At 37.1% G+C, this 72,089-nt stretch overlaps 1 long non-coding RNA gene across 1 annotated transcript; it reads left to right on the forward strand.

Moving 5' to 3' along the window:
* The first annotated feature begins 1,931 nt into the window (after positions 1–1,931).
* On the forward strand, positions 1,932–50,918 carry LOC138700211 (uncharacterized). Its single transcript, XR_011332300.1, has 2 exons — positions 1,932–2,184; positions 32,981–50,918. It is a non-coding gene; the product is annotated as an uncharacterized lncRNA (long non-coding RNA).
* The last annotated feature ends 21,171 nt before the right edge of the window (positions 50,919–72,089 follow it).

Genomic DNA, 72,089 nt, shown 5'->3' on the forward strand with positions numbered 1-72,089 from the left:
TGTCTATTTCTGATCTTCTTGATAACGTGTTATATTTTCTGCATCTTTGGAATGTTCTGTAAACAATTTGAACATTGATGTCTGGCATCCAATGAACACAGACGCTAAATAACCTAGATGTTGATACAGTGTCATAAAATAACCCAATAAAATAAAATGCAATGAACATACTAGATAATTTGTCCATATTTCACCAAAGAAATTGAAGGGTTGATAGACTGATAGTAAAAATCAAATTAGTCCAAAAGTCCATATTTCAGAAAACTGAAAAAACTGCCATTCTCGTTTATCGTACAGTAAAATAATCTTAAATATTTTAGATACTTAGATTTTATATCTGCCAACCTCTGATTGAGGTTCTGGCTCATACGTACATCTATTATCAGACAGTACATCTTACTTGACGATATGTGTCAGAGGAAGAACAATTGTTTATATGCATCTGAAGTCTGATTAGTGTAATATGTAGCTAGTTGGTGATGTATGCAGTGTATTGGGAAAGAAACTATTGACTCTACCCCGTTAGGCCCTTCTTCCACCAAACCCTTCAAATAATGGGGTTTCAATATTCAAGTGTTTTTTCGATAATTTGCTTTAAAGTATATTTCGTCAATTGTGGATTTTCAATTTATAAAGCCATTCCCATAATCTTAACTTGAAAATGGTTTATACAGTTCAATACAGTAAGGCTAGGTGCATACATGCGATTCTTACTATGACTCAAGAGTTTAGTCATGTCGTGCATGTTCCACGATTTCACCACATCTGTACAGCTTTGTCACGGAGGTGTACAAACACACGGCAGTTGAGAAGCAGTTGCACAGTGTTCAACACAGGGGCTCCCACATTTGTTTCCACTTTACCTTGAGGAAGAGAAAAAGAAAAGAGTAATTGTGTTCATCTATTCCTAACAAGAGGAAAATTTCACACGTTACATGAGCTGCAATAGTACCCAGAAGTTTTGTTAATGAGCACAAGGAGTTATGTTGATCTTGTCTCATTACTTGGTCCATCTTTACAACATCAATAATTGGAGAAGCACCATTATCCCAGAGGAGAGATTGAGTGTTACATTAAGGTAAGTAAAACCACACAATAATATTTAGTCACTTTATTAAAAAAAAGGATTCTCATAGGACCGAAATACACATTGCACAATATAAAGAAAGCGTAATATTTATTTAGTGAATTCTTCCAACTTTTTCTTTATCGTATTATTTAATAAAAACTTTTTTGGAGTAATAATGGACAAAAACAAAACTGATTTTCAAATATCGAGTACTAAATTCGAGAGATTACGACTAAGCTGAATCATTTGAGTGACTGCGGAGGCCAGACAGATTGAGTTTGTAGGTTCTGTGCATCCCATGATAATGATGGCCCTAAAGTAGCACGGTGAATAAATAATCTTTCAGTAATTGGAGTAGCATTCAGCATTGTGTTGGATGAAGTAACATACTTGTTAATGCAAAGTTCGACATTCTCACTCCTATCTGCCAAAATATTTGTAGATTTTTAATTTTTGCTCTGAACTGTTCGTTTTTGGAGAATGATTTTAATATAGGAACTAAATAAAGTGCGAAATTCTTGTCTTTATCCAGATCATCCTTAGTATCTTGGAGTAAAGATTCTTGAAAATCTCCATGATGGCTGTGGTTCTCACTGTTCAAAACTTTCCAGATTTTCACTTTCATCTGTAATATCGGAAGGATTGACGTTACTATCAGTGGCCATTGTTGCATTGAAGGCTTCAGAAAAAGCAGTTTTAAAAATAAATATTTCCTACATTTGGTAGCTGCTTGGCCAGCAGTTTTTTTTTTTTTTTTTTTTTTTTTCAGTTCTCTTGTGAAGCATATTCATAAATTTAAGTATGTTTCCTTCATATCTGCACCTGTAACAAAATAGTACCTTTTTTTTTTTTCAGATACCTGGTAACCAGCACAATTTATACATCCTCTTTGAATATCTGCTAGGAGCACATGAGACATTGTGAGAACATCATGTGATCAACTTTGGAATATATTGCAACTAATATATGCCAGAGAAGACAAGAAGACTGGATACAAAGTACTGACCTTTTTTTTTTACGAGCAGACAGATTTTCTGAATGCAGTAGGTGCCATTAGCAGTGAATGAATGAATTAGCTGTCTATGTCCCATTAAGGGCTAAGGCCTCCTTCAAAAGTGAGTAGCTCGTTCAGAATCTCTTGTAGTGAGCTATTTCACATGAGCTGGATAGCTCATAATCTTACTGGAGTGTTTTATTTAGTGTTCACATATTTAGCACTGTTATGACTTATCACGCACTTATTCTTGCTTGCAAGCTTCTGTAGGTATTTTGTCTCTTCGCTGCATTAGACCAATGTCCTCCAGCGATTTTTCTGAGAGTTTTACCATCTCGTTCTCAGTCTGCCTTTTTTTCTTTTGCCAATGAGGGGGTCCCACACTATAGAGGTCTGCGCCCATCTGTAGTTCGTTAGCCTTGCTACATGCTTCCCCCCCCCTCCCCCCAAAATTTCTATTATTCTACTGCTCGCATATGGAGCCACGTCAGTTAGTCCTGACATCTTCCTTAATCTATTTATTTTTTTTATTTATTTAACCCATTTATGCCCAGGTGGGTCGTTTTCGACCCATTGATTAAAATTATTTTCCACGCAAATTAATCTAGACAACACTACGTGTCTACTTTTCGTAGATGCACAAAGATACAATGCACTTGTGGAACACGCGGGAAACCAACAGACCACGTCATTATTGCGCGGGAACTTGCCGAATAAATATGACACAACTACCGTCTGCCTTGGAGAAGAAAAAGTGAGCAAAAACTCTGTTCAATCCGTGAATTTTATTAACAATCACTGTTTCCTGCCAAGAAGATTCAGGAGAATATGTATCTTGTATGTTTTTGTCAATTTACGTTATTTGCTGTACAATGGGGCTTAGAATTTAGTATGGGTCGATAACGACCCACTAAGCACTTATTCGAGGATTACCTTTCACATAGCTTTTCATTATGAAATCATTTTCTTTTCTTATTATTTTTCTTTGAGTGATGTTTTTACGAACAACTACCTCAATAGAAGTTTGTGTATGGATTAGGAGTGCTTTTGGAAATGATAATTCTGATTGCACTTCTCAGAATGTCTCAGGCTTATTCCCGCTTTTGTTTACAACGTTGTTTTATTTGTGTAATGTTATATCTCACCGCTTGGGATGCACTCTGATTAGTCTTTGACGAACTAAGTAGTTCATAATTCTGGGCACTAGCAGCATCTCTGAGAGCCGGGTGTGAATAACAATCAGAATGAGAGTTCTCTACTGACCCTATCTGAAAAGTGAGATTCTTCATAACAGTTTCCATAATCATAAGTATTCCCTCTTTTCAGACTCACTGTTCTGACAGTAATCTAAATTCTAGGATAGTTGGAGAGATCTGATTCTTCCGAAATCCCAAAATACGGGGCAGATATATTCATTTGTCTGCCTGAGGATAACGGATGCACATTCTGGAGATGAAGATTGCAAGGACTCCGACTGAGCTCAACTACAAATCATAGTAGAGTTAGTGACAGAGCTACCAGACATTGTTCAGCCTTATAATGAGGAAGGGGGCACCGATATTAGAAAATATTCAGATCTTATCAGCAATGAAATTGAGAATTCCCCACCACCTACACATAGAATAAAGCGAGAAAGAAATAAAGGTGAGCATCATGTCTAACGAACATGAAGTAGCTCCTTTACAAGAAGAGGAAATCAAAGTTCGTCTGCCTTATGTTTTCCGTAAATATAATTGCAATATGAGTGGAGAACATACTTCTGATATACGTGGAAAAATGGCACATACCATTACTTTCATGGTTATTAGATGTGTGCATGAACAATGCTTGGTTTCTCAGTCAGTCGATCATATGGAAAGTCTTTGGATGCACTCACCTTCGGCCACGAAATAACGCAAGCCTAAAATATGACACTTCTCCAAAGAGTGGAAGACGAGTTCGTTCCTTCCATACCATCAAAGAACACCGGAGAAAGGGTCACTGTGGGCACTATAGTCCAACAACAAAGATGGCGATACAAGATTTGTGGCAATATAAAAGCATGTCAGAGGTGCACCATATCATGAGTAGATCTAAGGACTTATGTCATGTATTTTTAGTAGGTTATTTTGCATCTCAGGTTATTTAGTGTCTGAATGAGATGAAGGTGATAATGCCGGTGAAAAGTGTCCGGGGTCCAGCACCGATAGTTACCCAGCATTTGCTCATATTGGATTGAGGGAAAAACCCGGAAAAAAACCTCAACCAGGTAACTTGCCCCGACTGGGATTCGAACCCGGGCAACCTGGTTTCGCGGCCAGACGCGCTAACCACAGGTGTGGACCTTATGTCATGTACCATAATTTATTGTGTGCTTCAAATTATTTATTTCTTCCAGTACAAGGTTTCCTTTCAGATGTGTGAATGTAAAATACATGTAAATGTGAATATAGCTCACAGCGAATTTATTCAATAAATATTTTAAAATATCGTATGTATTTCTAATATGGTAATGATTTGTTTATACATTACTTTTCAATTTAACAAGTTGCATACTATGCAAAAGCATAAATAAAACAAGAAATCATCAAAACATCATAATGAACAAATTCTCGAGGAAGTGCCTAGTGGGTCGTTATCAACCCACCCCATAAATTTTTACCGAAGTAACTAAATCAGTATTTTCATAGTTCCTCATGCTTATAACGTCCCTCTGACTCACTTAATATGATATGTGAAACAAAAATTAAAAAAAAATAATCTGGGCATAAATGGGTTAATGCAGGGCTGTAGAGTTTATCTTTAGCCCTGATAATGGCAACATGCAATATTCATAGTTTAGTGTGAAACAAGTAAACAAATATACAAATAAACAAAGAAAGTGAGAAGAGTACATAAATAGTTCATCTCAGCAAGAATGATGGAATATATATATAACATGAAAGGAAGAGTACCAAATTTTATATTTGGAGGGCCATCATCTTCTCTCTTGCTTCCCAATACTTCTGTACCAGTGTTGTGGAGGACAGATTGGGACAATCTATTAGATGGTCTGAGTCCATTACGATATTCTGGTTGCAGTGGGCAGTTAGGATTCTGGAGTAAACCAATGCGGCATAGATGTTTACCCAAGCAATCATGTCCAGTTGCTAATTGGAATTTGGCAACTGCTTCTCTCCTTGGTCGATCTGGTTCCGAAGTTACATAGTCTTTCCAGTCTGAGGTGCTTATGGTATCTTGCAGAGATTTTTTATAAGTGTCCTTTACCTTCTGTTGTATGATGGTTGATGCTCGACTGTAGGGTACTTCACAAACATAGGGCAGGATTTTAGTGCTTTTTTTTTTTTTTGCAAGAGAATCAGCTATTTCATTCCTGAAGATACCACAATGGGATGGTATCCACTGCAGGACCACTTTTTTGTTTTGCTCAGTAAGGTTCCTAATTATTTTCCTGTATTTGTTTGTATCAGGACAAGGTGGATGGTTAGAGTCATAGACAAATAAATAGAAAGACCCCCAACTCAATGTATTACCTTCGACACGCTATTGACGCGACATCGAGACACATGGTGGCAAAAAATCGGAACTACATCTCGTTACACATAGTGGCAAAATTCGGAACTACATCCCAAGTTACACAGCCCGATCGGTATTACAGGTATCCGTTATGCCAAAATTAGAGCCTGATCGGTATTGCAGATACCTATTATACCAACACATACTAGTATTTTTATATCCCCAAAGGAGTGTGTAATGGTTTACCAGTTTAAATAACATGTTTAACCACAATATTTATATCACATTTTTGTTTTGTTAACATGTGAATATAAATATAATGGTTGAACATGAAACTGAAAACCATTAACACACTCCCTTTTTTAACACCGTCATATAACCCTTTTATTAAATTATCAAATTTGACTAATAAAAGTTTTTGCATCTTCTAGATAAAATATGTAATTGAGATACAGGATGCGAATAGGATAGGATACTTCTCTCCAAAACACCTTAAGCACTATTTTTAAAGAATAATGTTATGTATCATGTATTGGAAGATAAAAACAAAGATTGACTTTGGAATATTGATTTCAAAGTTATTATTGGTCAATTATATAATTATAATTCGCTCTTAATTTTTTTATGTCAAACATTAGCTTGAAAATAGTCATAAGATGTTTTGCTGTGACATAGTACAACACACGTTCAAAAACATTTATAAAACACCACTTTATTTGTTTTACACCGTCAGAGCTGAACATCTATTTTTAAAAGTAACTGCCATTAGTTTAATATATGGATATTAAAAATCTAAATAATCAATAATCACCATTGATAAAGAATACAAAGTAAACTATTTATCTACAAAAGACATAAAATTAACTTAGACATTCAATAATAACACCATTAAGAAATACAAATAAAAAAATTATTTTTCATTCTCTGATGTATAGTTAATTCAAAACACTGAACGTATTAGAAAAAGTGCAATACAATTTATTAGAGATAAGTCTATACTTCGCAACATTTCCTAATTTTGAGCTTTGATACTGAGAGTGTTTGATTTGATTGTGGCCCCATTGCTCAAAATATTGTACCATATTTATTCTCTTCTTAGCTGATGTTATATGACCAGCATTCCATTATAACAAGTTTAGTTGCTTCTGTACCATTAAAGTAGTCCCCGCCCGGAGATACGATTGGGGGAATATTTTGCTGCATAGAATTGGAATATATCAATCCCCTAACTGTCCAGTGTGCTACTCACACCAAGAAATGGATTTGGAACAACTCAAAATCTGTGCTTCAGTGGCTGACCATGACAATAATATTGAAAAATATTGGAGTGCAAGAGGTCAAATGACTTTATTGTCAAACGCCTGGCATTAGAAAACAACAACATATTTACTCTAAAAATTCTAAATAATGCACCCAAATCTCACCAGATGTGGAAGCTGCAGATTCGTATCGCTGCCACTGGACTCTCTCCTATGCCCTATAGCTGACACAACTGAAATTCTCATTGTACTAGTAATTATTATTTGTATTTATATTATTATGTAATGTTAACTTAGGGTCTTAAAGATCGTTAGATTTATCATTGCCCTATATACGAGTATTACAAAAATTATATTGCTCATAATATGGAAGTCAAGTACCCTACTTTTTTTTTCAGATGAATGAATTCCCCTTATTTTCCTTCAATTAACTGAAGAAGTCGAGACATTAAACGAAATGAGATAAAAATAATAATAATAATAATAATAATGAATGATTCTATTACTATACACTTGTCAACAAAATTAAACACATTTTTTGTTAAAAGATAAAGACAACGAATGAATCACCCACTGAAAGAGAATACAAAGAAAACAATTTATCTACAACAGACATATCGTAATAATTAATCTTAGGTTTTCAACAAAAGTACCATTAAGAAATACGTACAAAGAAAAAAGTGGTACTTTTAAGCTTCTCATGCACAGCTAATTGAAAGCAACAACATATTTGAAAAAGTACAATGTAATTTATTAGAGATAAGTCGATATTACACATTTCCTTATTTTGAGCTTCGATACTGGCAGTGCTTGGTTATGCCCCCATTGCTGGAGTATTGTGCCACATTTATTCTCTAAAAATACGTAAATAGTGCACCCAAAACTCGCCAGTTGAGAAAGCTGCAGGTTCAAATTGATGCCACGGTGAAGTGCTATGTTAGGTGGTGAAAAAGGTTAAAATGAGTAGGCTGGTGATGAAGTGGATCGTAGTTCCTGGGTGGGATACCAAGCATCTTTTGATGGAATGGCCCCTCTTAGTAAGTTGTACCTGAAGTCATCGTTATACTGATTACTGTGAAAATGGCTTGCACATAATTATATAGGCCGTTCTGTAAGGATGAGGATTTTCTGCCACAGCTGCCCACATTTGGTACCTGTTACAATCAAGATTCTATTATCTTCGAAAAATACACAAACCAGGATTGTTATTAATTTAAATTAATGATTTAATCATGATGTAAATAAAATAATTTTCATTATTTACATCAGATAATTATTACTTAAATCACAGATTAAAATATGCAGCTAACATGGTTAAGATGAGAAATTAACTTCCTGAAGAAAAAAATATAAACTTTTTACATATAGCTGTTCTGCTGCTTCTTAAAACTATTAGCAATATATATAAGTAGCAAACTTGCAAAACTTGACATGTCCATTTTTATAAAATACACTTCAGATGCCAAAAACTTGCATCTCTGCAGTGAACAAAATATTTTCTATGGTGAAATATATTTTTCTTCCTATAAATTCATATAAAATTTCACCACAGAAAGAACTTTGTCTATTACAGACATATATTTCTAGCATTTTCTGAAAAAATTGACAGGTTTTGAAAGTTTGCTTCTCATATGTCTTTTCCTAACTCCTAATTAAGGAGCAACAGAACACATGGTACAGGTAGTCAAATAGGGCCTACTTTCGGGATCACCACCTAATTAAAGCATAGTATGATGCTGAGGATTGAAATGAATAGCTGTAGCTCATAACAATATTCAAAGTAACAGTTGCACAAATGCCAAATGGACTACATATTTATTTTGAAAACACACAATGCTAAACTCTTCTGATAAATTTATTTGTAAATATTAATCTCTCTAAATAGTTGAATTCTTTTCTAATGAATAACAAACTGAGTATAATATCTTGCCTAAGTCTAAGCTAATTATTAATGTCATTAAGTGCAGATTATTAGTGCTGCAACTCTTCATGTATTAATAATGAGTCCTATGTGTGAACATAGTAAATTATTTTTGAAGCGATGTTGTTAATTACTTAAAATAACACATTAAAAATACACAATTATGTAGGAACTAATGCACAAATTAAGTTTAAATGAATTACAAAAGAAGGCAAAAAATCATGTTAATAAACAAATCTGATTTCGACAAAAAAATTCTCACTGAAATTAAAAAATCATTACAGTTTACCAACCCTGACTATTTACTGAAGATATATAAGGATATCTTTGCATTGAGCTTATGCCAACGCCATTGCTTACCTTTTAAGCTGTGCTGCATTACTTGGCACAGGAAACAGGAATAACCAGGTCTTTTCATTAGTATCCGCCATTTGTCTTTCTATTAACTGAAACAAACCAGCCGTAGGCTAGTATCGTATAATGCATTAATAACACTACATTTCATAGAACAATTAAAGGATTTCAGTATAATCGACGTTTGTGAAATATTCCTGGAAGAATTCTATCCACGAGTCTATAAAAATAATAAGTATCTCCGGCAATTTAATTCTTTTTATTTTATCAAAATTATTCGAGTAAAGGTACTACTGTTAACTGTAAAGTCAAATTTTCTAAAATATGTCTTCTTTTCGGGAATGACACTTGTTTACTATTGTGTTACCAAGCTAGGGTACGCCGCCATCCTTTGGTAACGTAACTGTAAAGAATTAAGCCGGGAACAACATATTTAGTCATATCAGGTTCTGTCCCAAGAATTTTAAGATGTCTGACCAACTTAACTTAGCTATATACAAAAATAAGATATTCGTTCATACTCAAAGTGTATATTAACTCTGTTAGCCTATCTTTAAAGCTCTTGGTGTAATTGCAGTTAGGCCTACTACACTCTTGTAATTCAGCACAGAAGTCAGTTCATCATGTGGTAGTGGTAGAAGGAAGGTAACCGCGTTCTGAAGTTATCCCTTAAAACAATTAAAGGAGCTCAGTTTAATAAATGTTTAAGATATGATGGAAGAATTCAGTTTACATTTAAAAACATGATGGTATAGTTTAGCTGCATCTACACGGTTCAGTTTTTCATGCGTGTACTCATGTAATCTGGGAAGAATATTGAAAGAATCAAGTTTAAAGTGCACGTTGAATTAAGATGCATGAAAATTTTATATCTAGATGGTATGCCGTATTAATATTAAATACCAATCTTTCATGCATTACTTGAATGTGTAAAGTTCAAAGAAAAGTTGAACCGTGTAGATGACGTTAGGTCTGGTAATCTCAAACGTATTTCTTTCTTACCTTTAACATTGCGAATTATTTCTTGTTGCAGGAAAGCACCAATAATTTCTAAATTAACTCGATCTATTCAAATATCTTCCTTAAGTATTCTTTGTCCTTTCATAATTGCTTCAAGATTTAAATGTAACAGAATGCCAACATCGAACAATTGATTGTCTGAACAAATGAGTTTAATAGGCCATACACAGTAGAATAATATGGCTACTTTGTCTTCGAATGAAAATGCAAATCAGCTATACAATAATAGTAATAATAATCCGAATGTTATAAAACTGACACATCCTGTAAATAATGGAAATTAATAATAACTGTTTAAAAGAGTCATATTGGCAAAACTTATAACCAAAGAACTTTCGAAACCAAAGAGATTTGTATTACTAACTTTACTAGTTCTTTGATCAAAATACAGCTAGCGCTGTCGCGACCACTCAGCAAACTAAGGAACATCTATGAGCATCCAATATCTATCATTTAAGTTAAACCCCCCCTGGTTATCGTTGTTGGTGATGGTGGATATTGCAGCTTGGGAGTCACACAGAATTACAGCATTTGAAAATGTTGATAATTGAGGCAATAATTGTTTGAGAGCAGTTTTTATGGCTCTCACTTCTCCATCAAAGGCAGTGTGCACCCTGGAAAAGCAAAAAGAGCGGCTAAGTAGTTTACCACGCCTGCAGGAAATGGCAACCAACAACATGAAGCATTGAAACCGTCCTTCTAGGGATGACGTCCTGAAAATAGCACAATGGAATTGTGGAGGACTAACACAAAGTAAAAGAACAGAGTTTCTTAAAATACTCGATACCAACAAGGTTGACGTCTTTATCCTGATTGAAGCAAATAAAAGACAAGAAGATATAACTAAGTTCCCCTTCCCTGGCTACTCAACTTATCTCCTTGAAAAACATTCTTTTCCTTAATCTTGTTGTGGAGATTTTGTCACTGAGAGATAATCCCAGTGTTTAACATTTCATCTTTCGTTGGCAGATTTGGATGGTGTTCTGATAAGCTGCTGTCAGGCACCAAGTTTGGCAGCTGTACAGGAGCATTGGGAAGCTGCAGATGTTTAGCATTTCGAATCTTAGTCTGCTGTTCAGTGATTTGTCCAGCAGGATGAATCTCAGGGTCCAGAATATCTTCCATATCAGGGCCATCTCCAGTCATTTTAGGTAGGTTGCATACTGTCTCACAGTTGGAGTGAAAACAAATCTCTTTCAATTAACTTGGGAAAATTGATTTTCGTTTTGATATGCCATTTATAAAATAGTGTGCCCTTCTCTTTTGGCCACCAGGCAATCATTTCCTTTTCCATTGAACGAGAACAAAATCTCCTCCCACATTTTTCTTTTAACATTCATCTGTTTATTGTTCTTTGTGGAAAACATCAACAAGTAGAGAATTTTGTTGCGAATAACCAATTCATCATCATTACTAGAAACACATAAATCACTCTTTCCGAAAGATTAAAGGCTGAAACTTGTTGTCATCAGAAGTAGATGGTTCCTCCTTTTTCTACTTTTTATGTTTGTCCTTTTTAGGTGGGCAAACTTGTTTAGAAGTTGGGACTTCGTGTGCCTCAGCAAACTTTCACAAATACTTTTTCCAGGTGGCACTTGTAGTTTCTTCATTGCAGATCTATCTTCGTTTAGGAATCGACTTATAATATCCTTTCCATATATTGGAAACATTCCAGCTTTTCTGAACCCAGCCTTTAAATTGTCAAATAAGTTTGGTTCAACTCCTTTAACTCTCTTTTTAACAGCATTGGGTACTGGTATTTGATATTTTGGCAATGTAGAATTTATTTTCCCAGTATCTGATTGTTTCCATTTGGTGAGAATATTCCTCCACTTCTTTTTAAGTGGCCTGAAATAGGCAGCGTCAAGGAGGTGAGTTAAATGGGAAGAATTTAGTGGTAAACAGACAAAGTGAATGTTGTTTTCCTCACACAATTTGATAACATTAACATTTAGATTGGAAGCCAAATTATTAACAATAAGGATCTTTTTTCTTCTCCTGCTTTCTAAAGATTAGTAGGACATGGGAAGTGAGTCACTCTTAAAAAATTCCCAAATCAATTCAGCCATGTTTACTCCATTTTCAGTCCATGTTGTCCAAAGATTCTCGGTCTTGTAACTAATACAGAGTGAGTCAGAACTTTCTCCGCACTAGTGGAATAAGCGAGAGTGCGCTAGATACGGAGAATGGAGTGGTACCACTGGCAGCGCTAGTGGAATAACGAGAGCGCGCCAAGTATGCAGAATGAATGTTGTTGTTTAGTCAACTGTCCAAAGACAAGTTTGAACCTTACAGGTGATACCAATAAGGCACCACTTATCAGACAACAAGGCCAGGAGATAGTGGGGTGCGACAAATCCTAAATATGGCAATAATCAATAAATAATATTGAAATTCCAAAACACTTACCTACTCTATAGAAGATATTGAAAATGTCTTCCATTTTCTTGAAGACATAGATCTACCCGCTTCACCTTATTTTCAAAAACCTTGATCAAAGTTTCCTGACTCACTGAATTGAAAAAATCTGTTATTGCATATTTTAATTCATTGATCGTGGTAGGATTGATCTGGTACACTTTAGATTTAGCTGCTCCCTAAAAGAAATAATCAGGAGGCGTTAGATCGGGGGATCTCGGCGGCCACAATCCTTGTGAAATTATTCTTTCACCGAAAACCTCTTCTAACAATTGCATGGATCGGATAGATGTATGAGCTGTAGCACCATCTTGTTGAAAGAAACAACTATTTAATTCAATTTCATTTAATTGCCCAATAAAAGGAAACAATATATCTGAGCAATTAACTTCAGAGTTTACTTTGTCGTTAAAAAAAATTGGTCCTATAATGCGTGCTCGTGATATGGCACACCACACCCCAATTTTCTGGGAGTGCAATGGTGTTTCATGTAGTGCATAAGGGTTTTCACAGGACCAGATCCGTGTATTCTGGGAATTTACGTAACCTGAAAGATGAAACCAAGCTTCGTCTGTAAAGAATGTCCTGTCTAACACATCAACACCATGACGACGAATAAATCTTTGAAACCAAACACAATAATTTAGTCTTTTCTCATTATCTGTGGGTTTTAGTTCATGCACTACCGATACCTTGTACGGCCGTAATCCTAGTTAATTCTTTAATGCTCTACGCACAGTGGAATAGGAAATGTTAGTTTGCTATGCCAATTTTCTAACCGATTTGTTGGGGCTTTTTAGCATTCGATCAGAAATATCTAACAGTTTGTCTTCCGTTAAAACTGTGGGCCTCCCACACTGTGGAGCAACTTGCACGGAACCTGTCTGGCGAAATTTATTTACCAGATTGCGCACTGTATCCCGATGAGGTAAATTAGAGTTTGGGAAACGTTCTCTAAACTTCTGTTTCACTTTTTCACTGTATTTGTCACCTTCTCGAAACACATATTCCACTATAAAAGCTCGTTCTTCAACTGAAAACATTTCACGGAATGTATGCACTTGCTGGTTGCAATACACTGACTGAAGAGTGGTTGTGTTTATAACCTTGCTGAGGACGCGCCGGTATTGTTTGCATGGCTACCCCCTAAGACAAGGGAGAAATACCAACCTACACCAGGATATAAGTGTGTTTGCCACTGCGGAGAAAGTTCTGACTCTCTCTGTATAAACAGGAAGTGAAATTCCTGTTGCAGTACTGCAGAACATAACACTGTACTTGACTTTGTAAAGTTCATTATCTGTTCTGGATATTTATATCCTCTGCGACAAATGATTTTTAGTTTCACTGGATCGTCACCCATGTTGGTTTTATCGTAATTATATATATATATATATATTTGTGATGGGTATGGGGACATGTTTGACTGAACTACGTAGATTGTCAATGTATTCATCGATAGCTGCATGAACTCTCTTTATATTCGCGTTAATTGGGAATGCCTATTCAGAAATGATTCAGTTACAGCTTTATCTCGCACAGCTAAGTAGGACTTCACAATAAATCTGAAATCAAGTTTATCTATAGGAAATCCATAATCACAGATTTTATCAATTTGGCTAGTGAAGGCTTGTTCCATAAACACATTTGGATGACCCATTTATTACTGGATTTATTTTTCAACTTTCTTTTATAGTGGATCGACTTATCTTAAAAGAAGCTTCAATTTGTCTTTGCGACATTTGCCTGGAATGAATTGGTACTAAAGATTCTTGAAGTTGTACTGTATAATCTGTAAATTTTCGACTCCAAGGCAAATTTTTATATTATCCTCAAACCTGTAAAGAAACGACAGGAAATAAATGTTGTTGTAAGAAAATTTTGAAAAGCATGTTGGTCCGACAAGTTAACAAGTAAATGAAGATAAATACCATAGGTCCTTCAATAACTGTGTATTTTTAACCTAATGCATAGTACAAAAAATTACATTAGGTTATACACATAAAAACACATATACAACTAGCGCTTTCGCTATTAAGATAGCATCTTCAGGTCTGGTTAGCATATTATGAAGCTTTTTACATAAAGATATAGATGGAATGCAACATAATGAAATGTAGTAAAATACACGATGTGAAAAAAATTACAATGTTAAGATAACTGTGCAAACAAAAGGCAAAGTAAAATAATGACTTGAAAAACAGGCAAATGGTTGTAATAATTCAAACCTCTATAAAGTCTAGATATTAAATTGTAAAAACTATGCCTTGAGATAAAAGTCTGCAAAACATGTGCACAGCTTATAAAATATAACAGAGACGGTTAAAAGAGTAAAAAGTTGCAACAGTCATCACGACGTATACAATGGCAGCATGTAGTGAATCTGTAAGAATCGATAAGAGATGTTTTAATAAAGGAACCTATGCGGATCAAAAAGGATTATGTAGCGATAAAACATTTACGAGATTTTTGAAGCCGTGGGAAGAGCCGATGTTATCTGGCCGGTTACGTGGTGGTGACTGGTGCAATGACATATAAAAGAATCACATCGTGACGTAAGTGGAGGGGGGTACATGTTGCAGCGAGAAGAGTTCCCATTGGCCAATTTGAATAAAGAATTGTTAGAATTAGGTAATTGTTCATTGAGTAACGAAATGTTATTACTAAGCGACTTAGCTATGGAAAATTCTTCTGCAACTAAATTAATATTCCCGTTGTTGATAGGTTTAAGACCTAAGACCTATTAGGTCTTAACCCTATAGGTTTATTATTATGTTGCATTCCATCTATGTCTTTATGTAAAAAGCTTCATAATATGCTAACCAGACCTGAAGATGCTATCTTAATAGCAAAAGCGCTAGTCGTATATATGTTTTTATTTGTATAACCTAATGTAATTTTTTGTACTATGCATTAGGTTAAAAATAGACAGTTATTGAAGGACCTATGATATTTATCTTCATTCATTGCTGTAAGATGTAAAATATAGAAACAGACTGGCATCAAAAACATATTAAAAAATACGTGCTTGCAGGATACTTGGAGCTTTTCTCTGGCACATAACCAATTGTGGAATTACAACATTTTACAGTAAACTTACTTTGTATGAAAAATGTTATCTCTGTCTTGTTATTAACATACATATTGTTGATGTTTTCTAATACCGGACACTTGGCATGAAGCTGGACATCTGATGAGGTGCTTCCAATCTATCTCTCCATTCAGCCTGCACATTGGACATGTAGGTTACTGGAAGACTCCTGTTCTATGTAGGCGTTTTTGCATGTAGTCATGGCCTGTAATTAATCTGAAGGCTGCTACTGCTGATTTCCTGGGTGCGTCTGATATTGTGTTGGGGTTATGACATGTCTCTTCCCTTTCTTCTCTTTGGACGTTTCTATTCCTGTGTTTTGTGTGTTTATTTGGAGCAGAGGGTCACAGTAGGGGTACAGTAATTCTATTAATCTTTTGACGGAATGAAAGGGTAGTTTTTCTGTAGACCCATGGGTGGATTTGCTACCTTTTTCGGCTAGTACATCTGCTACCACATTTCATAGTATTCAACAATGAGCAGTTATCAATTGTAGGACTAGTCTTTTATTTAGACTTGCAAGCTGTGACAACATTTCAGTGGATTTTATCGATGTACCTGCTGCTACTGTAGGGATTACTGCTTGTGAATCACATAGTGTTACTGCATTCTGGAATTTATTGATTCTATGTAGTAAATTTTGAAGTGATGTATGAATAGCTTCTAGTTCTCCGTCAGAATTTGTTCTTATGTATCCCAGTCGCTTATAAAAGAAAAATAGTTTGCTTGTAGTCCCTGCTCCAGCACCATCAGGGTTCATCCGTAATAATGTATCCAGCCCTGTTTGGGGTGTCTTGTCTGAATTATTTGCAGTGCCACAGCTTTCACTTGATGCAAAGTTGAATAACTCTTTTTTAATTCCTTCTATCAGGGTCAAGTGAATGGGTTTTTTATGAAAGGGCCTAAGTCTTGAATACTAAATTGTTGGCAATTTAAGAAAAACTGTTTATAGGCCGAAATTTTGAAATGAAGACTGAAATAAAAATTTTGTCAGAAATTCTTATTTGAAACCAATTTGACCAGCCAGGTATTAATATTTTGCTGATTATATTTTTTAAGAAAAAAGAATTTGAAATCTGAAAACATAGCCCTTTCAAAAACACAAATTATACTATTTTTGTGCAATTGAACTTATTTTATTCTCTCAAGGTATTCATTTAAGTATTAATTCTGTGCATCGTACTGCGATGGAAATCAGCCAGATTTAAGACCATTTCCAGGCAATTATTTCTTCATACCATTCCTGCTCTGTCTTTTGTGATTAAGCTTGTGTGGGTCTTCAGTCTGGTTGCTGGCTTGCGTTGGTCCCAGTGCGAATCCTAGACATGAAGTCTTAGACCACAACACTATGGCAAGGACTTCTCTGTCCCAAAATTTCTGTTGCATGGCAAATATGAGTGCCCTCACTCAGGGAATCTATGGACAATCAATTGGAATCTACCAATGGCTGTCAAGGTCATGCACATTCTGATCACTGTAATGATTCTTGTTTTGGCGAGGACAGTCATCAGAGAACAAGTTACTATTTGTGACTTTTTAATTCAAAACAATAATGTTACTTTTATTCACAACAATAATGGCTTTCTATTTCTGAATTTAAACACTCCTATCAACAATGGATATTTCACTCCACACAGCAACACAGTATTCGTTATTGCACTACACAGACGACAATAACAATTCACTTGGATTATTGAGAACAACAATGTACTCCTGATTTCAACTAATGTTCACAAAGCACTATTTACAAAACAAAACTGTCAGTTCACAGTTCGTTTGCCTTGGCTAGTTCTTCTAGCTCATTCACCCAAGTTCACAGTATATTGAACCCAAGACTTCCAGAGACAGTCCACTGCACTCGAACTCAAGACTTCCGGATACACCACACTCGTCTGGTCCTTGCGGTCCTTCTCAAATCGAACCCAGATCTCGAAGACTGGCTTCCTTGACGTTCACTGTTGCTTCACAAGACTGACTGACTAAACTGAACTGAACTGAACTGTGCTGCTCTGCTCTTCTATTTATTGCTAAATCACACTTTCTCATTCCTTCGATGCTCGAAATTTCTACAGTTGCTGAGAGGATGGCGCTTCTCGAGACTTCTCCGGATTTCTCCGCTCAGTCGCAGTTGCTCTTCTTCCCCCTCTCTGCCACGGTCCAGCATGTCGTCGTCTCCCCTCTCCTCTCTACTTTGCACTCAGTGCCCACCGAAGCTGGCTTTCTCCTCTCCGCTGCCTGTCTTCCTGCGTGCGCCCTCCCTTCTGCCAGATGCGTGTTCGACTCCCAAGGCAGCGAGAACTTTCCAGCATGGTTGCCACACTATGTTTAACACTTTTTGAGACATAATTTTCAAAGTAATTATTAAAAAATGAATAGACCTCATTTGAACCCTTCCTTCCTTCCTTCCTTTTCCTTCATAGTAAAGGTAAATTACAGATTTGCCTGTTTTAAGATCATGCACATTGAAAACATTTACCTATATTTGCCGCAAATAAAAAAGGTCCTCTACCGGAATGTTTGATAGGGGAGCATTCTGCATGAACTCGACTGCTAAAGTACATATCTCTTCATTCTTGTCACATGTCTTCACGTTTTTCATATTATTGTGAATTTTGCGACTTCATCGAAGGTGGACTTCGAACTCGGCTTTTGCAGCTAATTTCCCACTGTCACTGAGTGGAGATTCCTTATTTTAGTATTAAGCTCTTCACACATACAACAAGTGGCTATTTGCGGTCATCCAAAATGATAATTAAAATTATCACTGAAGTACTGCCTGTAGAAATCATATTTCACATTTGTTCCATCATGTTTAGTACAGTATAGTTCATACATGGTCCTTATATTTATTTTAATCCAGCATCTAAGTAATGCATATCTTTTCCTGCATAATGTGAAGATTTAACCGAGAATGGCCTGATGTGCTGATCAGTGCTTTCAGTCACATCTTCAGGCATCTTATTCCGAGCAGGCTTTCTGTCTCTCTTGTCTGTCAGCAGTTCACCTCGAAGTAGACTTCAGGTAACATTAAACAATCTTTTAATCTTTTTAGCATGCAAACTACTTTTTGTGACAGACCAACTTTCTGCAAGACCCATCCATACAAAGTAATGAAAACTTGAAGTGTTTTTGTTCTGTGTCATTTTTCATTCGAGATTGAACCCTCTAAATATACAGCTTGTGAGAGATCCACATAATGGACAACGCCAATATTCTTCAGGAGGCCCCCTCTCAAGTTTAGAAGAACAAAGCCTCATGAGGAAGTCATCACAACAGTATGATCTCGTACACAATGTCGCATATTTGGCCACTTGTTCTGGAAGATTGCGAAATTTATTGAAGATGTGCATCTTCTTATCATCACTTATACAGGGTGTCCATAAAGACTGGAATAATAGGACATAATACACATACATACATACATACATATTAACATTAAAGAATGTGTTCCACATGTCTCCCACCATTTTCAACACACGTCCTCATACGTTTTGCACAATTTCTTTGAATTGTCTTCAACATACGTGGGTTAAGAGCAGCACATGCAGCAATAATTATTCTTTGATGGAGACGTTCCACATCTCGAATTTTTTCTGCATAAACCTCAGTTTTCACAATCCCCTAAATGGCAAAATCCATAAGGTTTAGGTCTGGTGACCTTGGTGTCCATTCCACAGGGCCCCTTCTCCCAATCCAATGTCCGGGAAACATTTCATCCAGCCAGTGCCGAACGAAACCTGCATAATGAGGTGGGGCCTGTAACGTTGCCTCACTACACCAGTGTTTAAGTAAGGAAACTTTGAAAACCAAATAAATTCAGAAAAAGAAAAAATCCAAAATTACAATACTTCTGATGCATCTCCAGAACCCTGTTCAGCCTGCCCAGAATTCTCTCCAGAATCCTCGTCTTGATTTATATAATCAGGCTTCTTTTGGAGAAGAGATCCACATAATGGATAACGCCAATATTCTTCTTGAGACCCCCTCTCAAGTTTAGAAGAACAAAGCCTCATGAAGAAGTCATCACAGCGGTATGATCTCATACACAATGTCGCATATTTGACCACTTGTTCAACTTAAACAGCTGCGTCCTTAAACCACTGTCGTCTGAAACATTATATCTTTCTCTTAAATAGAATAAACAGCAAACTTTCAGAAAAACAAATAACCAAATTATTTCATTCAGCGGCAGCCCCTTTTTACATATATGTTAAAATCTGCTAACCCACACATAACCCATCTCACAATCACAATCTCCAAGTTTCCGGTGTATACCTATCACATAGCAAAGGTCAAGTTTCAGTTGGTTGATCTCTCCAACTGAGTTGATTCTGCCCTCTTAATGACCCGTATCAGGACAAGTCCCCAACTGACATCACGTTCCAACCAACATCTCCACGACCATCCCCCTCCCCTCGAGCATTCAAGTAGGAGGTAGAAGTGGATCGACGCATGCGCACCGAAATAGTTAAAGTTTGATACACAGGAAACTGTTTTATAAAGATACATATAGAGGAAAGATAGCCGAATTTTCATTCTGTCGGATTACAATATTGAAGAGCCAAACATACCGTGACATCCCCCCCTCCCCACAAACAAGAATGGGGGGGGGGGAAGAAAAATGAAAAAAAAGAGAAGAGAGAGAAAAAAATTTTAATGAAACAATAAAAAGAAAGAATAGGAAAAATTAAGGAAAAGATACACTTCAAAACAACATAGCCAGCTCAAACATAAAAAAATGTATCGATGCAAATATAATGGATGTTGGTGAGTGAAAGAAATGATAATATTAATCGTAACAAATCGAATATGTATATTAATTCAAGTCCAGTGACACTCAGAAGGCGACAATTGTCCATAATAAAGCAACAGCTTTTTTTTTTTTTATACGCTTCCAACTTTTAGAAACGATAGAAATTTAATTACAACGTGCCAGGCATATGACAAATTGAATAATAAAAATAATAATACCTCAAGGTAAAAGGGTAACGGGTAATTAAAGGAAAACAAAAAGGAAAGAAAAATAAGAAAAAGAAAAGAAAAACCCCAAAAGGTAAGTGTAGAGAGAGATACAATGCAGACTCAATACTCCGACAGAATGAATAATCCATTCCAATATAATATATAAAAAGAAATGAATTAAATTTTAATACAATAAATCATACCTCATAGGTTTTAACATTAATGAATTATATTACAAATGGTCTGTATTATAATATTAATAAAATTTAATACAATTTGCTTGGTTTATAAAATTTTATATATATAATTATAAACTATAAATCACCCTCAATATACAATACATCAAAAGTATTTAACTATAATAATAAGATTTATTAAACACAATGTGTACATTGTTATATTTTAGTCAAAAGTTGTCTTCTTCTGCATAGAATGTTAGTGTGTTTGTCTTTGCTTGGCAGGTGAGTATATGGTACTAACTGCAGCTGTGCCCACATAGGGTGCAGATGCACTGCTCTGAGGCCAAGTGTTATCCTCGTTTCGCACAGATCCTATGGTGGAACCCGTGGGCCGCTGTCCTCGTGAAGACGTGACGTAGCTCGAAGTTAGGCTTCTTCCATTCTTCCATGTTCATGGCTGGCATCTGAAGGAATTCCGGGTCCACATCTGCTGCTTTTTCTTCTCTGCCCCAAACGTGGGCCTCATATGCTGGTGTAGGTTGAAGGCCGTTGCTCGTCATCAGCTCTCTTACGAAGAAGTCTGTGTCCATTAATAGGTACACCAGCCTTGTTTGCGTTGTTCTTTGCCACTTGAAGAGCTCTTTTTAGGTATGATGTTTTCACGGCTTCTAGCTTCTTCAGGTTCGCTGAGGTTAAATGGACCCATATCTTTTTGAGCATGTAGCTAACAATTGGAGCGATCTTGATGTAGAAGAATTGCAGGGCTGTGGTCGTGGAGAGCTTCTCGAGCTTCTTTATGTCGTACGTAGCCTTGATCGCTGCCAAGCATCTTTCTTCTATGTGCTTAGTAAATGACTTGCCTGTCACTTGTAGTGTTAAACCCAGATATTTGTACGAGTTAACAATTTCCAGTCTCTCTTTACCATATGTGAAGATGTCCGATCTGAAGACATTTCCGCCTTTTCTGAATTTCATGACCTTTGTTTTCCCTGTATTTATATCTAGGCCATTCCTTCTTGACCATACATGGAGTCTGTTAAGCCTTTCCTGTAATGCCTCTCTGTATTAACTATGACAATGCCTAAAAAGAAATATTAACAATTTAATTAAATAAGATTTTAAAGAGATCTTTTTAGGCACCACTACTAGAATCATCACAAGAGATTATAGGGATACCACTTTGTAAATGCAGTTGTAATGCGCATGCGCTAATCTCCCCTCCCACAGTTCTTGTTCATGGCGAATGCTGAGTTTGTAGGGAGTACAGTTGCGCCAAAGTGAAATGAAGTGTAGTATAAAATAAATAAATGAATCCCTACTAGTAATAGTGCTGTGTGTTTAAGTTATAACCAGAGTATTGGCGTGTCTTTACGTGAGAAATATTGTTTGATAATAAACTCATGGGTGAATATTCCCCCGAAAAATGGATGAAATTATGTGAGCATGTGCGGAAAATAGAGGAAAAATATTTTGACCAGAAGTGTATGGTTGAAGCGAAAGTAAACTACGTAATCCAATGAGAGTCACGATAATAGCGGCCTAGTACCGCCAACTTTGGTTAAGACACAGATTCTGATTGGTGATCGACGTCGGGGAATGCACAGAGGGGAACACGCAGTGAGTGTGGGAGAAGGAAATGAGTTAAGGTTTCCGCAATAGCTGCATTTTCTAAGTGGTCTGATCGTTTATTTCCTGAGAAATTTCCCTTTTCAAACGATTTATCCATGGTCTTAGGTGAGGGTCCCGCTTTCTTTACCAGGCGCGCCGACAGTCGTTTCTTTCCCTGATTAATATTAAGGTGTCATTTGGAAGCTCTAATTTTCCCGGAATAATAATTTTTGTTGGAATTACCGACATAGATTCCTGTATATCATTTTAGCAGCATCTTCAATCTCATCAGATGACGTAGGAACCAAGTCATCTATGAGAGCATCCAACTTATCTCTAAAGAGTTCCCAGTCAGCTGCTTGGTATAGTAGCACAGTTTTTGAAGGAGATAATTGTAGTTGCGCTTGGAATGTTTTTGAAGGAGATAATTGTAGTTGCGCTTGGAATGTAATGATACAGGTTTATGATCTAAATTTGCTAACGAATCATGTACCGAAATTTTGGAATGGAAATTTATGTTTTTGAATAAAGAAATATCTAAAATATCTGGTTGATGGTTATCATTGTTTGGGATATGCGTAGGTGTACGCGGGGCAGAAACCACATAGTCACTCCTAAGGGAGTGGCGATAGAGCTTATTGCCATCTGAGTTGCCCATACGACAGCCCAGCCCCAGACAATGAGTTTTGAATTTAAGTCTCCGCCGACTACCATCTTTCGACTAGTATCCATTAGGATATCTAAATCCCTAACCTTAAGAGATTGGGATGGGCTATATACAGCAATAAACGTTACAGGTTCATTTAAGATCTGTAATGTTACCGCGGTGGCTTCCATTTTCTGTAGGTGAGGGAGCAGTTGCTCGTAATGAGGGATTCCTCTTTGAATTAATATGGCAGTGCCCCCTGCCCTGACTGGTGCGTCCTGTCCCGGATCGACTGAACGATCCGTACGGTAAACTTTGTAATTTGTAATTCTAAACTTATTGGAAGGGCGGAGATGGGTTTCCGATATGAGCGCAATTGTTATATTTTTTGCTTCTAAATAATGCCTAAGCTCGTTTTTATTAGCGCGTAGTCCTCGACCGTTCCATATTAGGACGCGAAATTCACCATGTCGGCCTCGCTTTCCTTCTACCACCGGTTGACTTTCGTGGAATGATCGGAGTGTCCAGCGCTGCTTTATACAGGTAGGGATTGTCTCCCAGATACGCACCCATTTGGAACATGAGTGACAACGTGAACTGGAGTGTCCATGTGGAAGCCTGCTGTCTGAAGGCATTGGCCCACTCTCGGTTAGTTGTCAGGAGGTTGGGAAAGGGTTGTGGAGGGTTCGAAGCAACCTGGCTGAAGTTCCGCTTGCTCTCCTTGGGTCGCCTATAATCAGTAGACGTACCCGGTTGAGAGGTGAGTGCGAACACCTCGTCGTTAGCAGCCTCATTGGCTATTGGTTCCGTAGCGGTAAGAGGGACTTCACTTGTAGCAATATTTGCTGCAGTTCGTTTTCCCTTCTTACCTTTGTGCCCAGCAACTTGCCATAGGCCCTCTGAGGGCGCTACGGTGTTCTCCTGGGGAGCGGGTGCTTCAGTTCCGGTTCTGCGGCCTGTGAGTGTCTCAGGTGCGGGAAACTTTCCAGATTTGTAGGAGGAGCAGGAGGGGAAGGACGGGGACGAGCAGCGTTGGCAGTGTGACCTATGCCATGCCTCTTTTGATAGAGGTTCTTATTCGCAATATCTATACGTTGCTGGGTGTTGCCCCTGGCAGTTCATGCACAGACGCGTGTAGTACTCCGGCATCTGGCACGCAGATGTTACATGCTGGCCGGCACATTTTCTGCATCTAGGCGGTGCTTTACACTGCCTTGCTGTATGTCCGAACCTCCAGCAGCAAGTACACTGAGGAGGAGTGGGTCTTAGAAAATACTTTTCTACCCTCACGGATGTAAACAACAGGTTAGTGAGGTCGAGTATTGATCTCGCCTTCTCGTTGTCAGTGAGATTAATCAAAAACATTCCATTTGGGGTCTTGCGATAATTATCGTACATGACGACCGTGTTCCTTACAGGAAACCCGAGTCTAGTGAGTTCCTGAGTCACGTATTGGGATTCGTCCTAGGATGAAGCCCCTTCACTACTGCCTTTATTATCTTTTCATTTTGTGCCTCTACCAAATGAAAAGGTACATTGTACCACTGGAGATGGGTAATAAGAGTGGTGTAGTCCCTATTGCAATAAGTCAATGCCAAAGCCTGACATTAGTCGCTTACAGTTAATTTCCAATGGGTTCGTCTCGTCTTGGCACGTGGTCAGTACAGTGACAGGGTCGCCGTTGTAGTCGTTTTCTATAATAACTGGAGGAATGTCATCCCTCCTAGTTGTCATATAGTCTCCCGGTGCGACTACGGGATTCAAAGTTGGTGGCTGAGTGGGTGAGCATGTTGCAGCTGCACCCCTCTTGTTTACTGGCGGTGTGGGAGGCCGTGATGCTAGTCTCCTATCATCTGCAGGTAATTCTCTAGGATCATTTTCAGCTAGCTCCCCTATACTGGAGGCTGGAGACATGGAGGACACACTAGATGCCCTCCTCATACTTGGGGACACTTCGCCAACCGAGGGCGAGGATGATGTCCCTACTGACACATCTGAAGCTGCCGGTGAGAGCACACTTCCAGAATGTGCAGTACTTTCTGATGCCGGGGACGACATCGGAGAGCTCAATTTCTTCCTCGGCTTCACTGAGACTGGCAGTTTTGTCCTGCTTTCTAGGCCAGTCCTAGACTTTTTGGTCCTAGTCGCTACTGGTGATATCGTTTGTCCGTTAGTCTCAGCCCTATGATCGGTAACAAGTACCTTCACCTTACGGGCAGGACCCATCTCTAAAGATTTTCAGCAAGATAACAGTGATGCACGGTTTATCTACTGGCAGAGCACATGTCTCTCACTAGTGATTACCACTTACGTAGTGGCCCTAACAAGGGCCGCCTACAATAAGACCTCTTTTGCAATTGGCCCTAAGAAGGGCCAGTCGCCAATGCTGCTCTTTCAGACTGCTTCTATTTACTGGTCAAGCCGCAAGGTGAAGTAGAAAGAAAATCTAAATGCACAACGGCCTGGTGCGGTTCAGCTGCTACCACGCAATCAACCCAGTCGGGCAGTGAGTGGCAGCTGCAATCCTGACAAGTCTCCCAGTTAACACCGCTAGGTGGACAGACTTGTCAGAACACCGGTGGGTAGGCACACCGTCTCTCCGTTAACTTCTCGCCGGGCCCCTTGGCCTCAGCTGGCAGCTGAATCCAACGAAGGTCACGTCGTTGTCGCCGCGGTCCGCACCAACTTCCAACGCAGTAACAAGAGCGGCGGCGATCAAAACGCCCAGCCGGGTAGTATGGGATTCTGAATAAAATTTCCCATATAAGTTCTTCTTTTCGTAATGCATGTAAGGTTGCAAGAGGCATATTGCAAAATATAAAAATCACCAAGTAATAACAAATTAACATTTCAACAAAATAAAAAAATACATTACAAATAATACAAAATAAACTCTGTACGCTCTGCTACCAATGTAACATTGCCTCACTACACTAGTGTTTAAGTAAGGAAACTTTGAAAACCAAATAAATTCAGAGAAAGAAAAAATCCAAAATTACAATACCTCTGATTCATCTCCAGAACCCTGTCCAGAATTCTCTCCATAATCCTCGTCTTGATTTATATAATCAGGCTTCTTTCGGAGAAGAGATCCACATAATGGACAACGCCAATATTCTTCGGGAGGCCCCCTCTCAAGTTTAATTCAATTCAATTCAATTCAATTTATTTGGCCATTAGACATAGAGTTTTAGGCTTCGTCAGAATACATTGAAAAAAAGACATATAAATACATTTACAAAAACACTAATAACAGAAACAGTAAAATTTAAGTAATACAATGAAAACATGAAATAATTTTAAATTTTTAAATTGAAGAAAACTAACTAAATTGCAATTAAAACTTATTTATTAAAATACAATGTCATACAAATTTGTGTTGAAAAACTAAGCAACAGAATAAAAGGGATTATTTAATAACCAATTGTAAAATCTAGTTTTGAAACTGTTGATTGGTAATTTATAATATTGACTTGGGAGCTTATTATATAATTTCATCCCCATAATTAAAAAGTTTGTATTGCTCTTGTGTAATCTACAATATGGAATATTAATTTGTTGAGTATTTCTAATTTCATGATCATGTATATTGGCCACTAATGAGTAATTGTCGATATTTTGTCTAGTGTAAAGTACTAGATCATATATATACAGATTTATGATTGTTAAAATCCGTGATTGTCTGAAAAGTGGCCGACAATGTTCCAGATAATTTGATTTACATAAAATTCTAATGGCCTTCTTTTGTAAAATCAAGACGCTTCCAATTTTGGTTCCATTTCCCCAGAAAATTAGGGCATATCGACTGAAAGAAAGAAAAGTAGGCACATCTTAAATAATTTTGAGAAATGCAAGTAGATAATTTCTTTAGCAAATATAAAACTCTTGATAGCTTTGTGCATATGTACTCGATGTGCTTATCCCATGTTAAACTGGAGTCTATAAAAAGTCCCAGAAATTTTGTGTAGTTGAGTTTGTTGTCCTTATTTATTAGATAGTTTAGGCTGAAAGTTAAGTTGATGGTTTTTTCTTGATTAAGCAAGAAGCCATTAGATTCAAACCATAAAGCCATATGTGATAGAGTGTCGTTGTTGAGAGCATGTAATTGATATAGAGCAGAGGAAGAACATAGGAAAGTAGTGTCATCTGCATACATAATTGTTATTGCTTTAATGAATTCTGGAAGATCATTTATTGCTATTAAAAATAATAGGGGACCAATTATTGACCCTTGAGGAACCCCATAATGTGTAGTGGTGAGACTTGACCAATTTTCACCTATAGCAACTAATTGACTTCTCCCATGAAGATAGGTTCTAAAAATATTTAGTGTGTTTCCTCGAATACCATAAAATTCTAATTTTCATAAAATTAAATTATGATCAACACAATCGAAAGCTTTAGTGAGATCGCAGAATGTAGCATTAACTGGAGACCTATTTTCAAAATTTCTTAAAATTTCCGTTATTAAAAGCTCAATTGCATCATTTGTTGATTTACTTTTCCTAAAGCCAAATTGGTTAGTACTAAAGAGATTTGAATTTTCAAAATAATCATAAATTTGATTGAAAATTACATATTCAAATACCTTAGATAACGCAGGAATGATAGAGATTGGCCTGTAACTACTTGAACTTGTTCTATTGCCTTTTTTATATATTGGGATTACTTTCGAAATTTTTAGTTGATCGGGAAATATGCCTTGCTGTAGACAAATATTGATCATATGTGTTAGAGGAATATATATGGAATTTTTAACTTTTTTTAAAAAATCATTTGACATATCATAAACGTCTTTTGAATTTGATTTTTTCAAGGTATTTATTGTATCCCATACCTGCTCGGTGGTGACATCTTTCCATTTAAAAGTACAGGAGATTTTGTTATTTCTGTTTAGTATATCCATTGGAGATAGTTCAGAGCATTGAATTCTGAATTTGATTATGTCCACTGAGTCAATGAAAAATTCATTGAACTCTTCCAGCGATATATTATGATTCTTTGTATGATTTTGAGTGTTACTGGATCTTTCTCTATTTATGAGATTCCAGGCAGTTTTACACTTGTTATCGGAGTTTACGATTAATTTGGTATTATAATCCAGTTTTGCTTGAGTTAATTGGCTTCTGTACTGTTTCTTAATTTCATTTAATTTATTTTTAGCCATGGGCAGATCTGTCACCTTATTGATGTGATGTAGTATTAGTAGTTGGGTTTTCATCTGTTTTAATTCTTCTGAATACCATTTGTTTGGTTGTTTTTTACTTTTATTCAGTTTTACTTTCTTGATTGGGAAAGTTAAATTAAAATATTCTAATAATAAATTTAAAAATGTATTAAAAATTTGAGCAGCTATTGGGTCTTTAACATTAAAGAGGGATTCCCAATCAATATTGTTTATATTATAACAGAATTCCATTACTCTTTCCGTGGTAAAAAAAGTTTTTTAACCATTTGAGGTTGTTTATATTCGTTTCTCAATTGAATATGTAATTTCAATGTAAGAGCAGAATGGTCTGAATATGGGAAGTTATTTACCAGAATGTTGTCTGTTTCCTGCTGACTATTTATAAAAATGTTATCAAGGCAAGCTTTTCCTCTCGTAGGAGTATAATTTCCTGGATAGAAATTATATTGCCTTAATAGATTTAATACGTCAAGTACGGTTGTTTATCTGTTAAGACATCAAAGTCAGAGTTTAGGTCTCCTCCGATTACTACTGTGTAATTGTGCCATTTTGTGAGTATTTGAAGAAGCTTTTCGAGTTGTATTAAAAAAATATTTGAAGAACCGCTAGGAGATCTATAAATGCAAATAATTATCAATTTAAATGAATCAATCATTACTCCTGAACATTCGAAGTGAAATTCTATTTTTAATTCATTTAATTCCATTGGTTTGAATTCTAAGTTGATTTTAACAAAAATAGCCGATCCTCTATGAATATGCTTGGATCTTTTAAAATAATCACCTAATGTAAAGCCATCGAAATTTATATAGTCAATATTATAATCACGCAACCAATGCTCCGTAAAACATAAAAATGAATAGATGTCTAAGTTGAAAAAAGTTTCCAGGAGATTAATTTTGTTATTCAAGCCCTGTATATTAAGATATAAAACATTTATTGTTGTTTTTTCACTTTCGTCATTGTTTAACGATCTGGAATTGGTTTTTATGTAGTTTGTGTTTGGGGGCGTCTCTTTTGAAAAAACCTAGTGACCAGAACCCCTTGAGGCCAGATATTAGTGTCCAAAGCTCGAACAATATTATCGGAGTTAATTGTAATTTTGAAAGATGCATATGAATTAGGAAATTTTGATTTCAGGGGCTCGCATTGTTCCTCCGGGAAACTTTCTTTCACACATGATTCCAAGCTATCCACTGTAGTAGTAGGATCTAGTCTAGATACAAATAGATATCCTTTTTTGGGAACCGTTTTTAGTTCCTTATCATTGGGAATTGATTTGTTCCCGACTACAATTTTTTTATTCTTTCTCGTTGATCCATTCTTTCCCGCCGTGATCCATTCTGTTTCATCAGAAGTCTGACTGTTTACTTTAGGAGCAGGGACCTTGTTTTGGTTTGCAGCTGTGCCCTCGTTTTTTTGCTTGTCTTTGCTAGATGTGGCAAGATTACAGGCAATGTCGGAGGCCGAAGAATTTGCAGCGTTAGCTGAAATTCCAGCGCTCACCAGTGTAGTATTGCGCTGACTTTGTTTACAAGTTGAGGCTTTTGCAACAACAGCACTGAAAGATGTCTGGGAGATAGTTGGAATTCTTGGTGATTCCGTGACCTTGCCGATCTTGTCACCTGCTAGCAAAGACAATTGACTCTTAAGTTGATAATTTTCATTTTTTAAATCTTTTATGTCTGCTTCCAGGTTTTTTACATATCCCAGAACTAGATTTAAAGTTTCAACAATATTTTGCGTGTTGAGTCGCACTGTCTCTATTTGCAGTGCTAGAGATTCAGCATTGCTGATCTCTGGCAGACATATTGACCTCTCTGGAGACAAAATTTTTTTGGTTGGCGTCTTCTCGATGGAAGTTAGATCACTCACCGGGGATTGATGAGAAGATCCTGGTTGAGGGCTGGCTCGAATTGGTGTGGTGTCACCCCTCGTTGACCTTGCTGTTGTTAAGCAGTCTTCACACCGAAAGACTGAGGATCCACCCGACATAAAAGCCTCATATTCTGCATCTCCAAATTTGAGGCAGTCAAGGTGGAATCGTAAGCCACACGGCCCAATACACTTCAGATTCCTGCCTTGGACAGCTGACGAACATTTCTTGCACGTATCTTTGGTTGGCCGCATGTTGCCTTAGCAGTTACATGCGAACCACACAGTGACACACTTATTTAACTGACTCGATTAAGTAAACCTAGTCGTCGCAGAGCTATGTAAAAACACGTCCGTTCGTTGCAACGATCTGGCGTTAGAAGAACAAAGCCTCATGAGGAAGTCATCACAGCAGTATGATCTCGTACACAATGTCGCATATTTGACCATTTGTTCAACATTAAACAGCTGCGTCTTTAAACCACTGCCGTCTGAAACATTATATCTTTCTCTTAAATAGAATAAACAGCAAACTTTCAGAAAAATAAATAACCAAATTATTTCATTCAGCGGCAGCCCCTTTTTACATATCTGTTAAAATCTCAATTTCATTTTTGTTTTGTTACCGATAAGCTGCTATAATTTAATGTGTAACACTTTTATTAAGCCGCCAATGCTTATCTACTACAATAATCATTTACATGAGTAAGATTTTTACATGAACGTTTTCGATACTATTTTTTGTATCATCTTCAGATGCATTATAATCATAAATTAGCTATTAAGTTTGTAAATGATTGAAAACCTAGCCATTGGTGTGTGTGTTCTGTGAACTTCCTTTTCGTGATTGAGTGTGTGAAACATTTATGGATGTCGCTTGTACTTGTGTGTCTACTGGTAATTAGTGCTAATAGTAATACTAAGCTTACTTAATATCAATCAATTTCTAAAATGCAATATAAAACTTAATATAACAACAATATAAAATATAAAAACTTTTATAAAAGAACACTTGTTTGGTCGCTTTTGTTGTTCTGTCATTTGAGTTCTATAGTGTCTTGCCGTTGAATAGAGCGGTTATAACTGTTCTTTCTTTGTTTTTATATAAAACATGAATACTGACGTTAAGAACTTCATAATACTAAAAACACTGAATCGTTGTGTAAGAAGCAATTTGTAGAGCACTTGTTTAAATCACTTAGTTTGTTACGAAGTAGACTGGGGTAACTTACTAATTATTAGTTTCACTTTTGTACTGTGTGTTGTTGTTGTATAAAAACTTTATCTGCTTTTCACTTGTCAAGTAACCACATGTTGACATTTCCATTTTGAAGTTCACTGTTGTCCACTATTTCCTATGCAAATTCGATCGTCTAACAAGTTGAGTTACAATTTGGTTTGATGTCGAGCTCCGTATTCAAGCAAAGCCATTGCTTCTAATTCAGCTGTTTTGCATGGTGTGTACTTGTCGGCTGCGTGGCTGAGCTGGAATGTTAAAATCTGCTAACCCACACATAACTCATCTCACAATCACAATCTCCAAGTTTCCAGTGTATACTTATCACATAGCAAAGGTCAAGTTTCAGTTGGTTGATCTCTCCAACTGAGTTGATTTTGCCCTCTTAATGACCTGTATCAGGCCAAGTCCCCAACTGACATCACGTTCCAACCATCATTTCCACGACCATCCCCCTCTCCTCGAGCATACAAGTAGGAGGTGAAAGTGGATTGATGCATGCGCACCAAAATAGTTAAAGTTTGATACACTGGAAACCGTTTTATAAAGATACATATAGAGGAAAGATAGCTGAATTTTCATTCCGTCGGATTACAATATTAAAGAGCCAAACATAACGTGACAGGCCCCATTTTGCATAAACCACTCTGGATAGCCGATACCATGAAGTTCTGGTATCATTTCATCACCCAACATCCTGAGATAATGTACTCCAGTGACTGTTGAGTCAGAGAAGAATGGAGCAACAAACTTATCATCCCATAAACCACACCATACCATCAGTTTTTGAGAGCCTTGCCTTTTACTGTCGATGTAACAGTTTGGGTTCACTTGTGATCAATACCTCAAATTTTGTTTGTTCAACTCCCCACATAAAGTAATTCCCGGAGAGATGCCCCACCTTCCTTTTCTCCTTATTTCAACACTGCCAACGACAGGACCTTAGGACCTTAGTTTAGTTTGTTTCTGACCCTCGAAGGACAAGCAGTGCATTCTTTGTGACTGTCGCTTTGTGTCTGAAAAGTGAACAGAAAAGGTAAGTGCTGCTCTTCGCATCCTTTGTTATAATATTTAACACATTTCAATGTTCATAATTTCGATAATAGGTATTTATATGTCACTTAAGCTAATATATTTAGGAAGTACATGCATTGTACTACACCCTAAAAAAAACCAAAGTAATTCTCCATTGCAGTTACCCTTAAATACGTAAAGCGTAATGGTCCTGCTAAAGGGAGATATGCCCCAGCTGTTTGTGGGACAGACGCCCCATGTATTTAATAGTGATATTACCGGACACAAGTAATTATTATTATTATTATTATTATTGTACTTCAATTATAATTTTGTAATTTTATTGTGCTATTATAAAACCTTATATTTTTATGTTGCCCTTTATGTTAGAGGGCCATCAAAATTTAATGCTACAGTTCACACATTTTCAAAAGGTGTGCAAAGTTGAATTCCATGAACATTTTTAACAAATGTTCAAAGTTTGTTGCGGGATAAACACTTTCATGGGGTGTCCAAAGTTGAAGGCTTTTAAAATTTTAAGGGGTATCTAAAATTGTGCTTGAGGGCCACAATCCACGAAAAAACGTTAGTCAATACATTCTCAGGGATTGCTTGAATTCCACTGACACATTTTTAAATTTATTTTTCAGAAAATGCCAAGAAAGTATATTAGGAAACAGGGAAGTAAACGAGGTCAATGGACAGAGGAGAGTCTGAAGGAAGCTATTGCTAAAATTAATCAAGGGGAAATGGGAATTAACAAAGCATCCCGAAATTATGGAATTCCTTCAAGAACAATTCGCCGACGAAAATCTAATGGAATCATTAAGAAACTACCAATGGTACCACAAGGAACTTTGAAAATCGAAAATGAAAAGAGGTTAGTGAAACATATTCAGGCGCTTAGAGTCCGCAGGATTTGCTCCAGACCATCGAACAGTAAGATGTTTGGCATTTCAGTTCGCGGAGAAGTTAGGACTACAACATACGTTTAACAAAGAAGAACAAATGGCTGGATATGACTGGTTGCAATCTTTCCTGGAGCGAAACCCAGAGTTATCTGTCAGGCAGTCAGAAGGGTTATCTCTCTGCAGAGGTCAAGGTATGTCAAGAGAAGAAGTCAAGCAATATTTTGACTTACTGGATGCAACTCTGCGTGAAAACAATTTGTCTGATAAACCACAGAACATCTACAATATGGACGAGAGTGGCATCCAGCTAAATAATGTGGCAGGAAAAGTGCTTGCTACAAAGGGAACCAAAGATGTTCACGTACTAACTTCCAGTGAGAAAGGTGAAAGTGTCACGGTGATAGCATGTTGTAATGCAGAGGGAACATTTCCACCAGCGATAATAATGAAAGGTGTGAGGGGAAAACCGGAGTTTTCCGATGGCTTTCCAGCAGGAACAAAGGTTTATATGAATCCGAAGTCTTCTTATATTTCATCCGAATTATTTATGAAGTGGTTGAAGGAACATTTTGTTCCAAGAAAGAATCCTGGCAAAACTCTGTTAATTTTGGATGGACATGCAGCATACTTGAATAACATAGAAATGCTAGAATATGCTGAGGAGAACGAAATCATAATCCTCTGTCTCCCAAGTCATACTACTCAGGCGCTTCAACCTCTTGATCGGTCATTTTTTTAAGCCTCTCAAAGATTATTTCAAGAGAGAAGCACAGCAATGGATGGTTCACAACAAAGAGCGGAAATTAACCTGCCTGCAAGCCGGACTACTAATTGGAAAAGCGTGGGCAAACGCTGCGTCGGTAGCAATAGGTATGGCTGGATTTAGGGCTACTGGCGTGTATCCTTTCAACCCAGAAGCAGTTCCTCAGCATTTCTTCAATATTTATGATGCTTCCGTCAACAATAAAGACGTAAGAATTCCTCTGTGTGCCTCTCCACAAAATCTCGGAGAAAAGGAAGCTTTACCATCAACAAGCTCTAACAACAAAGGAACAATAACTTGCAATTCCGCCTCAAATGCCACAAGTTCAGTGACTCCTTCGAAACATCTCCACGAGATTAGTCCTGTGCCAGTAATTCCCATTGCAGTGAACAAAAGAAAGAAATCGGCAGAACTAGTTACAGGTAGAAACACCGTCTCTGAAAACCGTCCAGTTCCAGGAAACTCTGTGTCAAATTCTTCTACATCTGGTAGGTGCAGAAGACTTTGTTTCGAAGAAAACGTCAGTGAAGTGTCAGCATGTGAAATAAATGTAGACAGTAACCATTGTGTCGAGTGTCTCGAAAATTATTATCAAACAAAGGAAATGGTGGATTGGATTCTGTGTGTTTCCTGCAAGAAGTGGCTCCATGAAAGTTGCACGATGTATGGGCCTAAGTGCAATATGTGTGGCCGTACTCAGAAAAGAGCCCAGAAACTGAACTTGTTACGAAAAGTAAATAAGCAACATTATTAACAGTGTTATTTTTAAAAAATTCTTTTAATTTAGCAATTACAACACCGGGGCATCTCTCCCCTATATGCATGTATGTTACAGCAATTTTGTATCCCATTCATTTTTATTTTGTCAATTACTCTGTAATAATAATTGGTTCTTTCACGTTTTCCTTAAAACATTAATGTGTTTCACGTGTTATAAGATGTGAATAAATTATCTGCTTTTGTTTGTTTAATTTCTGAACGATGAAATCCTTAAGTGGGGCAACTCTCCCAGAATGACCTTACGTAAAAATTTGCCTCGTCTGAGAACATCACTGTTTCCAGAAAAGATGAATTCACTGTTATTTGGCACAGGAACCATTCACACATCTCAATCCTTCAGTCAGGATCGTCCTCCATTAGATGATTTATGATCTGCAACTTTTAAGGATGGAATTTGGAAGCTTTTAAAATTTTATGCACCATGCTCCAGGGAATACCGATTTCCAAGCTCATGCATTGCATTGATTTCTTTGGACTCGCGTGAAACTTTGCAAGTACCGCAGTCCTGATATCTTCATCTGCCGATGGTCTTCTGGAATGCCGTTTATCATTTATCGATCCTGTTTCACGAAATTTCTTCAGTAATTTTGCAACTGCACTTTGCGTTACAGACTTCTCTGGATGCTTCCTGTTAAACTTGGTCTGCACATCTCTCTGTGATCACCTCTCTCGTCCACAAAGAAGAATGATCTCCTCTCGGTGCTCTTTCTACAGTGACATTATGAACCTATGAGCAAACAGAAAAAAAAAAAATCATTCTCCTATGATTCCAGACTTTATGGATGCCCTGTACTTTGGAAAAACTACCTCCAACATCTGTAAATAAAATTAGTAAAATAATTAATTCTGTTAAGATTATGGTGTTCTGTTCATTACCAGTAAGATAAATCTAAAGTATCATTTCATTCTTACTAACCATACATAAGATATTTTGTCATACTGACCTGCAGTCATTTCTTATTTTCTTTTCGGCTCTAATCTTCCCAGCATGATTTGTATATGATAATCCTTTCACAATAACATTTCTGATAATGTTCGTTTTATGAGTATGATCTTTTCTCTTGGGATTTGGCAACATTGTAAAGAAGACAATATTATTATTAAACACACTGCATTCAACACTCTTCTTTCATGTGACGAAGCAAGGCATATGATTACAGCAAAGAGGAAAAGTCTGACTTAGTTCTTTCTTTCACCATTTGATGCGCATGACATTTGTTATTAGATTGGTTGCATAACCCAAGAAATGCATATCTTGTCTTAGTTCCTTTTAGCTCCAACTGATTCGTATGTTACTTTACTGTCTTTCTATTATTTTCAATAATCACAAACGAAATCCAGCTTTGTGTCGGAACTAGCACTATGGACCAAGATTCACATAATATGCACTGAATCCATTCTTTCCCTTGGCATCGTCAGAGAATTTTTCCAGCACAGAAAATGCAGATGGCATCATCTTCAGGTTCATTGATATCTACGTATCTTGAGTCATAAACATTGACTTGCTCAAATCAGGCCAAGTTTCCATCTTTTGATATTGTAAACAACTGTCTCTTTCTTGAAAATATGCTTGGAATGTTGTTAGTGCGTTTTGAACTTGACTTCCCTTTGTTTCTCAGGCTTCAACTTGATCCTTGTAAGGTGATGAGGTTGCAACACAAGCTATGCCTCTCCTTCTTCCTCTCTGGCTGGTCGACAGTCTGTTTATCACGGGAACTGGAGAAATATTTGTAGGGGAAATCACAGCATTTTCAGTAGAAGTTCCAGGTTTTCGTGTCTGGTTCTGTCTGAAACTTGGAGTAGCTGACTCCGGGATCTCCTCAACATTGTTGACTGGAATTTCTGTTATTTCAAATTCTCAATCTCTAAAGACGTTCAGATTCAAGGGGTAAATCCCAGTGACTCTGAAGCCACTCATGGCGTTTTCCCCAGAGAAACTTTGAGATAAGTCCTAACAAGGAGTTCGGCAACATCAAATTGACTTACAGGTCTCCCTTGACTTATTAGAAATATGCGAACTTCTTCACTGTAATGTCTTTTCAGTGGACCGATAAACGATCTATCCAATGGTTGCAGATTGTGAGTGGAGTGTGGAAGAAGACAGATTAGAGTCGTATTGTTTCCCCGAGCATAGTTGATGAATTGAAGATTTCATGTGTATGAATAATGCCCATTGAATATGAGCAGACGAGATCTTTTCATATTGGTTTGATTAAGAAATAATACTTTAGTTTTGTTTCCGTCTTGACATATTTTAATGTTAACCCAGAAGTATGTTTGTTAACACATTTTAATATTTTACTTGTGAACGTTTTCGCCCATTTTGGGCATCTTCAGACCATAAAGATATCTGTACATAATTGCATAATACATATTGAAATTCTAAAAAAAAAAAATTAATGGAAGTTTATAAATACACTAGAAACATTTTCTAAAAAGGTACACTAAAAATACAGCAACAAAAGGTAGTTGTATGATAAATATGCATATTTAATGTCATATTATAATCATTCATGACAGCTAGAGATCGCGAACGAGTTATTATATTGTATCAATAAACTGTATAATGACTCAAAGGTGAATAATTGTTTAACAATAAGTCATATGAAAATATTACATATCAAAATTCAAAATCATCAAAAAAGGTCAGAAAGGTGTAAGGGGTCCTAGTTGACTGTTATATTGAAGTTGGTGTAAATAGAAGGATGTGGATTGAAGACAAAAGGTTTGGAATTACAAAATGAATGTTAAATGTAGTTTATATAAACTTAAGTGACACTGTGATAATCTATTAAACAAATATGTTGTAAATATGCACTATTGTGAAGGTTGCAATATTAAATAAAGTCAAATTGTTACAAGTATGTATCATTATGATGGATAATATCAAGTTGTTATTGTCAATCTCATATTGCCGTAGAAGTTCGTTGTGTATCGAAGATTAATAGATTAATAGTATATGACAAAATATCATTATGTTGTGGTCGTAAATAACTTCATAAAAGTTGAGAAGTATATTAAACTCACATGTTAAAATCAATTAAAAGTCGAGGATTAATTATGATTAACATAGTATCAATGTAAGTTGTTGAACATTTACTAATGATGAAGTTGACGTGAAAAAAGTGCATCATATATTGAATCGATGTATGGTGAAGTCAAGATTGTGAATGTTGTCATGTAGAATCTTCAATAATGTTGATTATAGACTAACGAACAGCGTAATATGTAGAAGTAGTAGGGAAATGTTCTGTGAAGGAGAAAAACTATTATGAAATTTTAGAAAAGATTGAAGTTTGAAAAATTTCGAATGTAATGCATACTTACGACAGCGGTTGAAGGTGTATGGAACAGATGTGTTGTGGCGTAAAGACAACGGCAGACTAAATGAGCGGGAAGGGTCAGTTGTATGATGTTGTGTTACTACGCATTGGAACTACTTTGCATGTATTGATATGAAATAATGGATTGGTAGAATGTATTAAATTTTCGTTGAGGATCTGTTTGTCTTTCTGTAGAAATTTGTTTATATAAAATTCTTCAGCAGTATTAACGGAGAGATTATTGACATTTGGTTTTATAATTAACAAAGTATCATTGATATTGCCTAGTTCATGACCCGTTTCTATTAAGTGTTTGGCATAACTGGATTTTTTATGATTATACTTGAAATCAGTGATATGTTCCTATATCTAATTTTGAAGTTCCGTTTTGTTTGTCCAATGTATGTTAAATTACAGAATTTACATTTTAAGCCATATATGCCATTATTGAATAATTTATCTTTACTATCAAATTTATTGCAATTAACTTCATTACAGAACCCATTTCCTGAATAATTAACGTGATCTGTTCTGCTGTGACTGAGTCAATGTCCTTCAGTCCATCTTCCAATCTCTGTATATACACGTCCTTATGTTTTCCTATATATTGGTACCGATCTCCCCTGCTCCTCTTTATTCATTCCATCCACAGTTAGCCTAGTCTCGTCCTTTATTTCTAGTTGCACACAAACAAGGAAATGGTGCAACACCGACCTTTCTCCTATCCAGAAGTCCTTAATTAAAGGTATTATGTCTGTGCTGCATATAATAAAATCTACAGCACTCCCCCCATTGGCATGAACAAATGTTAATTCTCCCTTTGATCTCTCCCATATTTTCCATTTAAAATCTCAAAGCTAAATGTGTCACAAAATGCAAGTAGCTCCCTGCCTTCTGCATTAACCACCTTATCTTTACTGCATCTGTTCGCTTTTCTCACTTCCTTTTCACTGTCCACCCAATCTTCGAAAGAAATATTTTCTATTCCAATCCTCGAATTGTAATCCCCAATTAACAATAATGACGCGTCGGGATAGCTTACACGCAGATCTACCACTCTCTCCGTCAGGTCTTCGTAGAAGGACGGGTTGCAATACTTAGATGATGATGGCTGTTTGTATAAGCCAATAATTATCATTAGCATAGCGCCACTTCTTATACTAGCACATATCACACATTCTAAATTAATATCAATTTCTCTAACCTCCATCCAGTCATGCGTTTTATAGAATATACTAACACCTCCCAGCCAACACCCTCTCTTCCCCCTGTATCTACTGCATGTATTGAAACTACAATGGTTCGTGAACTATATCTTATCATTAGCACTCATCCATGTTTCAGTCGTACACAAAATGTCAAATTCGTCCATAAAGTCATAAAAGTTCTTGTTGTCTACTTTACTTTTCAACCCTTCAATATTCCGCACTCGACCATGAGGAGAGTTTGACATGGCTATTGACCACCATTCACTGACACTCATTTCACTTTTCTCGTCTCCACCACCTGTTGAGATCTCCTTCTATTCGGTACTTCCATCCCCACTGTCTTCTGTCCTCTGTCCCTCGCAGTGTTACGTGACGAACCCACATTCTCCACGCTGCTGGCCCTAGGACCTCCTGGGGCTACTCTACTGGCGTCTTCAGGCCCATCCTTCCCCGGTGTCTTGATCCTTTATCAGAAGACACCATGGCACATACCTCGCTCTCAGGAATCTTTGCCTCGACACCAGACACTTCCTCCTTTTCCTGTGAATGGTTGTCCATGTCCTCCAGCTCTCCCCTGTGCCACACTTGGCCGTTGATGATTAATTTGTCGTACTGCAGCACAGCATGACATCCCTGTCGTCTCGCCTCAAACATATGTTGTTTAAGGTACTCTCTCTCATGATGAACTCTCTCACTGAAATCCTCGGAGATAACGATTCCAGTTCCTTTCAAGTATTTACTGTCCCGAAGGATGCAGCACTTCAAGCACATAGTATCAAACTTAAAATTCTTCTTCTTCTATGCAGTTTTGAAATATATGCTTATATTATAAATTGTATGAATATAAAACCGGTAAGTGTCATATCTGTCCCAGTATGCGGTAAGGAGTTATATGTTCTATAACAGCCTCGTCATCTTGGATTTAAACACGCAAGTCAACTACATTCATAATATAGCATATGGCATTAAACTGGACCGAAACATAGCTACATGTTTCTATTTATGGATCAAATATATTTCATATTTGTATTAATTCAGACAGGAATGTTAAAAATAGCTTCTGCTTACCTGAAAGAATTTTTAAATGGGTTCATTATTAAACAGTGTTATGCGACCTTCTTTCATACTGCACTAACAGTATTGACAGTGCAGTATGTGGTTGCTGTGCGTTAATATTTCATGCTTATTGCTATAAGATGGCACCATGCACTTGGTTATAACTAAGATATTCCATACTACCCAACAGTTTTATATTTGCTGCTTTTCTAAATGATATCGTCCCTCCTCTGGCAAACTAGCTAAAGTAACAAATTAGCGACCCTGTACTTAAGGTCTATATTGTACTATTTAATAGCATGGTCGCTTATTTGTCACTTTCGCTACTTTGCCAGAGGAGGGACGATATGTGAAATGTAACATTATTATTGTTTTATTTACATTTAATTCACATCTGTTTTCAGTATAGGAGTAAGATAATTAAATATATTAAACGTTTTAAACCACAGTATTTTCTTTGCTTTAATACATTTCGTGTTGTTTATATCTTACCTATTACAGTTTCTAAACAAACTGGAAAATATGTCTTCATTCAGTGACAGTGTCCCCACCCCAACAGGTGGGGTAAGTTATGTAGGACCCTACTTTCATTTCGTGATATGTGTGATTGATTTTCTTCATGTTAATATCACTAGCCATTTTGTGCTTCCTTAAACCTTGCACCCCTTTTGGTTTCCCTCTTTATCAGTCCCTCACAACGGCCCTGCCCTAAGTATTTTCATATAATATTGATGTTGCACATTCTCAGCAACTTGTCAACAGAAACAACAATATAGTATTGTTTGCATTATCTTCTTCGATTCTTTGTACTTCTATATCCATTTACGAGTTTTCATTCTTCCTCATGTTTCAGAATCTCTCTTTTGCTTTTTGATAGTCTGGCCAAAAATTCTTTCTTATGCCTGCTCTTTTTCTCAGCTTCTTTGATGTTTAATTTGTGCTCATTATATATTCCGCTTTTTTTTTATTTCTCACAATGTTTTCGCATCTTTTCAGCTGGTGTAAATTTGTAGAACTGTTATAATGGCAAATTCTGCATGTAATCAAATGACAACCAGAGTATGATTTCTTGTTTGATTCTCAATGTGTATTTCGTCTTCTCAGATCGGAAAGCAACAGTTTTTTTAAGGTGCAGTTTCTTTTCCAATTCAAACTTATCTCTCTCCCTGTGTGTTTCTGTTGATCTTAGCTTTTTTTTCCATAGAATCAAGGAAAAAAAATATCTGTTCTTGGCTAACCAAAACTAATATTAAACGTCTTAAATACTGTTCATTGTGGTTTATAAGGCATGTTTATGTGATATTATTGTTTTGTAAAAATCTCATGCATGATAGAAATGTTTAAATCTTCTAAGGGATATTTTCTATTTGGATTGTCCTGTAAAGAATAATACGACTTTCTCGTTTGAAATAAGTTGATAATGTGTACTTTTTTGGTTATTTCGTCTGGTCATTACCAGTCTTAATTGGAGCCTATTGAGTCTTATGTTTTGTAAGCCCATGAATGTTTATGTATGAGAGTCTTTTGACTAATTCTAACCGCTAAGTTTGTGTAAATAAATAAATAATATTGATGCATCAAAATCCACACCAAGATACATATTTTACCAAAGCCTCGCACTTTGTCTTTCCACAAGTGACTTCATTTTTAATTGAAGAATCTGGAAACAATTGCAGCAAGATTTTTTCGGTGCATTCTATGCTGGCATAACTTGGATGTGTTTCACAGTATGATAGGCCATTGTAAGCTCTGCTGCACTGATCTGAAATGCATGTAAATTAGACACATTAGCATCCACTCATTTATGTTCTGTAAACCTATCTGAATTGAAAGATTATGAACCATGAGTATTACAACTTACTCTTTCTGACTCTTGAGACTTTTTCTTGAATAAATTCTTCATTAATGTGGCTTCTAGTGATGATTTCTGCCTTTCCTCATGCAATATACTATTGAAGTGCTGTCTGACATCTGTAATTCCACCATGAGGAATGGTGGAGGCATCCTCTGCTTTTCCTACACAAATTACACATTTTGCTTTGTATTGGTTATTGGTTACTGGGCGCAATTCGGGAAAATTCTTTTTTCCAGATGGCCTGATATTGCTGTAACCTCCTCTTTTTCTTTACATGTTCGCTATTTTCACTTTCTTTATTGTTATTTGTTTCCTTGTTCAAGAAATTATCCATAATACACACACAGTGTTCATAAACTTCGCTCTTAGTAAACAGACGCTCAGTACCTATACTTAGTACAAAGCACTTGCACGTTACTTCATGCTACTCAATCCACAAGCTAAATGGACTACAGTCATACTTCCACGGCTCCATGAATACCTATCTCAGCGTCACCACTATGGATATGACATAGGTATCAATGCAGCACTGCTTGCCTTCAACAAATGACAGCATAGGATATAAAAACAGAATATTTATAAGAGATAAATGCGCACAAGTTGTGCATAAGATCTGGCGTGCTCACTCTGTAAGCACTTTCACATATCACTCGTAGCAAAATCACAAATCACTCGTAGCAAAATCACAAAAACACAAAAATATATATATACAAAATATTCCTAGGCACAGATTTCCACAAGGGATTTTGCCCGTTTTTTACACGTGATGTGGTAACGGTCACAGGGTTGATCGCAGAGTTCACATGCACAGTTTCCATCGGGATCATGACATACACAGTTTCCGTCGGGATCATGGAAGCACTTTAGTTTACATATTTTGATAACCATGCACTGCTAGCAAGTTCACCAGGTGTCTGAGTTCTTGGTTTGTTTCTGTCCAGGATCTGTTCACATTGCCTCCGTCGTGTAGAAATTCGGCCAGATTTCCTTTCTCTTCCTCTCTCTTTCCTGTAGCAGTTTCTTCCAGTTGTCTGTGGATGGCAGCATTAGCTTCAGGTGCAGGTCTTCGATGAAGAAGGTCTCTTTGGCGAGTTCATAGACGAGTCTCGATCTTAGGTGTTTTGATACCCCCAGGACTTCTTTCAGAAAGCGCGATTTAACTGCTTCCAGTGTCCTTAGGTCCTTTACACTTAGCTTGTCCCATATAATCTCTATTCCATATGTGGCGATGGGGATTATTTTGGCGTCAAACAACGACAAGGCGGTTTCTAACAATAGTCTTGTTAGTGCCTTGATATCAAACATGGCTTTTGTAGCAGCTGTTGCGCTAGATTTCACATGTATTCTGAATGACCTGGCTGTGGTCTGCAATGTCATTCCCAGGTATTTGAAATCGTTGACTCTCTTGAGGGGTTCCGTTCCTAGGTATATTCTGTCTGCTGCTTCTCTGCCTCCATTGTGGAATGTCATCATTACAGTTTTCTCTGCGTTTATTTCCAGTTTGTTTTCTCTTGCCCATTTGGTTGGTAGCTTTTTGCAGTTCGTGCTTGGAGTGAGACCCAATAACCATATCATCAGCATACAGTATATGTATACCTTCACGTTCTCAGTTACTTGTCTTATCTTATTAACAACGTCGTATGTAGCAATGTTGAACAAAGGGGACTTAAGGGATCACCCTGCAGTACACCGTTGGTTTGTGTTATTGTCTTGGAGGTAGTGACACTGTCTGCGATTTGAAACAGAATATTTGACATATGGTTTATGACGTCCACCATTCACTGAACAAAAACAGAAAGAAAAAAAAACATATTTTTCTGGTTAAAACCGTACATCTGGCAACCCTAATCTGTGACCATCTGTGTTGTATCATATGCATCATAATCAAGCCACGCAAGTGTAAATTCTGGTCAACCTTGTTTCGTATCAAGTTAAAATCATCAAGTATTTTCCCTCTATCATGCTCTTTTACTTTCTCTGTCTATGTGCTGCTCTCTTTGTCTTTATTAGTTTGATTATGTCTGGCGGTAGTTGCCTGCGTGTGTCCGTGGTGCGTTTTCTTGTCGGAATGGATATATTCATTGCAGCTTCAAGCACCTATATGAACGTTTTGTCGGCGTGGTCTGTGTCTTCTGGTTTTGATATGTCGATGTCAGGTAGTGTCAGTGTAATGTGTGTCTTGAATTGATTCCAGTCTGCGTGGCGAAAATCTCTCGTAAGTATGGTATCCTTGTCTGGAATTGGGCGGTAGGTGGTGGAAGCCAGTTTGAAGATGATTGGTGAATGGTCTGTGTTGAGTGGGGCAAGAACTTTGATATCTGTTATACGGTGTTGTAGGCAGTGGGAAGTGAATATTTTGTCAGGTGTGGTGAAGTTTTGATTGAGATAGGGTATTCTTGTGGGGGCTGGTACCTAGTGGTATTTGGATGTAGGATAGGGTTGGAAGTAGGGTGGCTAATTGTGTGCCCTTGGGGTTTCTGCAGTTGTCATGGAGGAGTTCATGATGAGCATTGATTCTGTCGCTATAACTATATTTGGGAGAGTGTTCAGATATTGCAGTAGGGGTATGGGGAGGCGGCTTGTTGGGGGGGAGTACAGTGAAGCCACATGCACATGGGTATTTCCGTCATCTATTTGGATTATGACGCATTCATTGTCGTCGAGGTACTGTGGTAGTGTGATTTGTCTCACGTGTAAGTCTTGTTTGGTCATTAACATGGCTCCTCCTCGTGGTATGCAGGTGGGTGGTCGAGCGTATCTGTAGATTGTATAACCTTTTATGTTGAATTTGTCCGTTGGTTTCAGGCAAGTTTCGTTTAAACTTATAACGTCTGGTTGCGTTTCTTGTATTAAGTCATAGAATTCTGTGCGGTTGTTATACAGGTGCCTGATATTGCAGTGTATAATAGTCATGTCGTGTCTTAGTCGGATAGACCCCATTTTGAATATTTAGGTTAGGGAGGGAGGAGGGTGTTGTGAGGGATCGTCAGGGTGGGATGGGGGACATTGGATAGTATTGAAGCCCTCCGCTAAGGCTGTGTTTATAGTGGTCCCAATTACAGTTTGCATTTTTTGTAGTATGGGTGTTATAATTATGTCAATGTTGTTGCCATAGGGCGTAACATTGACTTTTCTGTTGATCGTTTTCTTGGCTGTGGCGTTTATTGTTGCTGTCGTGGCGTCCAATCGTGATGGGGGTGTTGTGTTGATTGTGGTGGCGGTGATGAAAGAGGTGATACTGTTGATGGCCTGGCTTATCTTCTCTTCCACATATTTTTCCAATCTGTCAATATGGGCCGCTATTCTTTTGTCAATGTAGTCCTGGATTTGTTGGAGTGAAGGAGTAGTTTGGTTTGAATGGTGGAGGGAGCTATTTTCGCGTATGATGTAGTGTTACTGGTTGTGGGAGAAGTTTGATGCGGTGTGGGTTGTTGGTTAGTGTGAGCTGGGAAGTTGTCATTTGTTAGTTCTGGTGGTGGAGGAGGAGGCATTTTGCTGAGTTTAGTTGGGGAGAGTGGGGCTTGTCTTTTAATGAGTGGGTGGTATGTTGGTTCATCGGGGAGGTCAACATCTTGGGGGTACAGAGGGCAGTGCATCTGTCCTTGTAGTGTCCATCAGTCTTGCATGTTGCGCAGCGATGAGGCCATTGTGTGTGGGAGCAGTTGTTGCCAACTGGTGACAGTTTTGGCAGGGAAGATGTCTGGCCGAAAGTTTGGGAGGTTTGCAATGGTATGTCCGGCCCCAGAGCTGCAGTCCTGTGTCCAACAGAGAGGCGATGGTTGTCTCATCAGTAGAAAAGATACGGACTAGGGGTGTGGGGCCATTGTTATTTACGATGCGAGTGATGCGGGTATGGCTGATGCCTTTCTCTCTCATGGCCTGTGATATTGCCATTGTTTCAATTTCTGGAGCCAGGCCACCAGCTACAACGTTTGTTTCTCTGGATATTTGAAAGTTCTGGGACACCGAGGTTGTTGTAGGGTTATAAGTACGGATATTAAAATCTGCATTAGAGCTGAAGGTGCTGGGGGGAACATTTGAGAAGAAAGTCTCCATGTGGGAGTGGGAGATGAAAGTGAGAGTGGTACTGTTGTATTTGGCTGACCATGTTTGTCTGGGTGGAGTGATGTTGAGATTGTATAGATTTGTTGTAAATGTAAGTGGGGTTGTTGTTGTGGACGGCTTGATTCTGTATGCGGATGACGTTTGGGTGAGATGGCTGGAGTTCCGGGGGGCTGCTGAAGGTTGCTAGTGAGTGCTGCTTGGTTGGAGGCTGTAGGTTTAGAATTTGGTTCAACTTGCTTGAGTTTCAGTGGGAAGCTAGCAGAAAGGTCGTTAATATGGAACCACAGGTTGCAGCCGTTGGGTTGTGGTGTGTGTTGTGGAGCTGGGAGGACAATTTCTTTGGTAACTGATTGGGGAGTGTATGGTCTATTTGGAGGGAGTGAGGTCCAGGGAGCTGGATTCTTGGCTTGGGTCAGGAGTAAGTATTTGTCTGGTTAGGTGGTCCTAGGGCGGTTGGAGGGATGTGCAGCGTGAATTTCTGGAGGTGGGTGGGGGTGTGAAAGTTGATTATATACAGGTGATTCAGTTGCTTGTGCCATCAGACTGGGATGCTTATTTCTGCCAGTACTCTTTTTAATTGTGTGGTGCTAGGGATGTGTATAATTAGAATTGAGTCGGTTTCACTTTCAGTATATGCATCAGGTGGGGCTAGTTTGGAGGCCAAACCATGTGTGAGGGGTTTTCGTCGTGGATCTCTTTGTGAGGCTTGTCTATCCAGGGATTGTGGATGTTTGCGGGAGGAGCGAGGTGGATCTGTGGTTGGTTTGTCTGGAGATATGTCCTGATTCATGTTGCATGGCGGTGGGGATGTCGGGGTGGAGAAGATTGCAGAAAAGTTTATAATACTGTTACCACTATGTTCACTGCCACTGTCACTGCACTCACTCACCTGGCCGGCGTTCTTCTAATATGGCTAATATGTATAGTGTCCAAGTGATTACTCTTATCTTATCTAGTATTGTTAATTAGCATTGTCTAATATATAACATTAAATAACACGCCTAATAATAATAATAATAATAATAATAATAATAATAATAATAATAGTAATAATAATTATAATAATAATAATAATAATAATAATAATAATAATAATAATAATAAAATATGATTATACTGATGCTGTAATGTTGTCTATTACTTAGAGCACTATATTCACAGTCCACTCGAGATGGTTAGGGAGGTATGTAAAAGTAGTTCTTATTGATTAGTCACTGCTCGCTTCGTCACACAACATTGCTCTTTCTACTATACCCTGCTCTGATGTTCGTCTGTGTTAATCACAACACGATACTTTATCATTCGCTCGTAACTAGGTAGAATGTCTAATGGAGTACAAACGTACGGTTTTTCACCCGCAGCACCGATGAGGTGTCTTTGTGCTGCGTATATATGTTAGGCTTCTTCTCAGGTTTTCACCAGCAAGCACAAAAAAAAAACCATGAGAAATAATCACATGACAGATCAAATACTATGGTATTACAAATACATTATTTGAGCAAAAATTATCAATGCGCTATAGCACTGTAGCACATAAGGATGGGCCGTCCCTGGTAGAAATTAACAAACTGCAATGTTGCTTTCTTATGTAATTTTATATTTCGGTTATTCTGCAGCATTGTGTAAGTTTGAAAGGATAATGACAATAAAAATCACAAATATTTTTGCTTAAAACATATCTGCAGACATATGACTTGAGGCTTTCCCGGCATTTGATATAGAATAACTCTTCTCGGGTTCTCAGCCAGGTGAGTTGGAGATTAGCTTCCAAGCTTCATCCCTGAAGAAGATGGCAGAGCTAGCCATCGAAAGCTTGGAAGCTAATCTCCAACTCACCTGGCTGAGAACCCGAGAAGAGTTATTCTATATCTGCAGACATCACAAATAATACTACTTGGAATCTGTTTCCTAACACGATTTTTTGGCATATCGTCGCTGCACCTCCAAAACGTGCTATGTGTTTTAAAACAGACTTTGTAGGAGAAAGGAAAAGCATTGTCACTTTTAATTCTCTTTATTTTCAAAGCTACTCATTTGTATTGTAATGATTGAAATTATACTGAAAGTAGCTTTGAAAATCAACGGAATTAAAAGTGACAATGCTTTTTTCTTTCTCCTACAAAATCTTTTTACAAAAACATAGCGCATTTTGAAGATGCAGCGACGATATGCTCTTCACCATTCACTTCAGCATTTATTCTTGTGTCTTCCTTCTTTTCTTTCCTTTTCTTCGACCATTGCATATTGAGGTCAGTTCATTTTCGTGTGTATCCTCTTTTAAAACGTTAAAAATATTAAATCAATAACTACACAGTATGCTCATATTGTCCATGAAACAAATGAAGACAATGATATCTTCATGATGGTTTTCTAACAAGAACTGGACTACTGTTCTCCAACCAGGAGATCAACTGTGAAAGGAATGTTCTTACTATTGCCTCATCTATTGGAACGAAGTAGATAAATAATATTACCATTATAACATCCGTTTAAAAGCCATGCGCTCTCCTGCATATGTTATTTCCTGTATGAAGAGATTAAAAGACCAGGAGATTAACTGTGGTCTAATTTTGTAACTAGGGTAGTATCAATATGTCTGTATCACTGTTATGGTTTGTGCTGTGAGAGCTAGCCAATAGAGATAAGAGTACCCGCGTGTGTGACCTTATGACATCAACATTCATTCACAACATTACCCCCCTTCGTCTCATCCGGCGGAGACTTTCTCGTGGTTGGAGCACAGTAGTTTGTGACTTGTTCGGCTTTTGCTAAAAAGACGTTGCATTAATGTGCTTTTTACAGAAGTACTAGATCTTTAAACACTCATTTCAATGGGACAGCATATTGTAGAAACTTGTTATGCCAACATATGTCCCTTGAAGTGGACAAGAAACATTGTATTCTTTTCTGAATGTGAATTTTTGGACTTGTCTGGTGTTTGCTATCAACCCTTCAGTTGCTTTGCAGTTTCTTCTGGACCTAAAATTGTGTATGTGACAACATTCAGTTAAACTGACTGAAAAGCAGACGCGGCTCCTTAAGGTTGTAGCAAGTTTGCGCTACACCTAAACAAATTTACAGATATTTTGGTTTAAAATACAAGTTAAATTATTTTGGTCTAACAAGTAAGTACACGATTAGTATGATCAGCTGTAGTAAGTTTCTCATCCAACTATAATCGTTTGTAGGAGCCTCATCATTGACTTTCCAAAGTAAACGACCGTACTTCTTATGGAGACTGGCTTGATCTTGGGTATCTCTTCGGTGCGAGGGGTTGAGAGGGGTGTTGTCCAGCGTGGATTTTAAGTTGTTGATAAACGAACAGGGAGGTAAACGAGCTTTAAAAATGGAAACAGATGGCAGAGCTATTGATGAGTGACAATGAATGAGTTGGAGACAGAACATGCCCACCCTGTGACTGCAATTAGGCGCGAAAACAAGTTTTGTTTTTAGGGTAGAGGGTGAGCTTGTATTTTATTGGTGATTTTGCTTTCTGTTTCATTGCTGTTAATTGAGTCTGGTTGAGAGCACGTGGTGGCGCGAAAGAAGCTGTTTTAATAAATTGTGTTGTTTGTGTTATTCTGCTATATTAAATAGACCCTAGTTAAGATTAATACAATTCAATCTTTAATAGAACATTCATTTTCATCGCGCAGCTTAGAAGAGAAGTGTGAGATTAAACGTCTTGGTAGGTCGACTCCGAACCTTGAAATTTCGCAGTGCGTGAAAACCAAAACCAGGTCGTTTAACAGAAAATTCCATTCTGATGCGTACGAGAAGTTTCAGTGGTTATGTGACTGTGAAATAAGAAAATCTTTGTCCTGTTTTCCTTGTGTTTTGTTCTGAGAAGAGTAGGAAAACACCTTTCAGCCTCTGAAGTCATCATAGGAATTGTTAGTAAAATTTCTAGTAATTTTGTACACTCGCCGAAAGTTGAACATAAATTGTTGTCTCTGAAAAATTCCATTAGAGACACAAAGCCTAAAATCTTTCTGAACTCGTCAGTGCCATAAATAACTGAAAGTCCAGTGTGAATATTCCTTTCATTTATGAATGGATACGCTCTAATGACACTACGAAGAGATTCTTCTGGGAAAACATTGTGGAAATAAATAGGTGAGTTTTTGCAAATTTTTACGTCTGTAGCATGATAGGCCTACTATTTTGTAGTAAGAAAGTAAACGAACAAAATTTTGAAGCACCAGCCGCCACTGCTGAAAAGCCTAAACAATTGCAATGGTGAAGGGTAAGACCAAAATCTTAAGCAAGTCATAAACTTTTTAGTTTCGGGGATAATATTTACAGCAGAGAATAAGAGTCTTGTATGCATGCTGAAAGGAGAGAAGAGACATAAAACACTCTTTAATAAGGGAAATTTTTCAATATGCAGAAGATAATACATTGGGGACATTGAAAAAAATGTTTAAATGAGATGTTATATTGGTTATATTGATTTGTATCACATAGTGTGGAAGAGGTGGACTGATGTGAGACTGTAACAGACCACCTGGTCCAACACATGTTTTGTGTGATGATGGTGATTGTAAGTTAATATAATATTTGATAAATGTGCATTTTATGTATGAATATTTTCATCAGGCATAATACATTAATTGTTTTATATTGACTTCTTTTGTTAAATATTTATTTTTCTAATTAGAATTACACAGATTTAGAATACTGTTGCTTGAGTAGAATGTGTAATTAACCTATTAGTGCTCAGTTTGTTTCGAAGAATTGTAATACACATAATATTAGATTGATACTATTTTTTGTGATGGAAGCTCTTCTAGACTTATGTTCCTGTCATCTCAGGCACAGTCCTTCATTTCAAAGTCAATTGTTGTGGAGTGCAGACGCGAAATTCTGTACATACATGAAACTAAAATGTATTACAGTTGTTAGATCTTACTTTATTATTTCAAATCTCACTAAAATATATTTCAGAATGTTTACTTTAATATTTTAAAACTAGTTTATGACAATGGTTTTATTGTGGGTATATCTTACAGTGTTGTGAAATCATGTGACAACTTTAGTTGCAAGTGAGCAGTACAGTATGCAAATATATGCGCATTTCGTTCCATATGTCAAATGATAATTTATTCACTGTGAGCCAGATTTTAAATGACGTAAAAATGATCTCTCTAGTACTCAGTGGCAACTAAAGTTACCATGAAATTTTAGCATCTTCTGATGCCTATAGAATTTTTTTAATATTTCTCCCATTACACGAGCAATGCATAGATGTTATGTTTTATTTAATGACGCTCGCAACTGCTGAGGTTATATCGGCATCGCCAGTGTGCCGGAATTTTGTCCCACAGGAGTTCTTTTACATGCCAGTAATTCTACTGACATGAGAAATGCCATCGACCTGGGCTGGAATCGAACCCGCAACCTCGGGCACAGAAGGCCAGCGCTGTACCAACTCATCACCCAGGCCGACTCGATGCATAGATCAGGTATATGTGAAGAAATGCATAAAATTAAAACTAAAATAGTTACGAGCACTAATGGGTTAATACTGATACTACAAAGTGAGTCAAGCCTAAGGGACCGGCACTCCTTCCATTTCTCGGCACTACAGCTTGTCAAGCAGATCGCCGGCTTTTCTGGGCAATGTTCTTGGTATCTCACAGAACTAAAGTCTGGCAAATGATCTTCCCATAACTAGTAAATTATTTATTTATATAAAGGGAGAGAATCTTACCTGAATTTCGGAGCATTTGCTCAAAATGTTCTCTATTACATTCTCTATACGTAATTGCAGCTATGTGCTAAGTTCACGCAAAATGTCATTTGCCGGACTATAATGTCATGAGATGGCAGCAGTGCCAGTCCTTTAGGATTGATCATCTCAATATTCCCATGCATGGTGCATTACATTAAAAACTACACTTCTCATATAACTATGAAGGCTAAAGCTGAGAGAAGATTGTAAGCAAAGTTTGCAACAGTTTGCTAGTGATAGCATTAGAGTACATCATGTGACTGGCTGCCTTCAGAAATGTAGCTGCGAAGTACAAGAAGTCAATTCATCAGGGCCACATCACCTGATTCTCTCCCACAGGTAGGATTGCCAGATTCTTAAATTGAAAATAAGGAACAAACTTATACTTATTGTGGACGGGACCTGGTTCTATAAGGGGCTGAACCAGAATGGCCCACCTGTTAGCATCAGATTCACGAATGTACCCAGGCTGCTTGTTGGACTTGGACATTCATCGCATATATGTATGGGCTAGTGTGGGCTAAGGAGTAGAGTAGAGTAGAGTAGACCTCGGACTTTTAGTCACCTAAAATAGGCACTAAAAACATAAATTTAGGCACCTAAAAATAAAATTTTATGCAGCTAAAATGTAATTTCTCCATGTATTGTGGGTCCTTATCACCACGGCATGGCGCATCCTCAGGTTGCGGATCGAGGAGACGGCCTCCAGATAAGGAGGGTAGCTGTGAATATATTGAATAAGCAGTTGCTGACATCCGATGAGGGGTGGTCCTCCAGCTTGGGGGTTGGGCGAAGGGCTAACAACCCATCACCGTAAAAAACAGTTTGTTACGAATCCTTCAAATAAGCCTCGGGAGAAAGTTACACAACACAGAACTGCACGCATTGTATTCTTCACCTGACATAATTAGGAACATTAAATCCAGACGTTTGAGATGGGCAGGGCATGTAGCACGTATGGGCGAATCCAGAAATGCATATACTGTAGAGTGTTAGTTGGGAGGCCGGAGGGAAAAAGACCTTTAGGGAGGCCGAGACGTAGATGGGAAGATAATATTAAAATGGATTTGAGGGAGGTGGGATATGATGGTAGAGAATGGATTAATCTTGCTCAGGATATGGACCAATGGCGGGCTTATGTGAGGGCGGCAATGAACCTCCGGGTTCCTTAAAAGCCAGTAAGTAAATAAATAAAATGTAATTTCTATCCACACAAACTACAGTAACTATAAAAATCCAATTAATTAGTGAGTATTAAGCATTATTGTATACGGTGACAAAAACAGTAAAAAAAATTACGCGAAAACTTTATTTTTGTTAAGCCTTAAATTATGAATCCCAATACATGATTTTTAATGAATTCATTGGCCTTACACTGTCTGATGAAGTGTATCACCAAAAAAAAAAAAAAATCAAGAACCTAAACCTAATGCTGCACCGTCAAGCGAATAACTGAAAGAGAAGCATGTATGGGACTGTCACTTTCAACATGCTTTCTTGCTGCAGACAACTCCAGCATGCGCTATTCTGGCCCAAGGCTGAGCTAACCGCTCTGTAGTTAGTACTACATCGAAAATTTACATAATAAGCGAAATGTAAACCTCTGTAAGCATATGAATATGCTCGATAAGGGTGGGTGAATGGATGGATGGATGGATGGATGGATGGATAGTGAGTTCAGCAAATGTTTCTGTTGGCCGACCAGTGGCAAGTCTCCCCCGCTACCACCTCTGCTTGCACTCGCGAACTCATGGCTCTTCGCCAGATCAAAACTTTTGCATACCGTGTTACATTAATAACATTCGGTACTCACCTTCCACACAGTAGCTACTGGAAGAGTTGCCCACTAGTATGATACATAACTCACATCACGTTATTCACAGAACTTGTGCCTTTAAACCTATTCGCTAAATTTAGTTTTGTTCTGCCACACGATTTCTTTTTCCATATGTACGTTTTAAAAGTGTGTACACGTTTATGCACTGGATATGTAACCATTGCGAAATACTACCCAACGTAGCTAATATACTGCACTAGTAGTGGGGTGGATTTGAAGACCTGTGGTTTTGTCGCTGTGACAGGTTTGCCACTGGTTCTGACTGATTATAGTTTCAAAATCACAGCTTCGAGAAATTGTCATCGCCAACCAATATGTGACTCAGAGTGACTGCGATTGATGTACATAGTATACATAGTATAAGGTTACCGCCGACAACTCTTCGATACTGAAGCTACAATGCACTCACATTCTTTCACGAATTATTCATGTAATCATTCGTAAACATTTACAAATTTACGCGCCCACACATCGCGATTACATAGCTCAGAGCGTATTTTGTTTTCAATATACCGACCATGCTGATCACTATTGTTGATATAGGCCTAAGACATGGTACGAGTAGACCTATATAAATTCAGTTCTCAGAAAAGCGATAAACATAAACATATATCGACTCTTAATGAGAAACATTCACAATCACTAAGAATCGTCCGAACATAAAAATCACACTGACAAAATCGCCATTATTTGTCACAGCGATTTTTTCGAAGCTGTGACGGCAAAACGCTGTATTGCCGTAATCTCATAAGCAAACGTTCTGATGGGGGCAGATAAAAAAAGTTAATTTTTTTTCTTCCACCATGTTAATAATGTCAAAAGAAGTGCTCATACAAATTTTGGCCACTCGACTGCGATTACGAGAGCCGTACAAGTTAAAGTTCTGCGGGGGCCGTTAACAGAAAAAAACACAATTCAATGGACAAATTTATTGGAACAGACACAGCAAAATTATTGTTGAGTTATTTTTCAGCATGTTTTCCATAGGAATTGAGACATTTCTCATATCATGGGATCGACAGAGAGAGGTGCAGACGCAGTCAAACGCTGGTTCCGATCTGAGGCGGCTGACTTCTACGACACAAAAATTGATCGTATGGTATGACAAATGTCTCAATTCCGTAGGGGATATGTTGACAAATAGCGCAACAATTGCTGTATCTGTTTCAATAAATATTTCCATGCAATTGTGCTTTTTTATATAAACAGCCCCAGGGAAAATCACTTTCTGGACGGCCTCGTAATTGTGGTCGAGTGGCCAAAATTTGTATAAGCACATCTTTTGACATTATTAACATGGTGGAAGAAAAAAATAATAATTTTTTTATCTGTCCCCATCAGAACGTTTGCTTGTCAGCTGCGTACGTTTATTGCCGCTTTTCAAGGACGGACTATACTGGGTGTTCATTTCAAAGTGTGTCATGACGTCACTGTTGATGAGTCAGCGATTTGAAGCGAGTTTCAGCTTTTGTGTCAGAGAAGTTGCCTATTAATCAAGGCATTCAATCTGAACTTGAGAACGTGTACGGTATAACTTGAACGTCGTAGCAACAGATGGTGGTCTGTACGGTCTGTGTGCCACCATAACCTCTTTCGAACTGTGTTTTGCGCGGGCAAGTCGTACGCAGGGTATTTGTTATCATCGGTTGCGTACGGCAACATTCCACAACGCAAATCAAATGCTCCGTGTTCATGTTGACCGTCGAAGTTAATGTCAACAAATACGTAAGTAATCGTCTTAACCCTCTCCACATATCCCGACAATAAGAAAAAATTCACCTCAGTACATGTTTCGAAACAGTTCACATTCCTCCCACTACCGGCGTTACCGTACTTATCGGTAAGTACTCTTCTGAATGAACGCCGTACTTGCTAGGCAACTTCTCTGGCACATAAGTAATACACCTCTGCGGAAGTGTAGGAAGATTGAATTCTCTAGGCTCATCGACTAGCCACATGACGGCATACAGCGAGCCATGACACACTTTGAACTGAGCACCCAGTATACTGATGCAGCTAATTTCGGAGGGAGGGGTATTCACCACCTTCCAGCTTTCACGTAGTGGTCTCTATCTCACTTTCCCCCTTTCTTGACAGATACACAAAAAGCTGATACCTGAAGGATAACAGAAACACCAGTCAGGAGTGATAAAATATGCAATATTTTAGAGGATTTACCAGCTATGCAGATAAAGAGAGAGGAACTCGTGAGAATAGTCGAATCGGCATCTTTAGTGGTTAATCATAAAACAGGGATGTCCAATTTTGAAAACTTGTTACATTTATTAATACAGTATAACATAATAGGCCTACGTAAGTTTTAATTCTGCGAAGCCCCGTGAGTTGACGGATGCAGGGACTTGCCGCTTGTCGACAGAAACACCGGGACCTTTTGCTGGGACTCACTGTAGTTCTCGCCAAGCTTAGATGGCCTCACACCACTCTCCAGACTAACCACAAAAATAATACATCTTTCTATGCATACCTATTATGCAAAGTTGTTACGTTTTCTTAAATAGAGCATTTAGTAGTTTTCTCCCTCGTCTTATCAGCCATTCCGTAATCATATTACTGCACATCGGAAAGTATTACGTATGCAAGAGAGTTGTGGCAACGTTGTATTTAAAATTCCAGAGCCAGTAATACACGACCACCTGCATAAATATAAACATTTGTAGCAAGATAAGCTGAGTTCTGTACTTGGACTGATACCGTCTAAGTTGGGCGAGATTAGAGAGTAAGGTTTCCAGATTTATTTTATGCAAAAAAGATTTTTACACAAAATAAGGAAGAAATATGGAACTTTTCAGGGATTTAGTATCATAATTTTAATTGTTTGAGGTGTAACAGCATTAGTTACCATTCATAACTGTATTCCTGCATATATAGGGTGAACCGTAAGTAATATCATTAATTTCAGAGGGTTACTCTTTGAGTTATTTCAAACAAAATAGTTTAATACAATTTTGCGTGTTTTGGGAAAGCCATTGATGTAATTCCAAATATGCTCAATCAGTTTAAGAGAGCAGTGTATTATGACAAGAAATGAATGAAATAATTTTAGTTTTGTCCTTTAAATATGCAGAAATTTGATTCGAAGAAGTGTAACATTTTAAAATTCCTTTGCAGAGCGAAAAGTTACATTTGTTTAAATCAAACTTATGCACATTTAAGGGACAAAACCAAAATTCTTTCAATTATATATTATCGTAATACACTGCTCTCTTAAATAGACTGAGCATATTCAATTCAATTCAGTCAATTTTTTATTGGGTTATTTTACGACGCTTTATCAACTGTTGTGGTTATCTAGCATCTGAATGATAAGAAGGTGATAATGCCGGCGAAATGAGCCCAAGGTTCAGCGCCGAAATTTACCCAGCACTTGCTCCTAATGGGTTGAGGGAAAACCTCGGAAAAAATCTCAACCAGGTAACTTGTCCCAACCAGGATTCGAACCCGAGCCCGCTCGTTTCACGGTCAGACGTGCTAACCGTTAAGGCTGGTTCACAATAAACCGGGAACGGAAACGGCAACGAGAAGGAGAACGGAAATATTGTTAAAATAAATGTATTTAAATGTGAGAATTCACAATTAACTATTGTGAACGTTCACATTTAAATACATTTATTTTAACATTATTTCCGTTCTCGTTCTCGTTGCCGTTTCCGTTCCCGGTTTATTATGAACCAGCCTTTATTCCACAGCGGTGGACCGGAATTCAGTCAATGGCTTTCCGAAAATACGCTATGAGTTTCATATAAAACAATTTTTATCTCTAGTAAAAACGAGCAAAATTATGTTGTACTTTGTTTGAAATACCTCAAAGAATAACCCCTTGAAATTAATGACATTACTTATGGTTTACCTGTATATTTGTAGTATAAGCACAGTCTAGTATATACAGTCACGAAGCTCAGTACATAGTAAATATGCATCCAAAGATAGTTGCTAACCACTAGGATCGCTAATATCGCCTTATTATAGACAATGATGCGAAATAATACCGGCACAGTCAATAATTGTTCCTAGCGCCCTCACAACTCAAGCTTCGTGACTGTATATAGGCCTACTAGACTGTGGTATAAGTGTAGTAAAACCATACATGGCTAGGAAAATATGAAGTTTTGCTGTCATCACTCATATCTAACAGATGATTTGACATCCTGAAGTAATGCTGTATTATTTTTATTCTCCAAGATAAATGTTCTGCGTAATTAACTTAAGTTTAGAAATACTTGTAGTTCAGCCTTTATTAAGTCCACAGAACACTTATTTCTTATATCTGATCACTTCAAACTTAATAGCAATATAAAAATGAATATCTGCATATAACTCTAGTAGACTCCATGTTGAAAATAATTATAGGCCTATTATGAGAGAGAAAAGATACATAACCCACAAATTAAGGAAGACTTATTTTAAAGTATGCCTAAAATAACGTAATAATACGGGGAAAACGTACAATCTGGCACTTTATTAGAGAGAGACACAAGTTTTGGCCTTCTCGTTGCTGGAGTCCCCTGACGAGGACTCTCGAAGCAGTCTGTCTTAATTCGTGAAGTACCTGCGTTAGGGCATAGCGGACACTCATGAGTCAGTCTGTGGCATCTTACTGCAGTATAATACGTAGTGGTGAACTCAGCTGGTGCTGTGCCTGGAACTTCTTCGTTACTTGTGAGGTGAGTTATTCATTCGTTATGCTTTCCTTTCACATTTTGGTTTTGTTTATTTGTACTTTATTTTCCTGGACTGCGTCTTTAATTTAAATAAAACAAGATTACAGGTACTTCAAAGTAATAGGAGAGTATTTACTGTACGTTAATCACTAACATAAAAAATCATAAACGACATTTTCTGAACATAATCATTTAAAATACTAGTTAAATCTTTAGTTACTATAGGCCAACAGTACATGTTTCGAGGTAATTGGCGCCTCGTCTTCAGTAGCAATTATTCAGCAAGTTATGTTGTTGCGGTCCTAAGATCGAAGTTGTTGCTATCGTAATTATGACAAAAATATTGACCTCATTGTCTATCTCTAAGACAAAATAATAATAGGAGCATACCTGTTCTCATTCATTTGTATGACAAATTTACCCTAACCTCATTCATGACGAGTATCGTAACTGACAGAATATTTTTCTATTGAAATTGTTTGTGATTTCACCATTTATCTTTTATTTGAATCGTGTGCTGGTAAAAAGAAATAACAATGTCTTTTCCGTTTTAATATATATAAATTTCTAAAATAATGTATTGTATCAAAAAAAAAAGTTATGCCATGTATTGCAGTTAACTTTTTGAGAGGAGGCAACGATGGATCTACTTTCAGATAAAAAGAAACATAAAATTGACAGGGTAACCATGGTTCCCAAATTAACGTTGAATAGTGTTTTGAGATAAAAAAAAAATAAAATATAGGCTACTTCCATTTAAATGGTATACAGAATGAACCGTAAGTAACGTCACTTATTTCAGGGGGTTATTCTTTGAGATATTTCAAATGGAAAAGTTGAATATAATTTTGTTCGTTTTTGCTTCCTTTTCGAGCTAAAAATTGTTTTATAGGAAACATTTCAAACCGTGTTTTGTGAAAACTATTGAGTTTAGTTTTGTCCTTTAAATGTGCAGAAATTTGATCCGAACAAATGTAACTTTTCGTTCTGCAAAGTAAATTTACAATGTTACATTTGTTCAGATCAAATTTCTGCACATTTAAAGAACAAAATTAAAATTCTTTCAATCATTTATTATCATAATATACTGTTCTCTTAAATTGACTGAGCATATTGGGAATTAAATCAATGGCTTTCATAAAATACATTATGAAATGTTTTTATATAAAACAATTTTTTCTCGTAAAAAAAGCAAAAACGAGCAAAATTGTATTAAACATTTTTGCTTGAAATTAGTGGCATTCCTTACGATGCAGCCTGTAGTCTATATCCTTACAAAATTGCTACCATATAACCTATGATGATCGGCCACCGGCGTGGCCCAGACAGTAGCAAGTTTGCCTGCTGATCTTGAATTGCGCTCGGGCGTGGGTTCGATTCCCGCTTGGGCAGATAGTCTGGTTAGGTTTTTTCCGAGGTTTTTCCCAACCGTAATTCGAATATCAGATAATCTGTGGAGAATTCTCGGCTTCATCTCGCCAAATACGCTACCTCCCCGCTATCACCAATTTCGACACTAAATAACACAGTAGTTGATACAGCGTCGTTAAATAAGTAAGTTACATATGTATGGATATATATATATATATATATATATATATATATATATAGGTTGTAAGGGGTGTAAGTGCCATTATTTTAACTGATGATTATTTATGTCATAAGGAAGAAAAAATGTCCTCACAATTTTTTTCTAATTGGAATATTTAACTAATTATTAAAGTTTACAATATTAGACATTTTGCAATGTTGCTGAATAGGGAGGAGTGGGTTTATAAGTACACAGTACAGCTCAAGCGGGTACAGACATACCAGTACAGATGCTCTGTTCTAATGCAGGAGCGGACCATGATAATACTGTTGTTTACATAAAACGAGCAGCATACAAACTTCCCATCTTATTAATAGAACATTATGGTAAATTTACATTTTATGTAACAATATTGCTCCATTTTTTATTGCACGTCTAAAAAACAAACAATAATGGTTTTCTGCACAAAATCACACGAACTTTTTTCTAATACAAAATTTTAATCTCCCTCGCTTCCGTAAAGCAGTATCATTTTTTAAACAAATTTCTGGTTGTATGATTTTCGAAACGGTAAATTATAACTGTTTTCAATTCATGTTGTGCTCTTTAAGATACATTTTTATTGTCGATCATGAGTGATAAAACAGGCACTTGAAATATAACTTAATTATATTTTAAGCGTTTATTAATGTGTAGTCTGTTAACCGTCCTCGAATTAGATAATTAATAGGTGTAATAAATCGCATTTATAATTTTTTCTAATACTGTAATTGGCCAGTAATGTTGCCATATAAATCTTAGTTTTATAATGTTGATGCCAGCTTCAGATTAAACGTAGTGAAACACCCCGTCTGTTTAAACTTTTTTATCTTTATTAGAAACTTTCCTTTATTCAACAGCGAAAAGTTGTTTAACAACTAAATTCTTTCCATATTGATATTGCTTATTCAGGAATTTGTACGTAAGAAAAACTCGACAATAGAACTCATGCAGCCAACCTACTCCGTTTAAATACGGAAATTCGAGAGTAATATACGAAGTTTCCATTCATTAGACCGCCAGTTTATAACCCAGGTAGTGACGTATTAATGCTTAGGCGACAGTTTAAGTCAAATGCTCTAGTAACAGTTAGCACGAGATTGCTAAGCAGTTACAGAGCGTCGTGAAGGTCTTGTTTGGAACACAAAACAATTGACACCCAAAAATAAAATGAATTATTTTCATACCACGATCAACTGGTGGAGTTCATGATTTAGTGGAGATGGATTATATGTATTTGAATTTTTTTTAATATTAGTACGAATTCTTTTAGGAATTAGTGTTAATATCTTAAATTATTTGAAAATCAGAAAGGAAAAACGTTAATGTATTGTGTGTGGCGGAGGTTTTCATACTTCTATTTTATACTTTGCTCCTTTTTGCTTTCTCTGTGTATATTAGGGTGGCCGGGTAGCTCAGTTGGTAGAGCAGCTGGTTACGGACTGGAAGGTCCGGGGTTCGATACCGAGTGGTGATCATTGTCAAACTTCCAGAACGGCCCCGAGGTTCACTCAGCGTCCTATAAAATTGAGTACCGGGTCTTTCCCGGGGGTAAAAGGCGGTCAGAGCGTGGTGCCGACCACACCACCTTATTCTGGTGCCGAGATCATGGAAAGCATAGGGCTCTACCTCCATGCCCCCCAAGTGCCTTCATAGCGTGTGACGGGGATACCTTTACCTTTACCTGTATATATTAGAGTCCAGCGGTGGCGAAAATGTAATCGTGCGCCGAGCCACTGTATAACCTGCAACGTGGATAGCACCTATGGATGGAGGCGGACACCCGAAGGGGAAGTGAAGCAACTGTCTGACTTATTAACGGATTTTCATTTTCCTTACGTCAAGCACTTAAATATAATTTTATACAATAGAAGGCTACAAACTAATGTTTAGTACGTCTAACGAAGAAAGAAATGAACAATATCACAACCTAAAATTAACCATCTTCAGAATGTCTCTGCGACAAAGTTTCAAAATCAAGAATTATGTCACTTACTGCCAGTCGTAGTTGATCACGAAGGTATTTGTCTGTCAGTCGTGATCTAAATTTGGTTTTTACTATTTTAATTGTTGAAAATAATTTTTCACAAACGTAAGTTGTAGCGAACATGGCTTCAACAGAGCAAGCGAAAGAACGAAGCTTCGGATATTTATTTTTTGGCAAAGATTTGAAAGTTCAATTGTCAAGTCCTTACATCTAGCTTTCCTTTGACATCACATAGTAAATCAGTGAGTTCAAATTGAAGAGCTAACCGCATTATTCGTACATCTGCTGAAAAAGGGTCGACGTACAGAGATGATGATGATGACAACAACAACAATAACACTTAACCTTTTACTGTTTCATGAGTAACATGTAGTATAATGCCGTTTTATGTTATACAACCGTTTTCCTCTTAATACTTGTGAACAAATCATACATTTAATATTCTCATCATATTGACAGCAAAAAAATGCGTCCTCCCATCCTACTTGGAACTTTCGTACATGGTTTCGAGAGAGACATGCCACTCTCAGGTCAGAGACAAATACAAATGGAACGGAGTTTGACTCCAGTGAGTGAGAGGGTGGGGGTTGGCGGAGGTTAGAAGCAAGCGAAATGCACAGCTATCACTGCGAGCCACAACATGGATATACATGGCCACAATGTCTCGCGAGTCACGTTCTCGCCACGACTGTATTAGACGGACAACTGGTGGAAATTCATCTTAACATGGGAACAGCGCGATAAGGCAATATACGAGTAAAATATCAACTCATACGTTCACAGTGGACAAAAATCCATTCCCTAGGCCAAGTCCTAGGTCTTGTGGTATACACACAGAAATTTATTAGCCATTAGTCAACAACGTCATTAGTTAGGCCTAACTATTTAGAAAACTATGGCTCTAACGGACAGAATTCTTAAAAAAAACACACACACACACAATTTCATGGAAAATGAATTGACGTATCTGGTGTGTGTATGTATGTATGTTTAGTCAACAGTCCGATGACTGTGACACCAATAAGACATCATTCATGAAGCAGTCGGCCTGGGTAGCGTAGTCGGTATAGCGCTGCCTTCTTTCCTCGAGGTTACGGGTTCGATTCCGACCCAAGTCGATGGCATTTAAATGTGTTTAAATGCGATAGGTTCATGTCAGTAGATTTACTGGCATGTAAAAGAACTCCTGCGGGACAAAATTCCGGCACACCGGCGACGCTGATATAACCTCTGCAGTTGCGAGCGTCGTTGAATAAACCATAATTAATTTTTTTTTTTTCATGAAGCAAGTAAGCCAAGAGACAATGGGGTAGAATTGCCAGTTCCTTTCCACTCCTCCATTGCATATTTGCATACATCGCTGATTATTAATAGATTTCACTACTCATACAATTGCAACAATAATTGTTCTTCCTCTGACACATATAGTCAAGTGAGATGTACTACCTGATAATAGATGTAGTCTACATATCAGTCAGAGCCTCAATCAGAGGTTAAACTGGTTTAAATGTTATTTCTGTTATTGTATGTCATAGTGTTAATAGGCCTACAATATTTTAATAATTTAGATTGAATAAAATGAGTTTTCTATTTCTTACTACCTATAGACTATAAGAACTTTAGAGAAAAAGTGCGTTTTTAGCATCCCCGATAAGTAAAGCAGGTTTTGAGCCCGTTTGTCTCTCGTTTGTCTTAGTCTGTCTATAGCTACTTCTCGTCGATTATTGGACGAATTTTGTTATATATCCAGAATTTGTGAATGAATTAACCCAAGAATGATACACTTGAAATCTATTAATTTACTGAAATGACTGTCTACAATAAATTGATTATAAGTAAAGATAGTAATTTACCCACAGAGACTACAGGGACCCATTTGAATTTCTGCGATACAAAACACATTTCAGTTGTAACCTGGCCATACCTCAGGTTCCACGTCATGAATGACGTAACGACAGTCTAAGCACAGCTAACCCAATATCCTCATGTTGTGGTATAAATTCCTACCTTTAAGTTAAGATCATGTGATAAGTGAAATATGTCAGCGTCTCTCCAAAAAACGTTTGTATCACGTAAATTAATGTTATACACTAAAATTACGCATCCAATCTAAAACTCCGTAAGATAAAATTATAACTTAAAGATATATGTAGGAGCTACGTGGCCAAATTAACAATAGCCTACTAGAAGTTACACTAGCCTTTACGGAAGTAGAGTAACCCCTGAGCTAAGTAGATTCTGTAGTTGAGATATACTGTATTTAGGGCTACCGTGAGAAGAAATTCTATGGGAGGACATGGAATTTAAAATAAGAGGACATTGCTAAAAAAGGAGGACTTTTTAAAAATTGGTATGAACAAAATTAAAGAAAAAACAATGGCTCACCTTAGTTTTCTCACTAGTTGCTGGATCAGTATTACATCTGTACCCTACTTATCGGTGGAGCCTACTTTGTGCACAAGACCCTGAAGAGACAAACATCGAAGTATCTTGTAACAAAGAACTATGGAACTGTTCACAGGACATGTCCTTGAAATTATATTTCGCCATGATGATACCTCTGACTGTCTCCGTTAGCATGCGATTTCGTTCTTTTGTCCATTGAGCAGATATTAGGGAAAATACTCTCTCAGCACTTCCATTGTGACTTGGGATAAATAAATAGAATTGACATATTTTAAGAGTTCTGAGAAAGTTTCAGTGCTCGCAGAACTATTGGAACTGAAGAATTTCCACCATTGTTTATCTAAACTTAAATCTTTGTCCAAATTATCTTAATTGGCATATCTTTGTACATTGCAGAATAAAATTTATAAAATAGCTTAAAATCATGAATAGTGACATTTTTAGAGCGTAAGAATTCAATGCATGTCAATAGATCATCATATTTTGTTTTTTTTATGTGTTCCACCTTCAACCATTGAAAGCAGTTAAATTCTTTCATAGGTTTTCACCATTTGTTTAGATATTCTATGCATAATATCGCACATTATTCAATCTTCATAGGAAATTCTAGTTGAAATGCGAAATGGCGGACATTTAAAATTTCTTTAAAATGCCTGCCGGACAGGATAAAATGATTAAAAAAGACATGTCCTCCTTTTGCCGGACGGATGGTAGCCCTAACTGTATTGTACTGTAAAGCATCGTACTTGTGATGTCCTTGCACAACAATTTAGTCAAAATCGTTTAGGGTGCTATTCATAGACATTTCGCAGCACGCGCTAAGAGCGTACTAAGCTAGCCCGGCTATCCACTGGTTACTAGTATATCCTATCGCTAACACTGGTTTATGAATACGAAAAACGCTGATAATACACCGAAAGCCTGCGCTAAAAATGTCTACGAATACGGCCCTTAAATGTTATTGACGAGACTTTCAAATCACAGGATCATATTTGGAACATACCGTATCTTGAAGTAGAAGAAGTAGATTGTCTGTTTAGTTAGTTTCTCTCCATTTCAATGTCCTTTCCTCGACTCTTTCGTGTTGTATTTGCTTCAGAATTAAGGTAGCAAGCATCCGGAAATTTAAGTGGGGAAAACGACTCCCATCACAATGCTTGAGCACCTGCCTTCTCACGAGCCGAGTTTGGTATTATTGTCGTTGACTCTACAATTACACGAAGAACGTACGGAGTTCCTTGAAAAGCGGTCATTTAACAGTCCAAAAGTTATTAGACGGACAAATAAACAAACGACAGTCATCACTGTGACCCTATAAGTTTTCATTCCACTTTTAGACACACACAAAATATAAATATTTGCCCACGGACGGTAATAAAAAGTTACGCATTTGAAGGCGCGCTGCGTGCTGATGCTAATGAGTGGAGTTCACATAGCGGCAGCTCCATTAGCCGCGTGTACACAGCGGAGGGCAGCATCCCTGGACTACTGCTCACAGTTGTTTACTGTTGGCATGATTTAACTCCAGCCTACAAGGGTGTGGCACACGGGATTATTACAGAAGTACTCCCTGGAATTGGAATTGGGTGCTCGAAGGAGCTTAAAACTCGAGTCCAGATCCGGATCCGAAACCTTTTTAGATCTTTGGTTTGGTAATATACTGTATTTAGAGACCAATCCTTGATATTTTCGTTTACCTCAATACTTGGAGATATATTAAGTAAAATAACTGCGATAAGATACAAAGTATCAGTGGCGGCTCCTGCATATTTCTTAAGAGGAGGAATGAAGTTAACAGCACGAAATGATACCTTCTTGAATAAAACATGCTACAAATTAGCCTACATGCATACATTTAAGACCAGGTAGTGTTGGGGTTGGCCTTCCCTTCTGTATAGCAATAATCTGTTCTTGTAAATTGAGTTTCCTAAATTTTACAAAATATATCATGTTTTCACTTCCATTCATTATTGAATAATTGCACAAATTAACGATTACAAGGAAATTCACAACCTTGCAGCATTTCTCGCGCACACTACAGCATCACACGTGTTGGAAGAGACTATAGCTGCTAACACGTAATCGGAACCGTTTTACGGAAATGGGAATGGGAAATAATCTGAGGAAAGCGAGAACACTGCACCCAACCACGTGGTCTGTGTTGCCACATGTACATTTTACAAGATCAGTATCACATGCTTTTGAAGAATGTCAGGTCTTGTGGCTGTTGCCCTGTCTAGTAAACAATGAATGGAAGTGAATTTCAGGGGCCAAAAGACCTGCGATACTAACGTAGAACAGACTACTTCCTCTTTGTTTTATATAAACCCAACTTTAACTTCCAAATATCCTTGAAAGATTCAAACCATGAATAGTAGCCTATATAAAGTACAATGAATAATATTTATTTATAATTAAAAAAAAAATCTTTCATAACTTTGCGTTAAAACTGTTTTTATTGTATCTCCTCCTAGATGTGTTATAGTCTGGTTGAATGCAACATCGTTAGATGGCAGCGGTAGCGAGCTTGCTGCATGTCTAGTCGGTTTCTATTTCCCACCCATGCGCTGATTCAGAGGAGGATCTCCTCCCTATCCGTTCATTTACTTGCTTTAAAAGTCTGCTTCTTTCTCTGGCCGCTAGTGCGCTGTTGTCTTATGTGTATTAACTGCACTAAAGGAGGAATGGATTGACTTTCCTCTACACAAACAATCTCGCATCTTTCTCACAGTTTTCTAGCAGCACATGAGCGCGCGTCGTTTAAAACTCGATCAACCGAGGTTTTCTTATAGCTGTGAACTTAAAAATTATCGAATCTTCTTCGAATTTCAAGGCACATATTTTATTTGGTATTTACTTTCAAAAGAAAAAAAAAATGTGAGGAGAACGTTCCTCCCTTCCCTCCCCCGAGGAACCGCCACTGCAAAGTATACAGAAAACCCACAATAACAACAACACACATACACGACACATCCAACCACCCAATACAACACAAACAAGCTGCACTCCGAACAATGGTACACAGACTACTCAACATACCAATGAACCAAAAAGATTACAACGAAGAGCTAAACACAATCAAATACATAGCACAAGAAAACGGATACAACCCTAACATAATAGACAACATAATACGTAAGACAAAACATAATCACAAAAAAAAACATAAAAATACAATACAAACACAAGAACACAAAAAATACATCACACTAACATACGAAAACAAAAACACACACACAAAATTGCAACCTCATTCAAGAAATTAAATTACAACATCGCATACAGAACAAATAACACTCTACAAAAACATCTCAACACACAAACACAAACAAACAAATACAACCACACAGGCGTACACAAACTCAAATGTAACACCTGCAACAACTTCTACATAGGACAGACAGGCAGATCATTTCAAACACGTTACAAAGAACACATCACAGCCATAACAAAATTACAAAACACCTCCACATAAGCAGAACACATCACAAATGCTAACCACACCTACAGAGACATCAGCACAGACATGGAAATACTACACATCCAACCAAAAAGCCAGAAACTAAACACACTAGAACAATATGAAATATACAGACACACAAAAACACACCCCAATGAAATTCTCAACACACAACTCAATTTCAGAACACACACACTCTTTGACTCTACATTACACCACACGAACACACCCTCACAGGAAACAAAACAAGAGGCGCCAAGACCAACAACGACCAGTTCTGAGGATGACCCATAAAAGGTCGAAACATGTAAAACAGGTATAATAGTATTTAACATAAGAAAGTCATATAATACATATTCCGAAACTATATTGTAATGAAATAAATATTAATTTAGAATTTAAGTAACATTGTCTTCATAATGTCCTATACAGGATGATTCGGAAAGTTTTCTCCCGGTTTAGGAGGTGATTCCTGAGATTATTTGGAACAATAAATGTAAATAAATTCATCATAATTACGGAGTTGGAACACATTTTCCAAACGCGTCATAGTGAACGCTAGATATTTGTTGCCATAACTACGTGCATCTGTGCATGTAGGTCTACCAGGTTAAGGTACAAACACGCGAAGAGTTGCTTCAATGCATTCTGGAGCCACGGCGACAATAAGGAGCAAACACGTGAAGCTGCGAAATGCTACACGTAGCCTACGGTTCACACTCGTGCGGACCGTTGTCTTGAGATTCAGAAAATTATTAGGACTATTACACTTTTACTACGTCATACTACTTTTGACTTATAAAACGGTACGAAAGGACGACTTTCAACCAATCATGGCTGCTTATCGCACAATTTTATCGCGTCCCTAGCATTTGTTTAAGTTTATCACTTCCCTAGCATTTGTTTGTTTTTATCACTACCCTAGCATTTGTTCTTTGTTTGCCAACATTTCAAACTGTACTGATCTGGACGTCAAAAAACAGAAAATTACAAACCACTCCAGTCGATGCACAGCAGTTTCAAATATGATTCGCATTGGCATTCAAGAACAAGAATTAATAAAGATCACTGGTCATAGCTATGCATCTTTCCTGAAATCCTATTTACAAATAAATGAAGAGCACCATTCGGAAATCCTGAATAAGTTGAAAAATATACCATGTACATCAACGAGTTTCAGTTCTTTTATGCACACGTTAATATAACATCAACTGAACCACCAACCACTAAAACACTCAGATTTAAAAATTGTACTTTCAATAATTGTTCCTTTTAAAATTATTCATGTTTATTTTTTATTTTATCGTCCTTAATTAAAACTTTCCTTGTTTATTTCATCATCCCTAATTAAAACTTTTCTAACACTTGTGTATATTATTTAGGTTATGTTATAGCTTCTGCTATATGGTATTATGGATAGTCACGTATCAGATATTGTTTAATATTAAGATTTATTGAAAATCATCTGTCAAGTGACGTTGATTACTGGGATCCGGATAATTGAAGTGGAATGCAACTGTTTTAATGAAAATGAAATTGAATCAACAAAGCCTTCTTGACTAGTAACCGACCTCAGAGTTCAATGAAGACTCCATAGTTAGCACAACTGATAAGAAAACAGCTAATCATAACACTCTACTGCCATCTAGCGTAATATTTGTAATGTTGAGATGGTACAATAATACATTTGAAGACAGTTGTATTTTCGTAAGTCAATTAATATTTTATTGTATTGGAGTACTTTGTTACTTTTAATCTTTATATACTTTCTTCTAATCATGTAATATTCAATTAAATCCCACTCGAGTTTTGATTTTCTCTAGATAAATCAAAACCTCTACCGAGATTACTGTTGATAAAAAAAAAGTCTAAATAAGTGTTGGACAACTTATTACAGATTACTTCTTCTTGTGTTATGCTATCCTTCTCTTCCCTTCATGTACTTAATGTTTCGTCGTCATTATATAGGCCTAATCTTTGTATTTTGTGATTGAAAACGTGCTTCTGACAATCCTCTTTGTCTGGTTTGAATTTTGTGAAGTTCTAATGGACACTTAGATTCTCGCCAGCTTGAGAGGAATGAGCAGCATGTAAGACAGTGGTGTGATTTAGGCTATATATATATATATATATATATATATATATATATAAAATTTGAACTGGTAATGGAAATTACGGGAAAACGGCTGAACGGATTTTAATAAATGGCCCCTCATTTTGAAGCTTGGAACCCAAAGTTTTTCGGAAAAATAGTAGTTTTCAGTGAAATGTCAGTTTTCCTACATAATTTTCCTATTTTCCAAAATCCATCTGTCGTCAGTTTTGAGACCTAGCTAATTGCATTTAGCAGAAGCGAAGCGAGCATCAAGTCGGCCGTGTTGCAAACACACACTACAGTAAACAATATTACACGAAGGCCATGATCTGCAAGAATGCTGACATATTTAGAGCTCAAATTAAATTGGTTATTAAAAACTTAACTTATTAAAAATAATTTACAGGTTCGATGCTGTGGTGTGTAATTTTCTGGATACAACTGTGTATTGGATATTAAAAAGCTACAAAACTTGAGGTGGTTTGATGACATTATTACTATTAGAAATGAAATATTATTGTAGTTAATGCCGTGATGTGACTATTTTTCATTAATTATACATATTAATGCTATATTGATGATATGAAAGTGAAACGTTTTGGGGTTATATAAGTAGATGCAGAGAATAACTTAAATTTGATTTTGATTTCTATATTTTACTGAGTGGCGGCTATATAGTATATATAGTATATGTTAATGAAAGCTATAAAACTTATATAAGATAATAATATTATTAAAAATCAAATATTTTTATAGTTATTAATCAAGTGGGGTTGGGTCTTTTTCATATATTTAATGGCGGTGTGGCGTAGATATTTATATGCGTGGTTCTCTTCTGTAATGGCTCGAGAGAGAGTATCTTTCATTATTATGGAAGCAAATAACTTTCGGAATGTCTGGTATTCTTCATTGAAAATAAATCTGAAAAATGTTTATTTGAACGTCTAATGAACTTAGTTTGCAGCATTTGCTGCACAAGCCACTAGTATTAGTATATTTTGTGAAATTAATGTGATCAGCGGGGAGCGAAACTTGTTGCCCGGTTAACAGGTTAACTGTTCCTTGACGTTAGATACGGGTTTGTTTACATGCGCGTGAGCAGTCATGGTCAGTGGTGGAGAAAGATGGACAGAGGCCACAGATTTCCGCATAATGTAGAATTAATATAGTAATTTCTAATAATGTAGAGGAGTTGGTAGGCAAATCAATTATTAATCATTTCAGTTTGGACTTGAAGACTGAAATATAAGAATTATTTAAGCATGTGGTAAACTAGGGATTCAGAAAATTAAAAAAATACGAGTTATATGATTCATATTCATTGTTTGTAAATTTAAATGACTTACTGAACACAGCAAATATTATACAGATGTTGATAATGTTAATGTACTCGCAGAAAGGGTTAAAAGAATCAGTTACTTCAAAGATATAAAAGTAGGTCTACTGATTGCAGTGTAGCATTTGTTACTTTGAAAGAAATAGTTTTTAAACAATCATCCAACACTTTTTCAATGTTAAAGTTGACGTGGTTCAGGCATTACGAGCTCTCATGTTGAATTACCCTAAATTTACGCCTGCTGTGTTGAAATGTGTTTGGGTTCCTTGTGCATCTGTTGAATAAATTGATGTACGAAACATTTTTTATCGTTATTTTGACGTCTAATGCGTAATATAGGGTTATTTTTTTCAAGTAAAATTTATTTCCAATTTATACGAAATCATTGCGATTATTTTACAACTAATTAGTGATAAAACGCGAAATATAATATTTTTATCACGGTTTGTTTTCGAAATGAATACGAAATTCTGTGGTCTCTAGCCCATGATTTAAGTTACTCGTCGCAGTTGATATAGCGTCGTAAAACAACCAATTAAAAAGTTACTCGTCTACTGCTACACAAAGCAAATAAATAGCGAACAACTAATGCACAGTAGTTCAACGGGGCACGACCCACGTCGCCTTGCATTTTACACAGTAGAGGGACTATAGAACACAGTTAATCTGAAATCACTTGCCTCTCTCCTATCGG

Source organism: Periplaneta americana, chromosome 5 (assembly GCF_040183065.1).
Source record: "Periplaneta americana isolate PAMFEO1 chromosome 5, P.americana_PAMFEO1_priV1, whole genome shotgun sequence".
Taxonomy (NCBI): domain Eukaryota; kingdom Metazoa; phylum Arthropoda; class Insecta; order Blattodea; family Blattidae; genus Periplaneta; species Periplaneta americana.